The 60948-nt window shown below is 48.9% G+C and overlaps 3 protein-coding genes across 3 annotated transcripts; 2 read left to right on the forward strand and 1 right to left on the reverse strand.

Annotated features, from left to right (window-relative positions):
• Nucleotides 1-9025: 9025 nt before the first annotated feature.
• LOC139012812 (UL16-binding protein 3-like) lies at nt 9026-15772 on the reverse strand. Its single transcript, XM_070419076.1, has 5 exons — nt 15673-15772; nt 11680-11931; nt 11237-11512; nt 10439-10607; nt 9026-9134 (listed from the first exon to the last, which is right to left on the reverse strand). Exons 1-5 carry the CDS (start codon nt 15770-15772, stop codon nt 9026-9028), a joined length of 906 nt encoding a protein of 301 aa, XP_070275177.1.
• Nucleotides 15773-39084: 23312 nt separating this feature from the next.
• LOC139012813 (UL16-binding protein 1-like) lies at nt 39085-46636 on the forward strand. The gene is made up of 5 exons (XM_070419077.1): nt 39085-39213; nt 45045-45266; nt 45838-46098; nt 46398-46524; nt 46609-46636. The coding sequence occupies exons 1-5, from the start codon at nt 39129-39131 to the stop codon at nt 46634-46636; spliced, it is 723 nt and encodes a 240-aa protein (XP_070275178.1). The 5' UTR covers nt 39085-39128.
• An 11130-nt stretch (nt 46637-57766) lies between these two features.
• On the forward strand, nt 57767-60398 carry LOC139012814 (UL16-binding protein 6-like). The gene is made up of 4 exons (XM_070419078.1): nt 57767-57839; nt 58912-59160; nt 59384-59647; nt 60283-60398. The coding sequence occupies exons 1-4, from the start codon at nt 57767-57769 to the stop codon at nt 60396-60398; spliced, it is 702 nt and encodes a 233-aa protein (XP_070275179.1).
• The last annotated feature ends 550 nt before the right edge of the window (nt 60399-60948 follow it).

The following is a 60948-nucleotide window of genomic DNA, read 5'->3' on the forward strand; positions in this document are numbered from 1 at the left end:
GGTGCTCCATGTCAAGACAAAGGAGATATGATCATCAAAATGATTAGGAAGCTCAGAAATCAGCCAGAGCCTCAACCACAGAGAGCTATGACTACGGATCATAGAAAAGGGTGATCCTGGAGCAGAGATGGTGAACCTTTTGAACTCGGCGTGTCAGCATTTTGAAAAACCCTAACTTAACTCTGGTGCCGTGTCACATATAGAAATTTTTTGATATTTGCAACCATAGTAAAACAAAGACTTACATTTTTGATATTTATTTTATATATTTAAATGCCATTTAACAAAGAAAAATCAACCAGAGAAATAAGTTCACGTGTCCTAGGTTCACCATCACTGTCCTAGAGGCAAAGGATCAAAAGCCCAGCTGGATACTTACCGCTGGATTTAAATAATTAAAACAAACAAAGACAAAACACATAGTATGGAAATTTAAGTATAATATTCTCAAACTGTCTTCCCTTTTTCTCTAAATAGAAAATTAAAACAGTATTTTATGCCAGCTGGTGTTGCTCAGGGGTTGAGTGTGCACCTATGAACCAGGAGGTCACAGCTTGATTCCTGGTCAGGGCACATGCCCAGGTGCTGGTTCCATCCCCATTGCAGGGAGGGGGTGGGCATGCAGGAGGCAGCTGATCAATGATTCTCTATCATAGATGCTTCTATCTCGCTCTCCCTCTCCCTTCCTCTCTGAAATCAATAAAAATATATTTAAAAACAAGCAAACAAAAAAGTATTTTATCCTGGATAAAACGACAGAGATGAATACCAACTTTAAACCCTAAAGGGTGAAGGATATGAATCATATTCTATAGCCATGTAGTAACAGTCTGTCTGGAGACTTTCTGTAAATGGCTCGCTACTAAGTAGTTTAGACTGTGCAGACCATAGGTCTCTTTGCAACTACTTATCTCTGTGTTGTAGCATGAAAGAAGCCAGACAATATGAATGAATGAATGAATGAATGAATGAATGAAGCTGGACCTGCCACTAGGGCCCCTTGAACCACAGCATCTGGGACACTAGAGGTGTCAGTGCTGGGAAAAGTTGGTCTGTACTTACAGGCATCCGAATTGGAGAAGTCATATCACAGACGCACAGGGTCAGAAGACAGGCCATGCCACTTGCAGCAGGGAAATCCGCACCATTTAAAGAGGCCCTGATGGAAATGAGGCCTCTGGCTAAGGGGTATCAGCATTGCCCAGCATGAGGGTCATTAGGTAAGGGAGGCTGAGTGCTTTTAAGGTAGAAGTGACTTTTCTGGCACTGAAATGAGCAGGGTCACAGGGAACAAATGAGATGCAGAAGCAGATACCTTGATCCTGACACTAGAAATGTTGCAACAGCAGGACCTAAGCTCACACCAATGGTTTCATGCAGTGCCTCTCATGGCCCCCTTTCACCAAGGAATCCCATCTACAGAAAGTGGGGAGCACTGGCTGCCCCGCCTTTCACATTCACTCCTGGTGCCCAGTCCACAAGCCACAGGCAGGACAGGGCCTGGCTCTGGTTCTTCAGCAAACGGTAGAGGCACCTGGGAGATGATTCCCTAGGGGAGGGACACCCATATCTGGGACAACCTATATGCCCTAAGTCTGGGGACAGCAAACTAGGAGAGCGACCACATCTGGTCCCTCATGTGTTTGAATGTGGCCTATGGCTGCTTTTGCACCACAAACATGGCGGTGCCTAGTGCTTTCAGATTCTAAGAGGTCTGTGAAGACAAAAATATTCAGTTTGCCCTTTATAGAAGAAGTTTGCAGACTCCTGGTTAATTTATGACCTTTATATGCTGCTGCCTCTACAGTAGGTAGAAAATGTGGGTTTGGGACCAAAGGATACAGAGAGAGTGCCCTCCTTCACCATCATTCCCAGGGTCATACCTTTGGAAAAATGTGCTTCCTGTCCCTCCTACTCTAGGTCCTGTGGGCCAGGTACAGAGGATTTTGCTGTCTGTCCTGAGGCAAGTGGATTAGAGGCGCTTTGCTGGAGCAAGTGATCAGGGTCACTTCACAGATGAAAAAGTATTAGAGGCATTGGTGCTCTTGGGACCCAAAAAAAGTGGGTGATCTGGGGAGGGAGCAGCATTAGTGATGACAAGTGGCTGGTGAAGTGAGCTTCCCTGGGGCTGCAGGTTCCATGATCTGCTAGCTGAGTGCACTGGGCAGTTCTGTGGTGGAGAGCAGTGGAGCTAGAGGACCATGTGCGTGGGAAAGTAGTGTGAGTAGAGTAGGGGCATAATGTCATCTGTGGGTCTAATCCTGAGGAAACGCTCCTGTCCTGATGCCTGGGGTTATGGGATAGGGGATCCCAGTTTCCCAGAAGCAGGACATGAACCAGGGGCAGGAGAACTGCCTGCGTATGACAAGTAATGTGTGTGTTTCAGCAGAATTTCTTGCTGCACCCACTCCCTCCTCTCTTCTCCCCTGGTGCACTTATTCCACATCACTTTTTCTCCCTAGCCACTTGGTTGTTTGTTTGTTTGTTTGTTTGTTTATAGGGGTTTTGGTCCATCTTCTTGCCTGTGAGGAAGCAATTTCCCCAGGATCCCAATGTGGAAATGAGCCTGTGGAGTGGCCCCCACTGGCAGAAATGTTCTGGAATGTCCTTGAGCACTCCATTCCCATCTGTGAACTTAATGCCCCACCCCCTCCTCCCTCCATTTTCCCCTCCCCACCCACCCCATGAAGGTTTCAGCCCAAACTCACTGCCTTGCATGCAGAGGCTGTCAGCTCCCCAGGAAAAGTCTGGCCGCACAGTCAGAACCAGAAGGACAAGAATGAACTGGGAGCAAGCGATCCCCACCATGGTGAGCAGCAGTCTGGAGCCTGACTCCTTTGGCAGGAGGAGTGTCTACCTGAGGGCCCAGAAAGAGTGTCAGGAGCAAGTTGAACCATGGTGCTTCACCAACAGGCTGAATGCCTTGACAAGGCGCTGTGAGCCACTATGAGCCCTGGTGCCCCAGTCCACGAGCCCAGGTGCCCTGGTCCAAGAGCCACACCATGAGCCCCAACCCTTGAGTGCTTGTCAACCAGCAACTCTGGCACAAACACCTAAGCCACCAGCCACAGCAGCTGCCAGCCAAGCTGAGCCTCTGGCTCTGCTGTCACCCCACAACACAGGAAATCTACCCCCAAATACTCTCAACCCACCAGACCAGGAGAACGGAGAGATGTCCCCTAGACAGACCACTCCAGTCCCACTGCAGCCAAATGAGGGCAGCACACAACCCCACTCAGAAGGGTCCCCCCCACCCCTCCACATCCCCCAACCCTGCCCTGCCTTCCTCGCCCCAACAGCCAGCGAAGTTAAGTTTCCTAGAGCAATTGTGAGACACAGTGTCTCAGGCCAGCTAGCGCTTCCACACCCTGCCCTGATCCCCAATGAGCCCCAATGCTCCAGGAAGGCAGCTGTGCCAGCCAGGCCCTTTCCTTCTTCCTGGCTGAGGAACCCAGGCCAGCCAGGGACCTTCCCTTGCACCTGGGCTGACTCAGCCCCGCCGGCCTTCCCCGGGGCCTCCTGCTCTCTGAAGGCTTGGCCACCGCACACAGCTCCTGAAATAGCTACACTCCGGGACCGCCTCTGCAGGCAACCCTTTTCCTGAAGGTTGTGATCGCTGATGAGCCCTACTATGCAGGCCAGGAGCTCTGCCCGCAGGGTGCCCTCCTCCGACTCCCGGCCCCACTGGGCCACCCACCAGCCCCTCACCCCCATTAGTTCCCAACCCACCTTCTCTCCACCGAGTCTAGAAGGCAGGGTTAGAAACAAACTCCTGACTCCCCACCAATTCCACTCTCCTGCTGGGTAACCCAGGCCCGGGAGGGACCTTTCCTTCCTCGCGGGCTACCCCGCCCCGCCGGCCTCCTGCTCAGGGAAGGCGCAGCCACAGAAAACTTCGCCTGAATCTGTTCTGCTCCGGGACCAAGGTACCGCCATTGAACGCAACCGCTTTCCTGAAGGATGTAATTGCTGATCAGCCCTACGACGCAGGCCAGGAACTCTGCCCGCATGGTGCCCTTCCACCTCCCCCTTCCCGACTCCCGCTGCTCTGAAAACCAAGAACAGCAGCCCCTCACCCCCACCAACTCCCATCCCACCTTCTCTCCACCGAGTCTAGAAGGCAGGGTTAGAAATGAACTCCTGACTCCGCACCACTTCCACTCTCCTGCTGCGGAACCCAGGCCTCCTGGGACCTTGCCTTTCTCCGGGGGCGGGAGGAGTTCTGAACTTCAAAGGCCGGGCCACAGCTCACTGCACCTGAATCATCTCCGCTCCAGGGCCAAGTGCCCTTCCCCCCAACCCCCTGCCGGCCCCACTGGGCTGAAAAGCCACAACACCAGGCCCTCACCCCCACCAATTCCCATCCCACCTTCTCTCCACCCAGCCTAGACGACGGGGAAGAGAAATGACCCCCTGACACTCGACCACTCCCGCCCTGCTGCTGGGGAACCCAGGCCGGCCAGGCAGCTTCCCTACTGGCGGGGTCCTCCGCCTCCGACCTTAGCTTTGGTGGCAGCAGTTTGGTGGAGGCGGAGGCCCAGCACACAGAGCCTGAATGACGCTCCCTGACCAACGACCCGCCCCTGCAGGCGACCCCTTTCCTGAAGGTTGTGATCCCTGATGAGCCCTTCTACTCCAGACCCGGAGCTCTGCCCGCAGGGTGCCATCCCCCCCCAACCCCCCGCCCCGCCTCGCCCACTTCTGCACCCCCCACCCCCGGCCCGACTCCTGCTGCACTGAAAACCCACAACACCAGCCCCTCACCCCCATCAGCTCCCAACCCACCTTCTCTCCACCGAGTCTAGAAGCCCAGGTTAAAAATGAACTCCTGACTCCGCACCACTTCCACTCTCCAGCTGCGGAACCCACGCCCGCCAGGAACCTTGCCTTTCTCCGGGGGCCGGAGGAGTTCTGAACTTGGAAGGCGTGGCCACAGCACACAGCAATGAATCAACTCCACTCTGACCTAGGTACCGCCCCTGGAGGAGACCCCTTTCCTGAAGGTTGTGATTGCTGATGAGCCCAACTATGCAGCCAGGAGCTCTGCCCAAAGGGTGCCCTCCCCCACTTCCGGCCTCGCTGGGCTGAAAAGCCACAACACCAGCCCGTCACCCCCATCAGCTCCCAACCCACCTTCTCTAGACCTAGTCTAGGAGGCAGGGTTAGAAATGAACCCCTGACACCGCACCACTTCCGCTCTCCTGCTGTGGAACCCACGCCCGCCTGGGACCTGCCCTTGCCTGCGAGCCAGGAGGAGCCCTTTCCCTCTAATAGGGAGGCTCCCTGAAACCTTGGTCCCATCAGCTTTTATTTACTTGAATGCACATTTGCCCTTTAGGAATGCAAACAGCCATATCAATGGTAAAATTGGTAAACAATAAAGGGATTATCAGGTTAGGGCGGTGGTCTGCAAACCTTGGCTGGTGAGCCACATGTGGCTCTTTGGCCCCTTGAGTGTGGCTCTTCCACAAAACACCTGCCGGCGCACAAACTTCGTTGCCCATGCACAGAAGTTGGTTTTCCTCCTCCGCGAGTCTATTTTGAAGAAGTGGTGTTAGAAGAAGTGGGCGTTCGTTTGCTGAGGTCAACCCCTCAGATTGAGGACGTTTTTAGCAAAAACCAGCTTAGGAGTACCCTAATTAAGTTAATAACAATGTACCTACCTATATAGTTTAAGTTTAAAAAATTTGGCTCTCAAAAGAAATTTCAATCGTGCTACTGTTGATATTTGGCTCTGTTGACTAATGAGTTTGCTGACCACTGGGTTAGGGTATTGCCTTCTGCCATTCAGCCAACAGCAGGGCAATATTATGCTGATTTTTCAGCCCTGCTGAATATCAAAGTTCTTTAGCCTTCCAGCAGACTTCTCCCATAATTATGCTGTTGGTCTTAGCGTCCAGCAGAGAGATTTGTATTTCCATGCCATTGGTCTTGTGGGACAACCAGGTGCCATCACGAATATTTTAAAGATTTCAATGTTTTCATTCAACATATTGGTTGTTTCAAATTTGAGAGAGGTTTAGATTATTTTGTCTGTCAGGTAGAGAGAAGTAGAAATATTTTACCAGCATTTTTAATAGATTTTCCTTTTCTGGATACTTAACCTGTTGCTAATTTTTTGCTATGATATACAATACTACAATAAAAAACATATAGTATCCACATACTTTCTGGTCCATGTTTGTAAGACTTAAAGTAACACTCAGATTTCCATATATGATGAGTCCACTGTACTAGATGCTGTTATATTTTACAGGGTTGATTCAATTCAGACTTCTAACAACCATGCAAGAGCATTCCTGTGATTGAATTTCCTGTCCAGTGATTAGGGTTGACACAATTTAAAATATTTGACACTTTTATGGGTGTGTGAGGGTTTCTATTGTACTTTTTATTAGTATTATGTGGATTATTTGTGAGCTTTTCAATCTTTTCAAAATGTATTTTCCATCCGCAAGCCCGCCCGCCCTCCCGCCTGCTGGCCGCTCTGGGTTTGGTTACCTACCCGCCGCCTCTGCCAACGAAGGTACCGGGCGCCGGGCCTCCCCGCTGGCGCTGGAGCAGGAGCAGGAGAAAGGTGCGCAGCCCGGAGGCGGGTGCCCCCGGAGGCGGGTGCCCCCGTAGGGTGCAGGGGAAGAGGGTGTCCTGGGGGGAGAACTTCGTAGCAGTCATCCTTTTTAGGAAAAAAGGGGGAAAACAAAACCCTCTCCCACCATCTCCTCCTCCCCACCCCTCGCCGCACCACACACAGCGCAGGCTTCCCGGCCCCAATGCACCTGGGCCTAGGCGCGGCCGGGTCCTGCCTTCACTCATCAGCGGCTTTTCGGAAAACGCACTTGCCCATGGGAGTGTAATCAGAGACCGATTCCTGCCCCTGTACCCTGCGCGTCCACACGCCCCTGACCCGTCTCTCCCTGGGGTGAAGCGGTCCACGGATAGGGGTCCAGGTCAGTCCCTGCACGTGTGTGTGTGTGTGTGTGTGTGTGTGTGTGTGTGTGTGCGCCCAGAGGGGGAAACCACAGAACTTAGCAACTACAGGGCTGAGAATGGTGATTCATCTGAAGCCACCACCGCCTTTTTTTTTCTCTCTCTCCTGCTCTTGAAATCTCCAGTTGAGACTCCTGCGGGTTGACAGTTCTGTGAGGAGGAGTCTGAGGATCCATCTGCCAATTCTCCTCATTTATTCCACTCCCCACGCACCCCAACTCCAGATCCGTGTAGAAGTTGCACAGCTGCTATCACCGGGAGTTCTGAAGATCCATGGGGTCTTTGCCTTAAGCATTAGTTTGTGTGTTTTTTTGTGTTTTGGGGTGTTTTTTTAAACATGTTGGCAACAGGACTTTATTAATAAACAAGAGCCGTGAAACTCCGAGGAGACAGTTTGCACAGTTGTTCCTTTCAGTTTTCACTATTCTAATAGGAGTTCAGTGAATAGGTTTGCAAATCTTTTTTTAAATTTTGTTTTATTGCTTAAAGTATTACAAAGAGTATTACATATGTCTCCTCCCCCCCCCCCCCCTTGACAAGGAAACTTGACAGAGAATCGTGCAGTCCTTAAAAATAAAAGATCACAGAGGAAATAGACTGATACAGACAATAATCAATAATAATGTGCATTGTGATATAAAGATCCAAAAGGAAATGAAATAAAAATTACGGGCATCTCATGCCAAGAGGGAAACACCAGAATCAAATGTTCCGAGTGACTGAAGACAGCCCCTCATCCATGGAGGCAAAGCACATCCAATAAAATAGCTGGATTATTTTTTTAAATTTATTTTCCTTGGACTCCTCACCACCTTTCTCCTACATCTTTGAACAATTTGATGGGATCTAATTTATTTGTAGCTCTTTATATATCCTGGATGCTGATTCTTTATCATGAGGGGATTAAACAGCTTTGAGAAGTAGAGATGTTTCCACCCTAACAGGTTTCGCTCAGTGGATAGGGCATCTGCCTGTGGAATGAAGGGTCCTGGGTTAGATTCTGGCAAAGGGCATGTACCTTGATTGCGGGATCAATCCCCAGTGGGAGGCAGCTGGTCCATGTTTCCCTCTCATCAAATTGTCTAACTCTCTATCTTTCTTGCTCTCTATAAAAAGCAATGAAATACATTTTTAAAAAATGGAGATGTTTCAGCCACTGAAGGAGGCAAGTCTACGGGGACAGAATCACGGGGAAGTCACTGTGGATGTGCTGGTAATATCAGAAAAATTCTCATTCCTTAGGATCCATATGATTTTTTTATTCCATAATATGACTAAGATGGTAAATTCTGTTTCCATAGTAATTTATCAGAATCCCTAGTTTTATTTACTGCATGATGTGGACAAACAATAATCACCTAAAATACTGTGTGTTATAAAACAAAATTCCTAAGGAATTTTATTTTTATAGTATTACTTTATAGAGAGATATAAATTTAAGTAGCATTACACAGTTTAAAACATTCTAAAAGTAACCATCATAAATATCATTTTCCCCATTAAAAGATGGTGAGGCCCTGGCTGGTTTGACACAGTGTTCAGAGCATCAGCCCAAAGGTTGGTCAAGGGCACATACCTCCCTTTACAGGTTCCCCCGGCCCCAGTAGGGCTACATGCAGGAGGCAACCAACTCATGTGTCTCTCTCTTATACATGTTTCTCTCTCTCTAGAAACCCCTTCCTACTTCCCTTCCATTCTCTCTAGAAATCAATAGAAAAAATATCCTCAGGTGAGGCTTTTTAAATTAATTAATCAAATAATAAATAAAATAAAAATAAAAGATGGTGACGTTTGACTAGGACAGAGAAGGAAACCCTGAGGCCTGCAGTCTCACATGGCATCTTGTTCATTTGCTACAACAAGATCCTGAGGTAGAGATCCACCTCATTTTCCACAGCCAAAGGAGAGACTGGGAAATGTTCTCTCTGGTTACATTTCTTCTTCAAGCAGCTGGAGAACTGAATGCAAGAATTATAACAATTGGCACCAAGAGAAAATGGAGCCAAATGTTGAAAAACAAGCAGAGGTGCCAAACACCTCATGGACTACAGGACACGAACATTACATCTGCTGTATCCTCACCACCTTCTGCAAGTCTCTGCATTTGCTGGAAGGACTGCGGCTCCTGGAGGTCAACAGGTGAACAGCTGGAGGTGGAAAGGCAGCCAAACAGCTGAGACACCTTCTGAACTAGACCACACTCCCAGCAGCATTTGAGCAGCATCTTCTTCGATCTGAAAAGAAACACGTGTTTGTTCCACAGGCTGAGAAAATCCTGGGTCAGTTCCCCTGGGGCTACCTACCCCAAACCCTTCCATCTCAGAGCCCCACCCTCATGAGAGTCATATATTCCCCATCAGTTCTCACCACCACCCTGGGGCCTACAGCTTATACCCATATCCTACCACATTTACCACAAAGCAAGACAGATCTACAGACAGGTGGGGCTCAGGACTCAAGGCGCAAATGAACTGGTATGCTCCCTCTACTGAAGTTTTGAGTCTAAAAAAGCCAGAGGAGCCTTGTCCAAAGAGAGAGGCCTGCATCCTGGTTCCTCTACCACTGGGGACGGTTGCGGTTGTGGCAAAGATCCTTCTTTGCCCTGCTCTCCTCATCCTGGTTAAAGGCTCACCACTCTGAAAGTGAGTGTCCCTGCCCTGCCCCATGGATTCCTGCTCCAGTCACCTGTCAGCATCCAACTCCACCAGCAGCTCAGCCACACCTATCCCTGGAGTCACCTCTGCTCAAGGCAGGGGGTGCTCAGTGGTGCAGGATTTGAACTGTAGAAGACACTGGCTGCCAGGTGACTGAACCAGGGCTCAGCCATGATTCCCAGGGAGTTCCAGAAAAAAGTGGCTTCCATCTAACTTGTCTGCACAGTCCGTACTGTTTGCCGTCTCTCTTCCCTGATGTTTCCAAGTCACTTACTGGGAAGGCACATGTGAACTCCAGCATCTTGAATTGGTTCTGCAAGACCTTCCACCTCTCTTCCTGGTATCAGACCCAGGTCCCTCTCCTCTTAGCCCCCTGTGTACTCCCCTTCCCCCGACATATCACATGGAGCCACCATGCTGCTCTCACTGGAATGGGAGTACTTCCCTTGTCCTGTGTGCCTGCTGTTCCCACACCACACACACTGGCCCAAAATAAACTCTCCCAAACAGAGAATCTTAGTGAGGACTGAAATCACTAAACCCCTTTAGCATCTATGGCTGTTAAGCCTTGGTATGGGACCCTCCTTTTCCCACTGCTTTGACAGAAGATAGCAGAACTCAGAGCTGAGCTTGTCCAAGTTATTGCTATCAAGCCATATTACATGTTAGCTCCCTAGTCTAATTTTCACAAAGAGAAGGTTCAGTAAGGGGACAGGGACAGGCTGGGAATTCACCTTTCCCTGTCCTCATGCCAGGCCATCTGCCCTTCATTTCCCACTCAATTCTGCCCTCTTTACCTTTTTCTGTAACAGTACCCGATGATGCTAACGATGATCAGGATGGTGACAATCACAGATACAATGACAATGATGGCCCAGGTCTCCAACCGGTCTGTGGTCTTGGTTGGTGAAGCTGTGGCTATGGTAGGTGTGGTTGTGGCTGGGGCTGGATCTGTGATTGGTGCAGCTGGAATGAAAACACAAGAGTGACAGCTTATGCAGTTCTCAATTCTGAGGAGACACCTCCTCAGCTCCTGATGTCCCAGGTAATCCTAGGTTGCAGACAGTTTCTACCCCTTTCAGTGAGGCAGCCACTGGGACAGGTCCTGGGGTTGGAACAAAGAATAGAGATGGGCCCTGTCTCAAAGGGACTCATAGAGCTAATGGGGGAAGAAAGGGTTACAATCTACCCAGTCACTCCTGCTGTGACAGAAGAGGAGGACACTCAAGAGGAAGGTGGTATAGAAGTCTTTCCAGGAGCTGATTTGAGATGATATTGAAGGATTTCCAGAAATAGGCCAGGTGAGATGAAGAAAAGTCATGCCAAGAAGAGGGAACAGTAAAGAACAAGTCTGAAAACAGATTCCTGAGGAGATGAGAAGGGAAAGGAGAGATGGTAAAACACACCCATGGCCATTACTCTCCCAAGAACTCGCCGCAGATTAGTCACTTTTCAAACACACTCACACCCATTCACACACACGCTTACACACTGAGACACACACACACACACACACACACTTACACACACACATTCACACAAGGGTAGGTCTAGCTTATCTCGAGAGAACTACACCTTCCCTGTCCCCCTGTTACCTGTTGTCCCCAGCTTTTTCTTCCAGGGCACCGAGCATTTAAGCAATTCCTTGCAGTCTCCCTTTAAGTTGTATCTGAAGAACTTGTTCAAATTCTTATCATTCTCCCACTTCTTTTTCAGCCGTTCACCTAGGGAATTATTATCCGCTCTGTACTCTTCTGTCTCAGAGTCAAAGGCAAGGAGCCTCTCTCCACCCAAGGAAAACTCCAAGGATCCACTGATACTTCCATCGGCTTTGCACGGGCACGTCATCCTGACCTGCAGGGTGAAAGGAGCTGCCCCACCGTCCCCGTGGGAAAGACATCAGTCTCTGGTCTTGACAAATGCTTCACCCACCTGGCGTCCACCTCTTCTGAACACTTCTAACCCTGCCCTGTTCTCCCCGACCTTTCTGCTGGCCTCACAATCTGCTCACTTCTGCCCTTGGATTTTTTAAACTTACCTCCATCTGGGTATTTCTCCCGTTTAATGTCAGACAGTAATCCTCTGATATTGTCACCCACATCCTTCAGGGTACTGAGCATTACTTTACAGTAATCCGTGGCCTTTCCCTCATCTCTCAGGAGATTCATAAATATGACCTTATTGCTGCCACAGTCATATAAAAGAAACTTCTTTCCATCCTTCTGTCCTTGGACCTTGCACCATGGTTCATTATTAGAAATGTTGAAATCATAGTCAAGAGAGTGAGAATCTGTGAAGGAAAAATGCTGCTGAGGATTGGGGTAGGAAGAAAAAGACCCAAAACACCACTCCCCATCTCTGTGACAGCAAGACCGTTCCCATGATGGCTGGGCTGGCAGAGGAGCCCTGACCCTGCCCAGTGCCTCCCTTCACCAGGGGAAGGTTGGTGCCCCTCCCTTGCTCGAGGAGGACCAGGAGGCGTCTGCCTGCCAGGAAACCACACATCTTCAGATATGTCCTCCCTGAGTCCACCAGGCCTATACTCATCATCAGCCCATAACCAATGCAGGGACATGCCAGGTGGCTAGGAGGATAGGTCTAGATGCCCGAGGATTGTCAGAAACTGGCCCAGTACCCAGCGTGTAGGGGCTGCTGTTGGGAAAGCTGGGTGGCAAGTGGGAGAATTTGGATTCATTCCACGGTTGGAGAAGAGGAAGTTTACAATTATGGGTCATGGGATTTTGCATAGCCCAGGGCGGTAGTGCTAACTTGCTGCTAGGATATATCTTGCAAGCTTGGGAGAAGGCATGGCTACAATGCATGGGACAGAAAAGCCAGAACTTCTGAGGCACATAGGAGAGGGAGGGACCAGATGGCTCAGAGAAGTGACTATGCCAGGGGGAGATAATATAAAAAGACAGAAGAGTGTCCAATCAACCATGCGCCCTGGGAAAGCCTAAAGATAAATTCTGGTTTATGAAGCTGATGAGGAAAGCATGGATGAGAAGAGCACCAGAATTCTCAAAAGCTCAATGATGACTTTAGCTGAAGGTCAGGAATCTGGTAGGGTCTGTGTTCCCCAAAATGGCTTCCAGTAGTAATGGGGACAGACAATGTCAACATAATAACTTATAGGTACAGGTGCGCTATGTCAAGACAAAGGAGATATGATCATCAAAATGATTAGGAAGCTCAGAAATCCAGCCAGAGCCTCAACCACAGAGAGCTATAACTATGGCTCATAGAACAGGGTGATCCTAGAGGCAAAGACCAACAGCCAACCTGGATACTAACTTCTGAATTTAAATAATTAAAACAAACAAAGACAAAACACATAGTATGGAAATTTAAGTATAATATTCTCAAACTATCTTCCGTTTTCTCTAAATAGAAAGTTAAAACAATATTTTATGTCAGCCGGTGTTGCTCAGGGGTTGAGTGTGCACCTATGAACCAGGAGGTCACAACTTGATTCCTGTTCAGGGCACATGCCCATGTGCTGGTTCGATCCCCATTGCCTGGAGGGGGTGGTCATGCAGGAGGCAGCTGATCAATGGTTCTCTATCATTGATGCTTCTATCTCTCTCTCCCTCTCCCTTCCTCTCTGAAATCAATAAAAATATATTTAAAAACAAGCAAACAAAAAAGTATTTCATCCTGGATAAAATGACAGAGATGAATACCAACTTTAAACCCTAAAGGGTGAAGGATATGAATCATATTCTATAGCCATGTAGTAAGAGTCTGGTCTGGAGACTTTCTGTAAATGGCTAGCTACTAAGTAGTTTAGACTGTGCAGACCACAGGTCTCTTTGCAACTACTTAACTCTGTGTTGTAGCATGAAAGAAGTCAGACAATATGAATGAATGAATGAATGAATGAAGCTGGACCTGTCACTAGGGCCCTCTGAACCACAGCGTCGGGGACACTGGAGGTGTCAGTGCTGGGAAAAGTTGGTCTGTACTTCAAGGCATCCTAATTGGAGAAGTCATATCACAGACGGACAGGGTCAGAAGACAGGCCATGCTACTTGCATCAGGGAAATCCGCACCATTAAGGAGGGCCTGGTGGAGATGAGGCCTCTGGCTAAGGGGTATTACCAGTCCCCATCATGAGGGTCACTAGGTAAGGAAGGCCGACTGCTCATGAGGTAGAAGTGATTTTTCTGGCACTGAAATGAACAGGGTCACAGGGAACAAATGAGATGTAGAAACAGGTGGCTCCAATCTTTATACCAAATTGTACCAGCACCACTCTCAGCTCACACCTATGGCTTCATGCAGTGTCTCTCATGGGCCTCTTCCACCAAGGAATCCCTCCACAGAAAAGAGGGGAGCAGTGGCCCCCCACCTGTGGGATCCACATCCTCTCACATTCACTCCGCCCAAAGCCACAGGCAGGACAGGGCAGGGTTCTGGCTCTTCAACACACTGCAGAGGCACCTGGGAGATGATTTCCTAGGGCCGTGGTCGGCAAAGTGCGGCTCCCAAGCCACATGTGGCTCTTTGGCCCCGTGAGTGTGGCTCTTCCTAAGCCTTAGGAGTACCCTAATTAAGTTAATAACAATGTACCTACCTATATAGTTTAACTCCTAGAGTGCCGGGGAGCGCAATGGTGCTCCTCCCGTCTTTCACCAAAAGTGCCGGGAGTGCTATCAAAGCTTCGAAATGGTGTCCAGTTCTAAGTCTGCTTTTATTAGTGATGATGATATTGCTAAATATGTCAATGTAGTACAGGTTTCCTTACGTTTTTGAATATGTAACTTCCTTTACTTACAATTCATAATTTTTTTCCTAAACTGCTGTAAAATCAGCAAAAATGCCTTGGCAATTTTAGCATAGTTCCTAGGATACTGGTTGGCACTCAAAGGGTTAAGTTTAAAACTTTTGGCTCTCAAAACAATTTCAATGGTTTTACTGTTGATATTTGGCTCTGTTGACTAATGAGTTTGCCGACCACTGTCCTAGGGGATGGGCACCCATATCTGGGGTGAGGACACTAGGACAATGGCCACAGCTGATCCCTCATTAGTTTGCATGTTGTCCTTGGCTGCTCTTGGACCCCAAGCATGGAGGTGCCTAGTGCTTACACAGAAGGCATACACGAAGAGGTCTGTAAAGAAAAACACCCACTGTCTGCCCTTTACAGAAAAAATCCTACAGATCTGCCCTAATGTATCTCCTTTCTAGGCTGCTGCCTCCGCAGTAGGTGGATAATACGGGTTTGGGACCAAAGGGTAGAGAGGGAGGGTGCCCCTTCCTCACCAGCACCCCAGGGTCATACTTTGGAAAAATGCGCTGCTGTCCCTCCTGCTCCTGGTGCAGACGCTATGGCTGGTGTGTCCTCAGGCAACAGGGATAAAGCCCCACTGAGCAGAGGAAGTGATCAGGCTCACATCACAGATAAAAAGGTATTGGAAGCACTGGTTTTGGGACCCCAGAGAATTGGGCAATAAACTTGGGTCGGCTGGGGAGGAGAGCAGGGGCTCCCGAGGGAACAGGAGAGGGACAGGCTGGTGCAGAGTCGGGGGAGGTAGGACCTGCAGAGCCCGGGCTCCAGAGAAGTGGCCGGTGACTAAGTGTGCAGCGGGAAACTGCTGGCAGAGCGCCCGGAAACTTCACAGGTGGACAGAGTGCGGTGATGCGGGGCTGGGTGAACGTGCTGTGGGAAGGGGGGTTCCTGTCTGTGGGTCCCGAGTCTGAGAAACGCCCGGGTCCCAGGACAGGGGTCCCAGTTCCCCAGAAGCACGACCGGGGCGGGCGGGAGAGCGGACGGGGAACCGCAGCGCCCTTTCCTCCTTCGCTCCCGGCCAGCGGCCCCCGCATCACCTTCTCTCCCGCCGCCTCTTCCTGTCCCTTCTGCCCGGGAGGCACCCAGCTGCCCGGACGCCGGGGGGGGGGGGGGGGGGGCGCTGAGCCCGTGGAGGGGACGGAGAAGGAAGATTCTGGACCTGCCACGGGCTCTGCCCGCGAGTTTAAAGCCTCTGCTGCCCCCTCCCCGCGTCGCCGCTGAGACCCCATAGGAACTCACCTCGGCACCCCCAGGCGCAGGGCGTCCCCCGCGCACAGTCAGGCAGCACCGCGAGCAGCAGGAGGACGAGGCAGAACATGGAGCGCGGGGTCCTCTCCATGGCGATCAGCCTCCGAGTGCGCTCGCCTCCCGGATGACCGACTATTTATAGGCGGCGGGCGATGTGACGTGCAGAGGACCGCCCACCCCTTTCCTCCCGCTAATCAGATCTCCGCACCTTGGCCCTCCGCCCCCCCCCTCGCTCCCTCCTTCCGCGGGTTTCGGGCCTCCCCGGCCCGCCTCCGCCCGAGGCCGCACAACTTCTCCCAAAGCTGACTTTCTCTGAGGTAACTCTGTCTAGTCCTTCCAAAGCAGCCGCTCTTCCAGGCACCTCCCTGGGGAGTGTGATCAGAGGCCGATTCCTGCCCCTGAACCCGGCGCGTCCACCCGCACCAGATCCCAGTCTCTCCCCGGGATGAAGCTGTCCGCCTTAGGGGTCCAGGTCTGTCCCCCCGCCCCCCGCCCCGTGTGTGTGTGTGTGTGTGTGTGTGTGTGTGTGTGTGTGTGTGTTGCCCAGACCGGAAATCACAGGACTAATGCAACTACAGGGCTGAGAATTCTGATTCATGGGCCACCGCCTTCTCTCTCTCTCTCTCTCTCTCTCTCTCTCTCTCTCTCTCTCTTTCTCTCTCTCCTGCTCTTGAGATCTCCAGTTGAGACTCCTGCGGGTTGACAGTTCTGTGAAGGAGAAGTCTGAGGATCCATCTGCCAATTCTCCTCGTTTATTCCACTCCCCACGCACCCCAACTCCAGATCCGCGTGGCATTTCCACAGCCGCTATCGCCGCGAGTTCTGAAGATCCATGGGGTCTTTGCCTTACGCATTAGTTTTGTCTTCACAAAAAAGGAAACTTGACAGAGGATCCTGCTGTCCTTAAAAATACAAGATCATAAAAAAAAATACAAGAGCATGGAGGAAGTAGACTGATATGGACAATAATCAATAAGAATGTGCCTCATGACATAAAGATCCAAAAGGAAATGAAATAAAAATTACGGGCATCTCATGCCAAGAGGGAAACACCAGAATCAAATGTTCCGAGTGACTGAAGACAACCCCTCATCCATGGAGGCAAAGCACATCCTATAAATTAGCTGGATTATTTTTAAAAATTTATTTTCCTTGGACTCCTCACAACCTTTCTCCTACATCTTTGAACAATTTGATGGGATCTAATTTATTTGCAGCTCTTTATATATCCTGGATGCTGATTCTTTGTTATGAGGGGATTAAACAGCTTTGAGAAGTAGAGATGTTTCCACCCTAACCGGTTTGGCTCAGTGGATAGAGCATCAGCCTGTGGACTGAAGGGTCCTGGGTTCAATTTTAGCCAAGGCCATGTACCTTGGTTGCAGGCTCAATCCCCAGTGGGAGGCAGCTGATCCATGTTTCCCTCTCATCAATGTGTCTAACTCTCTATATCCCTTCCTCTCTGTAAAAAGCAATAAAATACATTTTTTAAAAATAGAGATGTTTCAGCCACTGAAGGAGGTGAGTCTGTGGGGACAGAATCACAGGAAAGTCACTGCAGGGGTGCAGTGTGCTGGTAATATCAGAAAAATCCTCATTCCCTAGGATCCATATGATTTTTTTATTCCACGATATGAATAAAATGGTAACTTCTGTTTCCATAGTAATTTATCTGAATCCCTGGTTTCATTTACTGCATGACGTGGACAAACAATAACCACCTAAAATACTGTGTGTTATAAAACAAAATTCCTAAGGAATTTTATTTTTATAGTATTACTTTATAGAGAGATATAAATTTAAGTAGCATTACATAGTTTAAAACTTTCTAAAAGTAATCATCATAAATATCATATTCCCCTTTAAAAGATGGTTTAGAACAGTGTTCAGAGCATCAGCCCAAAGGTTGGTCAAGGGCACATACATCCCTTTGCAGGTTTCCCGGCCCCGGTAGGGCTACATGCAGGAGGCAACCAACTCATGTGTCTCTCATATCCATGTTTCTCTCTCTGTCTCTCCCCTTCCTATCTCCCTTCCACTTTCTCTAGAAATCAACAGAAAAAATATCCTCAGGTGAGGCTTTTTAAATTAATTAATCAAATAATAAATAAAATAAAAATAAAAGATGATGAGGTTTGACCAGGACAGAGAAGGAAACCCTGAGGCCTGCAGTCTCACATGGCATCTTGTTCATTTGCTACAACAAGATCCTGAGGTAGAGATCCACCTCATTTTCCACAGCCAAAGGAGAGACTGGGAAATGTTCTCTCTGGTTACATTTCTTCTTCAAGCAGCTGGAGAACTAAATGCAAGAATTATAACAATTGGCACCAAGAGAAAATGGAGCCAAAGGTTGAAAAACGTGCAGAGGTGCCAAACATCTCATGGACTACGGGACACGAACATTGCATCTGCTGTATCCTCACCACCTTCTGCAAGGCTCTGCATTTGCTGGAAGGACAGCAGCTCCTGGAGGTCAACAGGTGAACAGTTAGAGGTGGAAGGACAGCCAAACAGCTGAGACACCTTCTGAACTAGACCACACTCCCAGCAGCATTTGAGCAGCATCTTCTTCGATCTGAAAAGAAACACGTGCTTGTTCCACAGGCTGAGAAAATCCTGGGTCAGTTCCCCTGGGGCTACCTACCCCAAACCCTTCCATCTCAGAGCCCCACCCTCATGAGAGTCATATATTCCCCATCAGTTCTCACCACCATCCTGGGTCCTACAGCTTATACCCATATCCTACCACATTTACCACAAAGCAAGACAGATCTACAGACAGGTGGGGCTCAGGACTCAAGGCGCAAATGAACTGGTATGCTCCCTCTACTGAAGTTTTGAGTCTAAAAAAGCCAGAGGAGCCTTGTCCAAAGAGAGAGGCCTGCATCCTGGTTCCTCTACCACTGGGGACGGTTGCGGTTGTGGCAAAGATCCTTCTTTGCCCTGCTCTCCTCATCCTGGTTAAAGGCTCACCACTCTGAGAGTGAGTGTCCCTGCCCTGCCCCATGGATTCCTGCTCCAGTCACCTGTCAGCATCCAACTCCACCAGCAGCTCAGCCACACCTATCCCTGGAGTCACCTCTCCTCAAGGCAGGGGGTGATCAGTGGCGCAGGATTTGAACTGTAGAGGACACTGGCTGCCAGGTGACTGAACCAGGGCTCAGCCATGATTCCCAGGGAGTTCCAGAAAAAAATGGCTTCCATCTAACTTGTCTGCACAGTCCGTACTGTTTGCCGTCTCTCTTCCCTGATGTCTCCAAGTCACTTACTGGGAAGGCACATGTGAACTCCAGCATCTTGAATTGGTTCTGCAAGACCTTCCACCTCTCTTCCTGGTATCAGACCCAGGTCCCTCTCCTCTTAGCCCCCTGTGTACTCCCCTTCCCCTGGACATATCACATGGAGCCACCATGCTGCTCTCACTGGAATGGGAGTACTTCCCTTGTCCTGTGTGCCTGCTGTTCCCACACCACACACACTGGCCTCAAATACACTCTCCCAAACAGAGAATCTGAGTGAGGACTGAAATCACTAAACCCCTTTAGCATCTACGACTGTTAAGCCTTGGTATGGGACCCTCCTTTTCCCACTGCTTTGACAGAAGATAGCAGAACTCAGAGCTGAGCTTGTCCAAGTTATTGCTATCAAGCCATATTACATGTTAGCTCCCTAGTCTAATTTTCACAAAGAGAAGGTTCAGTAAGGGGACAGGGACAGGCTGGGAATTCACCTTTCCCTGTCCTCATGCCAGGCCATCTGCCCTTCATTTCCCACTCAATTCTGCCCTCTTTACCTTTTTCTATAACGGTACCCGATGATGCTAACGATGATCAGGACGGTGACAATCACAGGTACGATGACAATGATGGCCCAGGTCTCCAACCGGTCTGTGGTCTTGGTTGGTGAAGCTGAGGCTATGGTAGGTGTGGTTGTGGCTGGGGCAGGAACTGTGATTGGTGCAGCTGCAATGAAAACACAAGAGTGACAGCTTATGCAGTTCTCAATTCTGAGGAGACACCTCCTCAGCTCCTGATGTCCCAGGTAATCCTAGGTTGCAGACAGTTTCTACCCCTTTCAGTGAGGCAGCCACTGGGACAGATCCTGGGGTTGGAACAAAGAATAGAGATGGGCCCTGTCTCAAAGGGATTCATAGAGCTAATGGGAGAAGAAAGGGTTACAATCTACCCAGTCACTCCTGCTGTGACAGAAGAGGAGGTGACACATGAGGAAGAAGATGCAGATCTCCCCTAGAGTTGATTAGAGGTAGTACTGAAGGATTTCCAGAAATAGACCAGGTGAGATGAAGAAGAACAGTGATGCTACGAAGAGGGAGCAGTACAAGGAAAAGGTCTGGAACAGAATGATGCCCTCATATTTGGGGTCAGCAAGAAATCTACGGTGAGTGGTCCAAGGTTATGCGCAGCAAGAAAGAGATGGGAGGAAAGGAGAAACAAAAGGAGATCACAGAACATACTTATGACCGTTATTCTCCAAAAAACCCCACTGTGGATGGACCACTTTCTCAAACTCACACAACACACAGACACAGTGTCCATGTAATTTCCTCTCTGCACAGTTACCTTTTGTGTCCAGAACTTCACCCTGGGTTTCTGAAACTTGTTGAAGCCCGTTCACACAGTCTTCAAGTGAGATAGTAACAAGGAGCTTTCTGTCACCATCCAGTGCCTTTCTTAATGGGCCGCTTTGGGGATGCATCTCCACCCAGCTTTTCTTGGTGGAGTCAAAGAGGAGAAATATCTGTCCGTCCAATCCAAACTCCAAGGATGCACTGGTGCGTCCACTGGATTCCTGCTTACACATCATACTGCCTGTAGGGAGAGAGGACCTGTCCCTACACCCCATGGGAAAGAGGTCAGCTTCAAGTCTTCACAGATCATTTGTCCCTACCTGCTGTCCAGCCCTCTGCTCCCCTCCTAACACCTGATCCTGCTTTGCCCTCTGTGTCCTACACTAGTTGCTGGGACTCTTGGGTGGGATGAACTTCCCATATTTACATAAACACAATTGCTTCCATTAAACTGGCCTTGAATTGTACACCATGGCTGTCCTTTAGGAGTGATGTTGAATTGATAGCAAAGAGAACGAGCATCTGTGAGAGAGAAATGCAGGTGAAGGTTGGTGTTGGAAGAAAAGTGCCCATAAGCACTTCTTCGCCATCTCTGTCTAAGGAGGAAAGGTCTAGATGCCAGAGGTTTGTCAGAAACTACCCCGTGCCCTGCGGAGACACACAGAGCATGTAAGAGCTGCTCCTGAGGGGGCTGCGTGGCAGTGCGGTGGGGAAATGTGGAATGGCCTCACAGTTGGAGAAGGGACAGTTTACAAATGTGGGTCATGCTTTAGCACAGCTCTAGGAGATGGGGCTAACCTGCTGCTAGATCTTGCAAGCTTGGGAGAAGGCATGGCTACAATGCGTGGAACAGAAAGGCCAGAACTTCTGAGGCGCACAGGGGAAGAAGGCATCAGATGGCCTGATGACAGAAATGACAGAGATGAATACCAACTTCAAACCTTAAAGGGTAAAGGGCATGAATCATATTCTATAGCCATTTGGTATCAGTCTGATCTGGAGACTTTCTGTAAATGGCTCGCTACTAAGTAGTATAGGCTGTGCAGACCATAGGTCTCTCTGCAACTACTCAACTCTCTGCTGTAGCATGAAAGAAGCCAGACAATACATGAATGAATGAGTGTGGCTGGACCTGCCACTAGGGCCCTATGACCCACAGCGTCTGGGCCACTAGAGGTGTCAGTGCTGGGAAAGGTTGGTCTGTACTTACAGGCATCCGAATTGGAGAAGTCATATCACAGACTCACAGAGTCAGAAGGAAGGCCATGCCACTTGCAGCAGGGAAATCCGCACCATTAAAGAGGGCCTGGTGGAGATGAGGCCTCTGGCTAAGGGATATCACCATGGCCCAGCATGAGGGTCATTAGGTAAGGAAGGCCGTGAGGAGAGTGGGTTCCTGTCTGTGGGTCCGACTCTGAGAAGCGCCCGGGTCCCGGGACAGGGGTCCCAGTTCCCCAGAAGCACGACGGGGGGCAGGCGGGAGAGCGGACTGGGGACCGCAGCGCCCTTTCCTCCTTCGCTCCCGGGCGAGAGGCCGGCATCACTTCTTCTGCCGCCTCTTCCTGTCCCTTCTGCCCGGGAGGCAACCAGCTGCCCGGACTCCGAGGGGGGCTGAGCCCGTGGAGGGGGCGCAGGAGGAAGGTTCTGGACCAGCCATGGGCTCTGCCCGCGAGTTTAAAGCCTCTGCTGCCCCCTCCCCGCGCCGCCGCTGAGACCCCATAGGAACTCACCTCCGCGCCCCCAGGCGCAGGGCGTCCCCCGCGCACAGTCAGGCAGCACCGCGAGCAGCAGGAGGACGAGGCCGAACTCGGAGCCCGGGGTCCGCTCCATGGCGAGCAGCCGCCGAGTGAGCTCCCCTCCGGGCGGACAAGCGGGTGGCTCCGGGCCGGCGGCGTCGGGCGCGTAGAACCGGGGAAAGTGTCCCAGGCCGAGACCGTTCGTCCCACCCACCCACCCCCCCCTCCCCGCCCTTGTCCGGGGCTGTCACTTTCGTGACCAGGAGAGGAGGACGGGAGGCTAAGAAGTGCGGTCGGTGAATGAGCGCAGGTGGAATCCCAGCAAGAATCCAGCCGGCATTTCTGTCCTCCCTCCACCTACTGGCGGCGGCACTTTCCCTCCAGCCAATCGCAGCTGCATAGTGTTCTGCTTTCCCTGCAGGTCCATGCACCGCGTCTGTGCCTCCCGGTCTTCCAGTGCCCCAGCCCCGCCTCTCCCTGCCACTCCTCCCACTCTTCCAGCCGCCTCCCTGGACCAGACCACAGACACACACTGCCAGTCCACTTTCTACCCCCACCCTTCCCACCACCCGCAGCCAAGGAGAGGGGAAGAGAGATGCCTCCTGAATACGGAGCCTGCCCTGATGACACCCACAAAACCACCCACACCCCACACTCTCCCAGCACACTTTTCCACCCAGGATCCCTCCTTCCCTCCAGCAGAGCACACGTGGGGAAGCAGGAACACCAGGTGTTACCAGGACAGGGGTGTTCAGCAGGGTCTCCACCCACAGGATCCAACACAACCCTTGCCCCTTGCCTGCTCCCACACTTGTCCACACACAGCAATCCCTCCATCAGAACCATTTCTCTTCACCTAGAACAGCGGTTCTCAACCTGTTGGTTGCGACCCCCTTGGGGGTCGAGCAACCCTTTCACAGGGGTCGCCTAAGACAATGGGAAAACCCATATATAATTACATATTGTTTTTGTGGTTAATCACTATGCTTTAATTATGTTCAATTTGTAACAATGAAATTGGGGGTCACCACAATATGAGGAACTGTATTAAAGGGTCACAGCATTAGAAAGGTTCAGAACCACTGGTTTAGAATATGTAGCGTGTCACAGATATGGGTGTCCCGTCCAATTTGTCCTTGTGTGTTGAAGAACCAGAACTGATCACTGTCCAGCCTGTAGCTTCTGGGTAGAGTCAGTGTGAGAGAATGTGGATCGTGCAGCAATAGGCAACTGCTCCACTTTGTCCTGTGAGACCCTGTAGGAAGTCATCTGTGCAAACTGAGGATACTGCTGGTGCAACATTTCTGGTGTGGGGATCAGGGACATGTCTCTTTATATCTTACACTAGAGGCCCAGTGCATGAAATTCATGCACGGGTGGGGGGTGGGGGAGGTGCCCCTCAGCCTGGCCTGCGCCCTCTCACAATCCAGGACCCTTCGGGAGATGTCTGACTGCCGATTTAGTGAGATCGGGCCTAAACCAGCAATTGGACATCCCACTCGCAATCCGGGAACTCTGGCTCCTAACTGCTCACTTGCCTGCCTGCCTGATCCCCTCTAACCACTCTGCCTGCCTTCTTGATCACCCCTAACCCAGGGTGGCTGCCTGGCTCCTTCCCTTGCAGGCTTGGGCAGGCGGACAGGCTGCTGGCTTCCTGGGCCAGGTCCATCCCTCACAGCCCCAGCACCTTCCTGGATCCTGCAGCTGCCACTCACCCAGAGGAACTGGAAGGTCCAGAAGGAAGGATAGAGGTCCCAAATGACTTCTGTTCTATCTTTTTAGCATATTACCCTTTTATTATATAGGATATTCCCTGTGACCCTGCTCACTTCTATTCTCTGACTGCTGGGCCTAGATGACCTAATGACACTCACAATGGACAACTCTAATGCCCCATAGCCAGAGGCCTCATCTCTCCCAGGTCCCAGTACTTTACCAGGAGCCTCTTTAAATGGTGTGGGTCTCCTTGTGGCAGGAGACATAGCCTTGCTTCAGAACATTAGGGATCTGTGTTGTGATCCTCCAGTAGGAAGGCCATGAAGTCCCCTTAGCACCTTGTCTAGTACAGATACCTCTCAGATCATAGGTTTGCTGGGTTTGATGGACCAAGAATGAGATCCAGCCACATTCACCCAATCAAGTATTGTCTATCACTGCTTTCACACTAAAACAGCAGAGCTGAGTAGTTGCAACAGACTTCTGATCTGCAAAGCCTGAAATATGTGATCTATACCATCTATAGAACGTCTTCTGACCAGGCCGGAAACATAATAGAGCTAAGAAAGGGATCACACCACCACATCCTTACAGAGGGTTTAAGGTTAGTAGTCTTCTCTGTTATTTCATTGAGGAAAAGATGCTGTTTGAACAATCTGTTTGGAGGAAAGAGAAGACACCACTGTGAACAGAGCCTGGGACAGATGTCTATTCATTACCTGGGCCCCACCCCCATGCACCACTTTCATAACAGGACCAATGGTGATGCTTCTGGTGTCTGGAAATTATGTCAACTGACACACTGGATCCAATGTGAATGTCTGGGTGGTTTCTGTTTCCCGGTGTACACTTAGCCAAGTCAATGACCATTTGGCATTTGCTGTCAGCTTGAAGGGTCCCTCCTCATTGGAACCAGGTCTCTCCTTCTAGTTATAGGTTACAGGTCTCAGAAGTGGCTCAGTTCTCAAAACTGGCAAAAGAGCCAGCCTCTTTCTAGGGAGGCTGCTTTTAACCTCCCAAGTATTTATCCTTGTGTTTTGTCTCTGATTTATTACTTACATCCAGCACTCTCTGGGCTGCCTGTCCATCTGTTTTGTCTCTAAGATCACTGTGTTCTATGAGTCAAACATACAGCTGTCTGTGGGCTATGTCCTTGGTTGGCATCCAACCTTTCTCATCATTTCTTTCTTTTTAATTGTTTTATTGCTTAAAGTATTACAAATAGTATTACATATGTCTCCTTTTTTCCCCACCCTTAACAATCCCCCGACATCCCCTATCCCCCACTGTCTTATGTCCATTGGTTATGCTTATATGCATGCATAAAAATCCTTCGGTTGATCTCTTACCCCCACTCCTACCCCTCAACCCTCCCTGGCTTTCCAGTTTGACAGTCTGTTCAAGGCAGCTCTGCCTCTGTATCTATTTTTGTTCAAAAGTTTATAATGGTCTTTATTATCCATGAGTAAATGAGATCATGTGGTGTTTTTCCTTCATTGACTGGCTTATTTCACTTAGCATAATGCTCTCCATGTCCATCCATGCTGTTGCAAATGGTAAGAGTTCCTTGTTTTTTACAGCAGCATAGTATTCCATCATGTAGATGTACCACAGTTTTCTAATCCATTCATCTACTGATGGGCACTTAGGCTGTTTCCAGATCTTAGCTATGGTGAATTGTGTTGCTATGAACATATGGGTGCATATATCCTTTCTGATTGGTGTTTCTGGTTTCTTGGGATATATTCCTAGAAGTGGGATCACAGGGTCAAATGGGAGTTTCATTTTTAGTTTTTTGAGGAAACTCCATACTGTCTTCCATAGTGGCTGCACCAGTCTGCATTCCCACCAGCAGTGCACGAGTGTTCATTTTTCTCCACATCCTCTCCAGCACTTGTCCTTTGTGGATTTGTTGATGATAGCCATTCTGACAGTTGTTTTGATTTGCATCTCTCGGATGATTAGTGACTTTGAGCAAGTTCTCATATGTCTCTTGGCTTTCTGAAAGTCCTCTTTTCAAAGGTGTCTATTTAGATCCTTTGCCCATTTTTTGATTGGATTGTTTATCTTCCTTTTGTTAAGATGTATGAGTTCCCAATAAATTTTGGAGACTGGGCCCTTATCAGATATAACATTGGCAAATATGTTTTCCCAAGCAGTGGGCTTCCTTGTTGTTTTGCTGATGGTTTCTTTTGTGTGCAGAAGATTTTTATTTTGATGTAGTCCCATTTGTTTACTTTCTCTTTAGTTTCCAATGCCCTAGGAGCTGTATCGGTGAAGAAATTGCTTCAGCATATGTCTGAGATTTTGTTGCCTTTGGATTCTTCTAGTATTTTTATGGTTTCCCGTGTTACATTTAAGTCCTTTATCCCTTTTCAGTTTATTTTTGTGTATGGTGTAAGTTGGTGGTCTAGTTTCATTTTTTTGCATGTATCTGTCCAATTTTCCCAACACCATTTATTGAAGAGACTATCTTGACTCCATTGTATGTTCTTGCCTCCTTTGTCAAATATTAATTGAGCATATTGGTTCGGGCCGATTTCTGGGCTCTCTATTCTATTCCATTGATCTATATGTCTGTTCTTGTGCCAATACCAGGCAGTTTTGAGAACGGTGGCTTTGTAATACAGCTTGATATCTGGTATTGAGATCCCATCTACTTTGTTCTTTCTCAGGATCGCTGCAGCTTTTCAGGGTCTTTTTTTATTCCAGATGAATTTTTGGAGACTTTGTTCTAGGCCTGTGAAATATGCCAATGGTATTTTAATGGGAAGTGCGTTGAATTTATAGATTGCTTTGGGTAGTATGGACATTTTAATGATGTTGATTCTACCAATCCATGAACATGTTATGTTCTTCCATTTGTTTATGTCTTCCTCTATCGCTTTTTTCAGCGTCCTGTAGTTTTCTGAGTAGAGGTGTTTTACCTCCTTAGTTAAGTTTATTCCTAGGTAGCTTAATTTTTTTGGTGCAATGGTAAATGGGATTTTTTTTAAGTCTCTCTTTCTGTAAGTTCACTATTGGTGTATAGAAATGCCATAGATTTCTTGGGGTTAATTTCTTATCCTGCTACATTGCCGAATTCATTTATTAAGTCTAATAGTTTTTTGATGGAGTCTTTAGGGTTTTTATGTATAATATCATGTCATCTGCAAATAAGGACAGTTTTACTTCTTCTTTTCCAATTTGGATGCCTTTTATTTCTTCTTCTTGTCTAATTGCAATGGCTAATACTTCCAGTACTATATCAAACAGGAGTGGTGAGAGTGGGCATCCCTGTCTTGTAAATGGTGTTAGTTTTTGTCCATTGAGTATGATGTTGGCTGTGGGCTTGTCATATATGGCTTTTATTATGTTGAGGTATGATCCTTCTATTCCCACCTTGCTGAGAGTTTTTATCAAAAATGGGTGTTGAATTTTGTCAAACGCTTTTTCTGCATCAATTGATATGACCATGTGGTTTTTTCCCTTCAATTTGTTTATGTAATGTATCACGTTTATTGATTTGCGGATATTGTACCATCCTTGCATCCCTGGGATAAATCCTACTTGGTCATGGTGTATGATCCTTCTGATGTACTGCTGGATCCGATTTGCTAAGATTTTGTTGAGGATTTTGGCATCTATGTTCATGAGGGATATTGGCCTGTAATTCTCTTTCATTGTGTTGTCTTTACCTGGTTTTGGTATTAGGGTGATGCTGGCTTCATAGAATGAGCTTGGAAGTGTTCCTTCCTCTTGGTTTTTTTGTAGTAGTCTGAGGAGGATAGGTTTTAGTTCTTCCTTGAATGTTTGGTAAAACTCCCCTGTGAAGTCGTCTGGACCTGGGCTTTTGTTTGCTGGAAGCTTTTTGATGACTGCTTCAATTTCTTCCATAGTTATTGGCCTATTGAGATTTTTATATTCTTCCTGATTGAGTTTTGGAATGTTGTATTTTTCTAGGAAGATGTCCATTTCCTCCAGGTTGTCTAATTTGTTGGAGTACAGTTGTCCATAGTATTGTTTAACAATCATTTGTATTTCTGTGGGGTCTGTTGTTATTTCGCCTCTATCATTTCTGATTTTGTTTATTTGGGACCTCTCTCTTTGCTTCTTGGTGAGCCTGGCTAGAGGTTCATCAATCTTGTTTATCCTTTCAAAGAACCAGCTCTTGGTTTCATTGATTTTATGTATTGTTTTTTTGGTCTCTATGTTATTTATTTCTGCTCTAATCTTTATTATCTCCTTCCTTCTGCTCACTCTAGGCTTTTCTTGTTGTTCTCTTTCTAATTCTTTGAGTTGTGGAGTTAGATGATTTACTATCATTTTTTCTTGTTTTTTGAGATAGGCCTGTAGAGCTATAAACTTCCCTCTCAGGACTGCTTTTATTGTAGCCCATAGGTTTTGGATTGTTGTGTTTTCATTGTCATTAGTTTCCAGGATGTTTTTAATTTCTTCTTTGATCTCATTGGTAACCCAATCAATATTTAATAACATGCTATTCAGCTTCCAAGTGTTTGAGTATTTTGGGTTGTTTTTATTGTAGTTTATTTCTAGTATTATGCCATCGTGGTCTGAGAAGATGCTTGATATGATTTCAATCTTCTTGAATTTGGGAAGACTTTGCTTGTGACCCAATATGTGGTCTATTTTTGAATGTGTCCCATGAGCTTTTGAGAAGAATGTATATTCCATGGCTTTGGGGTGAAGTGTTCTGAAGATGTCAATTAAGTCCATCTGATCTAGTGAGTCATTTAGGATTGCTGTTTCTTTGCTGATTGTTTGTCTAGAGGATTTATCCAGTGATGTCAGTGGTGTATTAAAGTCCCCTACTATGATTGTATTGTTGTCAATCTCTCCTTTGATATCTTCCAGGAGTTTTTTATGTATTTAGGTGCTCCTGCATTGGGTGCATATATGTTTATCAGGGTTATATCTTCTTGTTGCATTGATCCCTTTAGTATTATGAAGTGGCCTTCCTATCTCTTGTTATGGCCTTCACTTTGAGGTCTATTTTGTCAGATATAAATATTGCTACCCCAGCTTTTTTTTTTCATTTCCATTTGCCTGAAAGATATTTTTCTATCCCTTCACTTTCAGTCTGTGTGAGTCCCTTCTTCTGAGGTGGGTCTCTTGTAGACAGCAAATGTATGGGTCATGTTTTTTTATCCATTCAGCCACTCGATGTCTTTTGGTTGGAGCATTTAGTCCATTTACATTTAAAGTTATTATTGAAAGGTACTTGTTTGTAGCCATTTCTTTTTTTGTGTAGCTGTTTTCTTTCTGAGCTTTTTATTTCTTCTTTTTACACCAGTCCCTTTAGCATTTCTTGCATTGCTGGCTTGGTGGTGATAAACTCCCTTAGCCTTTTTTTGTCTGTGAAGCTTCTTATTTCCCCTTCAATTTTGAATGATAGCCTTGCTGGATAGAGTATTCTTGGATTCAGTCCTTTGCTTTGCATCACTTTGTAAATTTCCGTCCATTCTTTTCTGGCCTGATGTGTTTCTGTTGAGAAATCGTTTGATAATCTAATGGGAGATCCCTTGAATGTAACTTTCCATCTCTCTCTTGCAGCCTTTAAGATTCTCTCTTTGTCCTGAACATTTGCCATGGTAATTATGATGTGTCTTGATGTGGGTCTTTTAGGGTTTACCTTGTTTGGGACTCTGTGCTTGTGTGATTTTTTTTCTTCCCCACCTCAGGGAAGTTTTCTTTTTCTTTTTTTTTTTTTCAATACAAGTTATGGCAAAAGTAGGTTTACAGTTGTGTGTACGGGATACACAGAGTTTATTCTTGTATTATTATTTATTAATTATTATTTATTAATTATTGTATTATTTTCTATATGAACAACTGTAAATCTACTTCTTTTTTTTATTAAATCTTTATTGTTCAGATTATGACATTTGTTCCTCTTTTTTTCCCCCCATAACTCCCCTCCTTCCAGCTCCCACCCCACCCTCTGCCCTCACTCCCCACCCACTGTCCTCATCCATAGGTGCACGATTTTTGTCCAGTCTCTTCCCGCATCTCCCACACCCCTTTTCCCCCCAAGAATAGTCAGTCCATTCCCTTTCTATGTCCCTGATTCTATTATAATCAACAGTTCATTCTGTACATCAGGTTATTTATTCACTTGATTCTTAGATTCACTTGTTGATAGATGCATATTTGTTGTTCATAATTTGTATCTTTACCTTTTTCTTCTTCTTCCTCTTCTTAAAGGATACCTTTCAGCATTTCATATAATACTGGTTTGGTGGTGATGAACTCCTTTAGCTTTTCCTTATCTGTGAAGCTCTTTATCTGACCTTCAATTCTGAATGATAGCTTTGCTGGATAAAGTAATCTTGGTTGTAGGTTCTTGGCATTCATCACTTTGAATATTTCTTGCCACTCCCTTCTGGCCTGCAAAGTTTCTGTTGAGAAATCAGCTGACAGTCGTATGGGTATTCCCTTGTAGGTAACTGACTTTCTTTCTCTTGCTGCTGTTAAGATTCTCTCTTTGTCTTTTGCTCTTGGCATTTTAATTATGATGTGTCTTGGTGTGGTCCTCTTTGGATTCCTTTTGTTTGGGGTTCTCTGCGCTTCCTGGACCTGTAAGTCTATTTCTTTCACCAGGTGGGGGAAGTTTTCTGTCATTATTTCTTCAAATAGGTTTTCAATATCTTGCTCTCTCTCATCTTCTGGTACCCCTATAATTCTGATGTTGGTACGGTTGAAGCTGTCCCAGAGGCTCCTTACACTATCTTCGTATTTTTGGGTTCTTTTTTCATTTTGCTTTTCCGGTTGGGTGTTTCTCGCTTCTTTGCATTTCAAATCTTTGACTTGATTCTTGCGCTCCTCTGGTCTGCTGTTGGGAGTCTGTATAATATTCTTTATTTCAGTCAGTGTATGCTTACTTTCTAGATGGTCCTTTATCACACCATCGAGGGACTCATTAGATTTCCTGTACATCTCATCAAGTTTATCGACAGACTCTAGAAGCCTCTTGAGAGACCTCAAAAGTGTGGTTCTGAACTCAATATCCTCCCTTGATAGTTTTGTCCTGTTTCTTTGTCTCCGCATTTTTTATGCTTTCTTGGCACACTCCCTAGTGGTCTTTGTGCGCAGTCTTGTTGTAGTTAAGCCTTGATTGTTGTAGTTAATACTAGAGGGATTTGACCTCCAGGCCGACTGGCTGTGATAATCAGCTGTGTCTGCAGTGGAAGAATTTATGTCCTCTAGGGAGGTGCTAATCTAGCCTTTGCCTGAGGCTATCCAGCAAATGCCTCTGTGCAGGGCTTGGGCGGGGTGGGTCCCACGGGATCAACAGGGTGGAGGAGGGAGCAGTTATGGCTGCTCTCAGTCCGTCCCCAGGGGCTCTGCCTCTCTGTCCCAGCAACCGCTGCAAAACTCGGAGGGACCGTAGCCAGACGGTCCTGCTTCTCCCGTTTGAGTCTGGGTCCCTAGAGACTCGCCCGGATCTGGAGCTCAGAGTCTGAGGCTCCCTCCAGATTGAAACAGACAACCACGCCCTCAACTTGGCCTCCTTCTAACCTTGTCCTGCACATTCCCTACTGTTCGCCTGCTGCCTTATCTGACATACCCAAAGCAACTTTCTATGGGAACTCAACTGTGAACTTTAGCCTTTTCAGTTGGATCTGCAAGACCTTCCACCCCTCTTCCTGGGATTAGACTCAGGCCCTTTTAGCCCCTGGGTATTCCCCTTCCCCTGGACACATCACATGGAGCCACCATGCTGCTCTCACCTGAATGTGAGTACTGCGCGTGCCCCGTGTGCCTGCTGTCCCCTCCTTCCCCCCCTCCCACACACACACACACACACACTGGGCCCAAACACACTCTCCCAAACAGAGAATCCGGACTGACTTCACTTAGGCCCTTAAGCTTCTACAGACCTTAAGCCTCAGTGCAGGTCCCTCCATTTCCCACTGGTTTGACAGAAAATAGCAGATCTAAGGGCTGAGCTTGTCCGAGTTATTGCTATCAAGCGATATTACATCTTATTTTCCTGGTCTAATTTCCACAAAGAGAAGGGGTAGAGGTCGAGCTTGGAATTTACCTTTCCCTGTCCTCACAGGCCATCAGCCCCTCAGTTCTCATTCAATTCTGCCCTCAGTACTTGTTACTGCAGAGGACCCAGCCTAGGATGCCAACTATGATGGAGCAGGTGACGATAACATTGAGGATCCAGGCGATGGGCATGATGTTTGTGGCCTTCGATTGAGCTGAGGCTGGAGCTGGGCCTGAGGCTGGGGCCAGGGTTGGTGCAGCTGCAATGGAAACACAAGAGTGATAGTCTTGTCCAGACCTCAACTCTTGAGCCAAAATGAGGCAGGATAGTAAGAAACTAGGAAAATTCCTGGGCAAGTGGAACGGGGAAACAAACAAGATAATTAAACAAGAACAAACAATTTAACCAATTTATAGCCAGCTAATGAATCATGAGACCTTATCTTTCCTAACCAAAGACCTCTCCTCCCTGTCCGGAGAATAAATAGTTCCAATCATCCTGTTCAGGGAGTTACAGGACAAAGACCCAATTAATGCTATTTGGGCCAAAAAAAACAAAAAAAACCCCAAGGACAGATGAAGTCAGGGAAACACATCACAAAAAAATAACTGATTAGAGCCAGACAGACCCAAGATAAAAGTATAGCTGAGAAGCTGACCAGAGAATAACCCCAAACTCCCCTATATGCTCATTTTGATGCATTAGCATATTAAAAACGCACCTGCAAAGCTTATGAATATTATGCTGAAACTCTCCCATGAGATTCTTGTCCACAGAAGAGAGATCAAAACCCTCAAGACAAAGGGTATCAGTCCCCAATCAAATAAGGATACTTTCTGCTTCCATATCTTCTGGAAATACTTGTGTTTTGAGAGGAAAAGCATAATTTTGGAATTTCAGGGCTCTCTTGGGAGCATACCCTGTCCCTCCTGAACTTTTTACTTTCTTTCTCCTGAACTCTAAGGGTCCCCACAAGACTTATAACCAGGGGAGCCGTGGACAGTGGCAACTCATCCTGGGCTTACCCCCTGAACCTCTCTCCAAGGCCGCCTTTTGCTCTGACTTTCTTGTGAGCCAAGTGCAGCCTGGCCTTGGCTACTTCTCTCATATGACACTTCTAGGAAGCCAAGGTAGGGCAGTACTAGGCTCTGGCCTGTTGCTTTTTCTGCCATAAGCCTTTCCTTGGTTTCACTGTCCCCAGCTTTAATAACCAGCCTCTCAAAATCAGCTGGACTTGCACCAAGTCAAGAACCCACACACTACGTACAAGCCAGCCTGAGGCCGACCCACTCTGGGCCTGACATCCATCCAGTGACAATAAGACCCAGCAGACCTATGATGCTAGAGGTATCTGTAGTAGGACAAGGTGCTATGGGGACTTCCTACTAGAGCAGTGATGGTGAACCTATGACACTCATGTCAGAGGTGACACACGAACTCATTCTTTTGGGTGATTTTTCTTTGTTAAATGGCATTTAGATACAGTGGGGCCTTGACTTAGGAGTTTAATTCATTCCTGAGGGAGCTCGTTAAGAAGCTCGTTAACTCAAATTACTCTGTCAACTCAAAGCAAAAAATCGACTGAGAGACAGCTGGTATCTCGAAAAACTCGTTAGTACACTCGTAAGTCAAGGCCCCACTGTATATAAAATAAATATCCAAAATATAAGTCTTTGTTTTACTATGGTTGCAAATATCAAAAAATTTCTATATGTGACATGGCACCAGAGTTAAGTTAGGGTTCTTCAAAATGCTGACACGCCGAGCTCAAAAGGTTCGCCATCACTGTACTAGAGAATCACAACACAGACCACCAGTGTTCAGCAGCAAGACATGTCTCTTACCGCAGGGAAACCCACACCATTTAAAGAGGCTCCTGGTAAAGTCCTGGGACCTGGTGGAGATGAGGCCTCTGGCTATGGGGTGTCAGGGTTGGCCATCATGACCATCAGTAGGTCAGATAGTCCCAGCGGTCCTAAGATAGAAGTGATATTTCTAGCATTGAAATGAGCAGCGTCAGAGGGAACAAATAGGATGCAGAACCAGGGAGGCCAGATCTTGACAGCAGAAACGTCACACCTATGGCTCCGTGCAGTGTCTCTCATGGCCACCTTGGACTGAGGAATCCCTCTACACAAAGGAGAGGAGCACTGGCCCCCTCCTGTGGGACCCACAGCCTTTCACATTCACTCCACCCAGAAGCCACCGGTAGGATAGGACATATTTCTGGCTCTTCAACACACAGCAGAGCACCCTGGGAAATGCTTCCCTGGGGGATAGGCACCCATATCTGGGACACCCTATAAACCCTAAATCTGGGGTCAGCAAACTAGGAGAGTGAGGAAATCTGGTCTCCCATTCATTTGCATGGTGTCTTTGGCTGCTTTTTCATCACAAACATGGAGGGGCCTAGTGCTTATAGAGACAGATACTGAGAGGCCTGTAAAAATCCTTACATTCACTATCTGCCCTTTGCTACTGCGTAGTCAATGCTACTGCCTCCTCTTTATGGGAAAATATGGGTTTGGAACCAAAGGGGAGAGAGAGAGTGCTCTTCATTACCAGGGCCATACGTTGGGAAAATGTGCTTCCTGTCCCTCCTGCTCCAGGTTCAGGGGGCCAGATGCAGAGGCTTTTGCTGGGTGTATCCTCAGGCAACAGGGGTAAAGTGCCACTTGGTGGAGGAAGGGGTTAGGGTCACTTCGCAGATGGGAAGGCACTGGAGGCACTGGTTGCTTGGGACTGAATATCTGGGTAATAAACCCGCTAAGCTGAGTAGTAAAACCGCTCCTGGGGGAAGTGGCTGAGAGGTGTCCTGTGAAGTGAGCACTTGGGGCGGCAGGTTCCTTGATGAGCAGCTGGCAAAGCACTCCAGTGGATAGCGATAGACGGAAGGTTTGTGTGGGAAGTCCTGTGAGTGAAGTGCGGCCATGCGGTTGTCTGTGGGCAGCTACCCCGAGGAAACACCCTTGTCCTGAAGCCAGGGGTTCCCGGGCTCCCAGGTCCTGAGAAGCTCTCTGTGGACTGGGCCAGAAACACAGTCCTTCAACATAATTTCCTGCCGAGCCCTCCCTCCATCCCCCCACACCCCTCTCCCCAACCGCCCATTTGCCAGGATTACTTTTGCAGCCAACAACCACCCCCACTCCCTCTCCCCTTCTTTCCGGTTCCTCTTTTTGCCTGGAAGGGGACAGGCAGCCCTGGACTCTCCAGGCAGAAAGGAGCCTGCGAAGAGGCCTAAGGAGGGGGCGGCGGCACAGGAAAGTTCTCAAACCCCAGTCCCTGGGCCCGTCTTAAGCACACAGCCACCCATCTCCTCCCTCCCCTCTCCCCACCACCGCCCCACTGCGCGCTCTGCCCAGGGAATCTGGTTGGTTAACCCAGAACTGAAGTTAAGTACCATTTCCTACAGTTCCTGGTTCCCAGTAGCAGAGGGTTTAGTGGGGCATTGGGAGGAGACAAGGTTTCAGCGAGGCTCCTGGGCAGGGCCAGGGGAAGGCGGAGGAGGAGGGGAGGAAGTACCTGTTACATCTGTTATATCATCCTATGATATCTCAAACTAGGCCTTCCTTCCTTCCTTTCAGCCCTTCACCCTGTGTCCTGGCCTTCCTATCTTTTCCCACCTCCATTTCCACTTTCAGAATCATTCCTTCTTATCTTGCCATTTGCCACAACACGGATGGGCCTGGGGAGTGTTTTGCTAAATGAAATGTCAGACAGAAAGACAAATAGCATATCGCTTCACCTGCATGTGGAAACTACCAACACAAAGTAAATCCACAAGACAGACTCACAGATACAGAGGACGCACTGATGGTCGCCAGTGGGCAGAGTTGGAGGGTGGGCTAAGGATAAAAGGGATTGAGAAGTACAAACTGCCAGTTATAAAAATAGGCACAGGCATGTAAAGTCGAGCATGGGGACCATAGTCAATAATATTGTAATAAGTATGTTTGGTGTCAGAGGGGTACTGGGCTTATTAAAGGTTACAGTGTTTACTCTTTGTCAAGTTAAATTTCTACAACTAACAAGATAACAGGGGAGTTACTAGGGCTCATACCTCGTCCTAGGGAAGGTTCACTGAGCGAGCCCAATCACACCACAAGACAAACGATGCCCGGCATTCCCCCTCCCCTTCTTTTTACTCTCACCATTTCCACCTTTGCCCAAGTCACCTCGTTTTTCATGGACCACCACTGTGCGGCCAATGATGGGATGGTCTCCTGAGAATGTGACCATCACATCTTTAACAGACACCTAGTCCACACCATCTTTGCCAGCAGCCACCTTGCCCAGGTCTCAGACATCCTTTGGCCGACCAGGTGTGCTGCACAGAGAATTAAATGAGGACCTGTGCTGGCACTGCCTTTGCATTATCTTCAAACTGACAGACATGGAATCCATGCTTGCCTTGCTCCGGTGGCGGTTCCCGAGACCATGACTACTAGCCCATTTCCCTTGATTCAGAAAAAAGTACAAGAAGTTTGAGAAAGTGTTCCAAACAAAGTGAACAGTTGAATCGTCTTTACCACTCACAGGAAAGAAATGGATCACTTCTTACTGTATATAAATGTCTAATCGTTATGTTGTATACCTGGAACTAATATAATATTGCCTGTCACTCCCATTGAAAAACAAATTTTAATAAAATAATCATTTCTTCTTGTGGACAAAAGGTACAAACTTTAAAATATAAAATAAATGTCAGGGGATGTAATGCACAGGGTGTCTTAGTTAATAAATATGAAATCTTATACACGCCCTAGCCGGTTTGGCTCAGTGGATAGAGCCTCGGCCTGCAGACTGAAAGGTCCCAGGTTCGATTCCGGCCAAGGGCATGTACCTTGGTTGTGGGCACATCCCCAGTGGGAGGTGTGCAGGAGGCAGCTGACCAATGTTTCTAACTCTCTATCCCTCTCCCTTCCTCTCTGTGAAAAATTAATAAAATATATTAAAAAAAAAAAAAGAAATCTTATACACAAGAAACTAATATACTAGTAATGTTTTATAACTCAGGAAAAGTGATTTTCAGAAAGGAAAAATAAAAAGAAGAAATTATTCTTTTGAGAGGTGGAAAATGACAGTTACATGCCTTCTATTATGGGTTGACTTGTGTCCCCCCAAAAAAGAAATGTGAAAGTCCTAACTCCTGGTACTTGTGAATGTCACCGTATCTAGAAACAAGATCTTTGTAGATGTAATCAAGTTAAAATAAGGTCATCAGGGTGAATGCTAATTCTTTTTTTGTTTCACTATCTTCATGGACTTAATTTTTTCTTAATTTATCTTTATTGTTGAAAGCATTACAGATGTCCCCTTTTCCCCCCATTGACCACCTCCACCCCACCTGCACTCCCTCCCCAGGCCTTCCCTGTACTATTATCTGTCCATGGGCTATGCATATATGCATATAAGTTCTTTGGTTAATCTCCTCCTGCCTCCCTCCTCTGAAATATGTCACTCTGTTGCATGTTCAATGTCTCTGGATATATTTTGTTCATCAGTTTGTTTTGTTCATTAGATTCCACATATGAGTGAGATCATATGATAATTGTCTTTCTCAGACTGACTTATTTCATTTAGCATAATACTCTCCAGGTTCCTCCATGCTGTCGCAAACGGTGAGGGATTCTTCTTTTTTAGAGCTCCATAGTATTCCATTGTGTACATGTACCACAGTTTTTTAATCCATTCAACTACCAATGGGTACTTGGGCTGTTTCCAGACCTTAGCTATTGTAAATTGGGCTGTTATGAACATAGGGGTGCATATATTATTTCTAATTGGTGTTTCAGGCTTCTTAGGATATATTCCTAGAAGTGGGATCACTGGGTCAATTGGCAGTTCCATTTTTAAATTTTTGAGGAAACGCCACACTGTTTTCCACAGTAGTTGCACCAAGTGAATGATAATTCAATATGGCTGCTGTCCTTGCAGGAACAGACACAGTGGCAGACAGGGAAACGCCATGGGGAAACACAGACACAGAGCAGAAGGCCCTGCGACAACAAGGCAGACATTGGCCTTAGCAGCTGTCAGCCAAGCTCTGCCAGGAACAACCAAAAGCCAGGAGAGCGAGGGCTCTGCCGACACCTTGCTCTCTAATGCTAGCCTTCAGGACGGCGAGAGAACACAATTCCAATTTTGTTTTTCTATTTTTTTAAAAAACATATGTTATTGATTTTTTACAGAGAGGAAGGGAGAAGGATAGAGAGTTAGAAACATTGATCAGCTGCCTCCTGCACACCCCCTACTGGGGATGTGCCTGCAACCAAGGTACATGCCCTTGACCAGCATCAAACCTGGGACCCTTCAGTCCCCAGGCCAGCGCTCTATCCACTGAGCAAAACCGGTTAGGGCTGTTTTTTTATTTGTATTGACACATAACTAACATATAACATTATATTAGTTTCAGATGTACAACATAATAATGTGATATTTGTATATATTGTGAAAATATCACCACAGTTAGAGGTGGAAAATGACAGTTTTAGAGGAGTAGATCTAAGCCGTGGGTGGCTGGTAGAGGAGCTTACAAGTTCAAGAGCAGTTTTCCCGGGGAAAGTCAAATGAGCAGAAGAGGAGTAGAGGAGTAGATCTGGCTCCTTGGTAACGGCCTCTTCCCCGACCGTAATTAATAACACTCTCTGCATCGAAAGGGAGGAGGTCTTTACCAAGGAGCCAGCTACCCCGCCCCGCCCCCTGCAAACTGAAGTCCGACAGGCTCACTTCCCTAATGAGTCACCGCTGCTCCTCACCACAGCTCACATTTTTTTAAACTCAGTTTGCTGGCGTCCTAAGAACCAGTGCCTGCAACACCTTCCCATTTCCCATTCTAAAGTGGCCCTCCCTCCACCAGTGTCACCTTATCTCCCTCACTAGAGGACACTCCCAGCAGAAGCCTCTGCACCGGACCCACAGAACCCGGAGCGGGGGAGGGGGCGGGGCAGGAAGCATCAAAAGCTAGAAGAGAGAGATGGCTCTACCTGTAGAGGGCACTCTCCCTCTACACAAAGTTACAATTTTTTTCTAGTGATGAGAAGTGTTAGATTTACTCCTCTAAAAAGCCTTCAATATGCAGAGTGTTATTAATTACGGTCGGTCACCCAGCTCTGCATTGCATCCCATGACTTGTTTAGTTTCTATCTGGAAGTTTGTGCCTTTTGAGCGCAAGAGTAGTGATTCTGGAATTGGGACTGTAAAGGGCAAAAGTTATGGTGAGGAGGGCCTGGTTGGGGCGCAGTGAAATATTACTGAATTATGGCCCTACGTAATAGGTGGGCGGAGCCAGCTGGGTGTGAATGTCTCAATTTCTCTTAGACAAACTATACACATTCATTCTCCAGTTCGCGCTCCGACCAGGTTGCCCTGCACTACCCGTGGGATCGCCTCTGGGCTTCTGGCCGCGATGGTGGGGACTGTGGGGACCACGCTCAGCCCCGTCTTCTTGCTCTGGATTCTGCCACAGCACTGCGCCTGGGCTGCGCCTCTCCGTGAGTTCGGGGAGTTCGGGGAGTCCGGGGAGTCCGGGGATGAAATCAATCTGCGTTTGGGAAAGGGACAAGCGTTAACCTGCGAGCCGGAGTGGGGGAACCAGTGGGGATGCCCTTGAGGGGCTCGGGAACCCTGTGGCCGGGCGGCGCCGCGACACAGCCGACCCCTCCTCTATCGTCCCCGCGGCTGCCCGGTCTGCACAGCGGGTGGTCAGACCCCTTCCAGGCGAGAAGAGGGACTGAAACGAGCGGGGGGCTTGGTAGCTGGCTCCTCGGTAAAGGCCTCCTCCCCGACCCGCGGGCCCCGCTACCGCGCCCCCTCCTCCTCCCCTCCCCTCCCCCACTCCCCTCGCTAGCGCGCCTCCCCTCCTCCTCCCCTCCCCTCCCCCACTCCCCTCGCTAGCGCGCCTCCCCTCCCCCTCCCCTCCCCTCCCCCACTCCCCTCGCTAGCGTGCCTCCCCTCCCCTCCCCCCTCCCCAGCGCGCCTCCCCTCCCCTCCCCTCCCCCTCTCCCCTCCCCTCCCCCCTCCCCTCCTCTCCCCTCCTCCCCTCGCTAGCGCGCCTCCCCTCCCCCTCCCCTCCCCTCCCCCCTCCCCTCTCCCCTCGCTAGCGCGCCTCCCCTCCCCTCCCCTCCCCTCCCCCTCACCTCGCTAGCGCGCCTCCCCTCTCCTCCCCCTCCCCTCCCCCTCTCCCCTCCCCTCCCCTCCCCTCACCTCGCTAGCGCGCCTCCCCTCCCCTCCCCTCACCCTCCCCTCCCCTCACCCCGCCACCTTGCAGCACTGGAAGCTTCCCGGGAAGTGGGAGCCCGAGGCCCTGGCCTGTGGGACGTGGGGCGTGGACAGGACAGGGGCCATCTCTCACGTTAGTAACCCAAGGACAGCTGCGGGCTCCTCTTCTGCTCACATGACTTTCCCCGGGAAAACTGCTCTTGAACTTCTAAGCTCCTCTACCAGCCACCCACCCCTTCAACCTGAAGTCGGACACACACGCTCACTTCCCTAATGAGTCACCGCTGCTCCTCACCACAGCTCAGTTTTTAAACTCAGTTTGCTGGCGTCCTAAGAACCAGTGCCTGCAACACCTTCCCATTCTGAAGTGACCCTCCCTCCACCGGTGTCACCTGATCTCCCTCACCTGAGGACACCCCCAGCAGAAGCCTCTGCACCGGGCCCACAGAACCGGAGCGGGGGAGGCGGGGGCAGGAGGCATCCAAAGCTAGGAGAGAGAGATGGCTCTCCTGACACCGTGATGTCTAATTCTAGCCTTCAGAACTGCAAAAGAACACAATTCCAGTTTTGCTTTTTTGTTTTTCTATACTTTTTGCAAAGTAGACCCCTGAGAATGGTGGTAAAAAGGGCACTCTCCCTCTACCCTAAGGTCCCAGACCCATATTTTCTAGCTACTGGGGAGGCAGAAACATATAGAGGTCATACACGGAGACAGGTGTCTGCAAACCTTTTCATGTCCTTTTTAAAAATATTTTAATTTTATGTGTGTGTGTGTGTGTGTGTGTGTGTTATTGATTTCAGAGAGGAAGAAAGAGAGAGAGATAAATCAATGATCAGAGAGAGTCATTGATTGGCTGCCTCCTGCACGCCCCACCCTGGGGATCAAGCCCACAACCCAGGCACGGGCCCTGACCAGGACTGGAACCTTGACCTCCCCATTCATAGGTAGAGGCTCAACCACTGAGCCACGCCAGCCGGGCTCTTTTTTTTTTTTGAAAAAAATCTTCCATTTGTTTTGAGTTATACTGCCATTCATTGTAACTTTTGTTGTTTGTTTTTTATTCAATTACCATTTACATTCAGTATTATTTAGTACTAGTTCTAGGTGTATTGCTTAGTGGTTAGGCAACTCATACTTTACAAAGTGTCAGCCCTGGATACTTCAAGTACTCAGCCCTTTTTACATCTCCCCCCTCCCTGCCAGTTTCAACGTTACATCTTCTGAAAATCCTTGATATAAGGCTACTGATCAGCTAGTCCTCTGTTGGTTATTCAGGTTAATTGTTCTATATTTTTGTTGTACTTCTAGTTTGGTCCTGGGAGGAGGTGAGTGTAACTTCCACCTACTTTGCCACCATCTTGGATCTGCCTTCCCGCAAACTTTTTCTACAAAGAGCGATCATGAATGTCAGGCCACTTACTATCTGTCTCTGTATACAATAGGCACCTTCGAGTTTGCAGAGGGAAAGCACAACATGCAAGTGAATGGGGAACCACATTTGGATACTGTCATAGTTTCCTGGCCCCACATTTAGGGCGTCCCACATATGGATGTCATGTCTGTTAGAAAATCATCCCCTAGGGTTCCTGCAGGGTGTGTTGAAGAGCCAGAAACATGCCCTATTTTGCCTGTGGCTCCTGGGTGGAGTGAATGTGAGAGGATGTGGGTCCCACAGCTGGGGGCCTTTACTCCCCTCCTTTCTGTAGACTGGATTCCTTGATCCAAGGAGACTGTGAGAGACGCTGCATGAAGTATAGGTGTGAGCTTAGGGCTCTGCAGGTGCAACATTTCTGGTGTCAAGATCAGCATCTCATCATTCCCTGTGACCCTGCTCATCTCAGTGCCTGAAGAATCATTTCTGTCTTGTGACCACTAAGTTTATTTGACTTAGTGACACTCACGATGGGAAACTCTAATAGTCCATAGCCAGAGGCCTCATCTCTACCAGCCTGGTGCTATACCACAGCCTCTTTAAGTGCTCTATCATCTGTAAAGCCTGAAATACTTCAAGTCAGCGGTTCTCAACCTGTGGGTCGAGACCCCTTTGGCGGTCGAACGACCCTTTCACAGGGGTCGCCTAAGACCATCCTGCATATCAGATATTTACATTACGATTCATAACAGTCGCAACATTACAGTTATGAAGTAGCAACGAAAATAATTTTATGGTTGGGTCACAACATGAGGAACTGTATTTAAAGGGCCAGAAGGTTGAGAACCACTGCTTTAAGTGATGTGGATTCCCTGCTGCAAGTGACATGGCCTTGCTTCTGAACACTAGGGATCTGAGTTGTGATTCTCCAGTAGAAATGCCATGAAGGCCCTATAGCACCTTGTGCTACTACAGATATTTCTGGTATCCTTGGTCTGCTGGGTCTCAAGAACAAGGTCCATTCACATTCACGTATTGTCTATGACTTCTTTCATGTTACAACAGCAGTGCTGAGTAGTTGCAACTGAGATATATCATCTGCAAAGCCTGAAATACTTACTGGATACTCATTTATTGAAAGTTTTTTGGACCAGGCTGGTGTGCTGGGCTGCATATCTGGCGCTTTGGCCAGACGGGTCATGCTGTGCTGTCTGTTCCTAAAACACATAGATAGGAAGGTAATGACATCAGGCCAGGCCTTGAGATATGGTCTCATGGCCCCTTCCCAGCATGCAGGCCTTCTTTCTCAGAAGGCCCGGAAGTCTCATTCCAAATTTGGGAAACAAAGGACTGGAAAAAGTATAAAGAGAGTTTCCTCCATATTGGGGGGCCCAAAATTTGAAAGACACATTTTTCTCTGGGCCTCCACAATATTTAATAGTAAAATGTAACTCCTGTAGTAGGCACTGCAGTTCAGCCTCTGCTTCGGCAGGGTGCTGTAACTGTAGTCAGCTGGCCAGCTTAAAAAGGCTCTTAAATTTAAATTCTGAGTTGGTAGTCTATCTCGCTGAGTCAACCCATAGCAGCTGGCAATTAAATAGGAGGAAAAAATGATCATATCCCTGCAATCTTAGAGAGGTTTTAAGATTGGCACTCTTCTCTATCATTTTGTCCAGGATAAAATATTATTTTAACAATCTATTAGGGAAAAGAAATCACAGTTTTAGAAGGTTGCACTTGAATTCCCCTACTGTGTGGCACTCAACCTACAAGAAATTCACTAACTACAATAATTTCCTATTCTTGTTATAAACCTGGGGAATGCGAAATGACCAGTGTGTGGGTGGCTGGATTAAATGATAGCACTGTGAGCAGGACCTGGGGCAGGTGTCTGTTCATTACCGGGGCCCCCACACCATGCACCACTTTAGTAGCAGGGCCCATGATGATACCTCTCATCTCTGGGAATGTCTCACACACTAGCTCCAATATGAATGTAGGTATGTAGGTGGTTTCTGTTTCCTGGTGTACATTTAGCCAAGTCAATGACCATTTGGCACTTGCTGTCAGCTTGAAGGGTCCCTCCTCATGGGAACCGGGCCTCTCCTTCTAGTAATGGGTCTCAGAAGTGGCTCAGTTCTCAAAACTGGCAAAAGAGCCAGCCTCTTTCTGGGAGGCTGCTTTTAGCCTCCCAAGTATTTACCCTTGTGTTTTGTCTTTGATTTTATTACTTACGTCCAGCACTCTCTGGGCTGGCTGTTTATGTATTTTGTCTCTAGGATCACTCTGTTCCATGAGCCAAAGGAACCTTTCTGATCATTTCAATAATGGCACTCTGCTTGCTTGTGACAGTTGAGCTCCTATATCTAATCCCATCATTTTGTCCAGGATAAGACACTGTTTTATTCTATCAGGATTTTCATCTCCATTACCATTGGGAGCCCATTTCTGAAATACTACCTCCACTTGATAATTCTTGGCATCAGAGACAGCCAGCACTGACACTCCTGACAATGGTGTTGCCCTTCTACTGTTGGGGAGGAGGAATTTTTCCTCCACCCACCTAGGTTCTTCTGGCTGGTCTAACACTTAAATTAACGTGAGACATATTAACATGTAAAAATCAAATTTTAATATGGTATGTACAGGAGATCATAGAAATAGGAAACTCTCGGAAGTAACCACAGTAAGCAGATTTTATGCTTTTAAACAAAGAAATCATAAATTTGTGAAGAATTAACAAAGGCATTTTGGCTTGGATTAGTAAAGTAGCAATGAAGCAAGAAGGTTATGTTATACAGCCTTCTTGGCCCTAAATTCCCTATCTCTGGTGCTAAGAATGTCTCTCTGCCTCCTGGTATAGGGAAAGTACATTTCACATAGGAGATTTATTGCCTGCTTTCAGTGGGACAAAGGACTGTCAGAGTATCCTTCTTGCACCAACTGTTTCTTAAATAACTTTAATTCAAAATGATCAATATGCCAAAGTGACACACTTGAACCCCAGCATCATCAAGCATTCATAATAAGTTCGATAAAGAATCCTTCATGCCTTCCCTTGAGCAGAGTTGATGGACATTTTCTGGTTGTTCTGACTTTTCATACTATGTCCATTCTGAGTCTATGCATTTCTCTGAGTCTTTTAATCCCTCCCTCTACTATCTGTGTTGGAGGCTCCTGATATTCTCTTTCACACAGTGTAGCCATCCATTTCCTCAAACTCCTAGTACCTATCCTAGTAGCAGGTAAGCACCCTCTCCCAAGGCTGTGCTAAATCCTGTGACCTATAGTTATCAACTCCCCCTCTTCAACATTGGGTTCCCATCTCATTCTGTCCCCACTATCATCCAGTTTCCTCAGGAGCAGCCCCCTGCACACTCAAACATCTCCCCACAATCCTCTGGCACCAAGACCTTTTTCTCCCCTATGAAACCTGGTACATCCCTGGACTGTTATAGGCTCACTGATGCTGGTTATTGGCCCGGAGGATAGAAAGGACATACCGGGGATTGTGTGGTCTCCTGCCAGGCGGTGGCCTCCAGGGCCTCCTCAAGCAAGGGACGGTCACTGGCCTTCACCTGGTGATTAGAGGGCCTGGCAGAGTCAGTTCTTGCTCTGCCAGCCCAGCCCAGCCCATCAGAGGGATGCACTTGCTGTCAAGAGATGGGGGAGAGGCACTTGTGGGCACTTTTCTTCCAACCCCAACCTTCACTTGCATTTTTCCCTCACAGGTGCTATCTCTCTCAGCTATAAAATCACCATTACTCCCGATGGACAACCATGGTGTAAGATTCAAGGCCAGATCAATGGAAATGAATTTCTTGATTATAACTGTAATAGCCAAAAGAATGCCACAGAGGTCTGGGAGAGACAGACTAAAACTCTAAAAGGCCTGATGGAAGAGCTCAAAAAGAACCTGCTTGACATTAAACCAGGAATTATTAAAATCATTGGTAAGTTTGCAAGTCCCATGGTAGGAGTAGAACATTGTTGTAGGGTTAGGGAACAATTGCATTTATGTAAATACTAGAGGCCCAGTACACAAAAGTTGTGCATGGGTGGGGTCTCTAGGCCTGGCTGGTGATTAGGGACTATCGGGGCCATTTCACCCAGTCCTGATCAGGGCTGGGCTGGCTGGAGCCTTCCAGTTGCCAGCCAGAGCCTATCAGATGAGAGGAGGGATAGGGGGAGGGACTGCAGGAGGTTTGCTGGCCATGGGAGGTTGGCTGTGGGGGGTGCACTGACCACAAGGGGGCAGATCATGCATTGAGCATCTGCCCCGTGGTGGTCAGTGCATGTCATAGCAACTGGTTGACTGGTCGTTCTGGTCATTTGGTCGTACTAGTCGCTTAGGCTTTTATATATATAGATTGGAAGTTGGTTCCACCTAAGAGGCCCAGCAGCCAGGATAGGACACAGAAGACAGAGCAAGACTAGGAGATAGGAGGGGAGAGAGGGCTGGACACAAGGTGGTAGCAAAGGATGTATCAAGACCCAAAGCTGACCTCTTTCCCATGGTGGTAGGGATAGATTCTTTCTCCCTGCAGGGCACCATGATGTGTAAGCAGGAATCCAATGGACACAACAGTGCATCCTGGGAGTTTGGCTTTGATGGACATAAATCTCTCCTCTTTAACGTGGAGAACAAAAGCTGGACAGTGTTGCGACCTGAAGGGGAACCATTAAACGAGACATTGGCCAGTGACAGAGCTATGACTGGTGACCTTGTTAGTATCGCTACTCAAGATTGTATAGACTGGCTTCAACAAGTTTCCAGAGCCCAAGGTGAAGTTGTGAGCACAAAAGGTAACTGTGCAGAGGGGATGACGTTGTAGGTCTCTTGAAATTACATTGACGTCGTGTGTGTGTGTCTGTATGTTGTGTGTGGTTTGAAAAAGTGATCCAACCGAGAGGTTTGGGGGGTTTTTTTTGGAGTCTAACAGTCATTGGTATGTTCTGCAATCCCTCCTTTCCCTTGTCACCTCCTGCACACAACCCTAGACCACTCACTGTGGATTTCTTGCTGACCCCAAGGGCATCATTGGGCTTTAGAACTTCTTCCTTGTACTGTTTCCTCTTTGTAGCATTACTTTCCTTCTTCATCTCAACTGGTCTACTTTTGGAATCCTTCAAAACCACCTCAAATCAGCTCCTGAGAGGACTTCTCAATCACCTTCCTCAATCACCTTGTGTCGCAGCAGGAGTGACTGGGTATATTGTAACCCTTGCTTCCCCCATTAGCTGTATGAGCTTCAAGGGGATAGGGCCCATCTCCTCTCTTTGTTCCAACCCCAGTGTCTGTCACATTGGCCGCCACATGTAGAGGGGTAGAAACTGTTTGCTTTGCAGGATTGCCTGGGACAGCACCTCAGACTTGGGTTCTGCACAGGATGTCACTCTGTGTTTCCATTACAGCTCCATCCACCATTGCCGCAGCCACAGTTCCGTCCAAGGCCACAACCAGCACGCCCATCATTTCGATCCTCCCTGTGATCCTCACCAGCTCGATCATAGTAGGTATCCTCTGCTGGGGCCTTATACTAACGGGTGCTGAGGGCAGGATTGAGTGGGAAGTGAAAAGCAGATGGCCAGGGGTGAGGGAAGTGAATTCCCAACCTGACCCCTGATCCTGCCTCACTGAAACTTCTCCTCCTGGAAATTAGACCAGGAGACTAACACATGTTATCACTGAACAGCAATAAGTTGCACTAGCTCAGCCCTGAGTTCTGCTGTCTCCTCACTGTTGATGCCAGTGGGAAAAGGAAAGGTTCACACCAAGGCTTAAGGCCTCTAGATGCTGAAGGAGTTTAGGGATTTCAGTTCTGACTCAAATTCTCTGTTTGGGAGAAAGTTTGGGGTCCCAATGTGGGTGGAGTGGAGACAGCAGGCACAGAGGACATGGGCAGTACTCACATTCGGGTGAGAGTAGTATGCTGGCTCCATGTGATATGTCCAGGGAAGGAGAATATCCAGGGGGCTGGATCTAATCCCAGGAAGAGTGTTGGAAGGCCTTGCAAACCCAACTCAAAAAGCTGAAGTTCACAGGAAGTAGTTTTGAACGGTCCAGAAAGGAGGGAGGCAAACAGTAAGGACAGTGTTGGGAGGCAAGAGTAAGGTTAGAAGGAGGCCAGTTCTCAGTGAACCCCTGGAATTCCTGGCTGAGCCCTGGTGCAGTCACCTGGCAGTCAGCCTCCTCCATACTCCAGATCCTGAGCCACTGAGTGGCCCAGGGCAGAGGTGACTCAGGACATAGGTGGGGCTGATCACGAATGGATGGGGCAGGGCAGGGACCTTCATACTGAGAGCTCCATGTGCTGCTAGGTAAGAGGTTGGGAGAGAAGGGAAAAGAAGGATATTTGACTGCATCCCTCCCCAAGCTGCCAGGTGTCAGGATGGGCCTTCCTGTCCATCAGAGCTCCCACCAGGTCCTTTACAGCCTCCCACCCCCAGGAGAATCAGACTTGAGTGAAGGGAGCAGAATGACTCATTAACCCAAAACATCTGTAGCAGGGCTGGGGTAACCCTGTGATGTGCAAAAAGAGTGGTCAGAGCTTGGTACAGGCTGCTGGTCCCAGGGCAGGGGTGGCAGTTTCAGGGAAGATGTGACTCTGGTGAGGGCAGGGCTGGAGATGGGGAGTGATTGGGGTGCTGTAACCCCAGGAGAACTGACCCAGGATTTCCTTAGCCGCTGGGACCAACACTCGCCCTTTTCTGCAGGCTGCCGATGCGACCAAGGAGGCCCTGGTGGTGTGGACCATCTCAGCGACTCTATCTTTGCTTGGCTGCCTCTGGATGACCTGCTGTTCTGTTTTTTAAAAATTAATTTATCTTTGTTATTTTTAATCTTTATTGTTGCAAGTATTAGATATGCTATTCATTTCATTTTATTTAAAAAAAACTTTATTTTTAATTTATTGGCATGGCAGGTTAATAAAATTATATAGGTTTCAATTCTATGATACATCATCTGTGCACTGTATTGTAGGTTCATCACCCCAAGTCAAGTCTCCTCCCATCACCATTTATCTCCTTTACCCTGGTCTACCTCCCCAGCCCCTTTACCTCTATAATCACCACATTGTTGTCTGTCTATGAGTTTGTGGGGTTTGCTTAATCCTGGACTATTTTCACCCAGCTCCCCGCCCCTCTAACAGCTGTCTGTCTGTTCTCTGTATCTATGAGTCTGTTTCTATTTTTTTAGCTTATTTTATTCTTTAGATTCCACCTATAAGTATGATCATATGGTATTTGTCTTTCTCTGACTGCCTTATTTCACTCAGCATAATATTATCCAGGTCCATCCACTGTCACAAAAGGTAAGATTTCCTACCTTTTTTACAGCCAAGTAGTATTCCATTGTTTAAATGTACCAGAGCTGCTTTATCCACTCATCTATTGATGGGCACTGGGTCTCTTTCAAATCTTGGCTGTTGTAAATAATGCCACAATGAACATAGGAGTGAATATATTCTTTCCAATCAGTGTTTTGGGTTTATTTTTTTTTTAATGTATTTTATTAATTTTTTTTTTTTTTTTTTTTTTTTTTTACAGAGAGGAAGGGAGAGGGATAGAGAGTTAGAAACATCGATGAGAGAGAAACATCAATCAGCTGCCTCCTTCACACCCCCTACTGGGGATGTGCCCGCAACCAAGGTACATGCCCTTGACCGGAATCGAACCTGGGACCTTTCAGTCCGCAGGCCAATGCTCTATCCACTGAGCCAAACCGGTTACGACTGTTTCGGGTTTCTTAGGATATATTCCCAGAAGTGGAATCGCTGGGTCATATGGCAGTTCCATTTTTAATTGTTTGAGATATGGAGATTTGTTTTATAACCCAGTAGAGAATACATAGCATCTCACTGTTCCTCCATGTTATGAGGTAAATATTACCAGTAATTCTGCTAGAACGTCTTGTGGAAACAGAGAATGTAAGTGTCACTCTTCGGTTAGCAGGCATCTTGTATTGGTCTCAAACATTACCCTGATGCTCTGGATGCAAACAAATGTTCTGGGACTTAACCAATGAGAACCTTATGATTTCTCCAAATCCCCCACCCAACACAGCGACTTTCCTGTGATCTCTCCCCCTGACTCGCCTCCTTCAGCTAAAAGTAAGTCTTCTCAGCAGAAACATTCCTACTTCTCAAATATTTTTTATTTCTTCACAGACAAAGGGTTCAGAATATCCTGGGTGTCCCAAACAAATGTATGGCTGCTTTGGTGCAACAGCAGAGCTGAGTAGTTGCAACAGACTTAGGCCTGGAATATGTAATAGACACGCATTCACAGAAGTCTCAGACCAGGTTGCTATCAAAGGGAGATGGGGTAGGGATCATGCACCCGCATCCTTTTAGGTAAAGGCTGCTACTAATCTCTGTCATTTCGTGCAGGATACAATACTGCTTTAACATTATCCTTGGGAAAGAGGGACGACAAAATGAGAAGGAAGTTCTTGTACGTCCCCACTGTGGTAGCCCTCTCCCCATAGAAAATTCACTAACTACAAAGATTCCTCCATTCTTGGTACAAATATGGGGAATGTGCCTTAACCGGTTTGGCTGAAGGGTCCCAGGTTCGATTCTGGTCAAGGGCATGGACCTGGGTTGCGGGAACATCCCCAGTAGGGGGCGTGCAAGAGGCAGCTCCCTTTCCCTTCCTCTCTGTAAAAAATCAATAAAATATATTTTTTTAAAAAAGAAGCAAAAAAAAAATATATGGGGAATGTAAAGTGATCATTGTTGGATCTGTGGATGCAGTGATACCTCTATGAGAAGGACCTGGACAGATTTATATTCATTGCCTGCCCTTGTCCCCATGCACCACTTCAACAACAGGGGAGCCATGATGATGCTTTCAATGCCCAGGGATGATGTCAATCACACACCTGGTCCAACCTGTATCATAAGTTCTGGATTTTCTATTCCATGTCGTGTGTTCAACCCTTGTTTTCAAACTTAAAGACCCATCCTACTAGAAGATTAGCTCCACCTCCGGGAGCCATGCTAAACTCATTGACCCATCATTGTTAACTCTCCCTTCTCCAACATTGGGTTCTCTCTTCCTCAGCTTTCTCAGGATCAGACCCTACACACTCTGCCTTCTCCCTGCAGAACCCTGGCATGTTTCTGCCAGTCCTCTGACATCTAGACCTTTTCTTCCCCTAGCTGGCCTGGCATGTCCCAGTGTTGGTTATAGACTGATGGATGCTGAGTATTGGCCTAGTGGACAAAGAGGACACATCCGGGGATATGTGGTTTCCTGCCAGGCAGAGGCTTCCTTATCCACCTCAAGCACGGGAACCCCTTCCATTTGGGACTTGGCTAAGGGTTGCCCATAGCGGGTGGCTCTCCGATCTGGAAGGACAGCACAAGAATCCGACCAGGGTTGCGGTGGTCCGCTGGGCAGGCAGGAAGATGGCGGCGGCATGGGTCTCTACGACTTCTGGGTCTCAGTTCTCAAACATCTTAGCTGAACCATCAAGGTCTAATGGAGGTATGCTTCGCCATTCCTCATCTTCATATGTGGTGTATCCACCAGATAAGCCTTTCCTTAATCATGACCTACAACGCTCCCCAAATAAGCCTACACTTGCCTATCCAGTAAGCAACAGCAAAGCCATATTTTCTGCTCTGAAGAATCTTCAAGAAAAAGACTTAACACTTAGAACTTGAAAGAATTCAGGTAAAAGAAAGTGTGAAAACCTTTTCTAGAGAAACAATTGAATATAAAAAAGTATTGGATGAACAGATACAAGAAAGGGAGAATTCAAAAAATGAGGAATCAAAGCACAATCAGAACTGACATGTCAGTTGTTAGCTGCAGGAAGTAAATGCGATCTTTTAGAAAAGCAATTAGAATGCATGTGTAATATGATAAAGGATGCAGAAATGGAAAGGACATCTGTCTTGGAGAAACAGGTTTCCCTTGAAAGAGAACGACAACATGATCAAACACATGTTCAGAGCCAGCGTGGACAATTGGACCTTCTTGAGCAGGAATATAACAAACTACGCACAATGCAGGCCCTTGACTGGTTATATGAACCCTTGTTCCCCCCATTAGCTGTATAGGCCCCATGAAAACAGGCTCCAGCCCCACCCTCCTTTCCACCCCAAGGCCTGTCTCAGCAGCTGCCCCAAAGTGGAGGGGTAGAAACTGTCTGTATTTTAGGGTGACCTGGCGCAGCAGAAAGCGAGGAGGCATCTCCTCAGATTCAGTGCCTGGACACAGGCTTTCACTCTTGTGTTTTCATTTCAGCACCACCAATCACAGCCTAGGCACAGCTCCATCCAAGGCCAAGTCCATCACCTCAGTTCCTCAAACCCCTGTAATTCCCTAACTTACTCAATCCTCCTTGGCAGAGTAATATAGGGTAATAGGTACTGTGGGCAGCATTGAGAGTCAACCAAGACGCAGATACACTGGCATGAGGACGGCAAAGGTGAATTCCCAGCCAAATCCTGCCCCATTGCCTGGCCATCTCATCCTGGAAATTAAGTCAGCTGAATATGTATAAGTTGGGGTTCTCCTGAGAACCAGAATCATTAGGAGATATACTGCCACCATCTGAAACACCTGCCAGCCAGGCTTCAGAGCGGCCCAGAGGTGCCTCTCAGGCGTGGCCATGGACACTCCCTGCCAGCCTGACAGGATGAGCGCTCGTGTCCAAGGTGACCCAGCGGGTGATGGCGAGAACTGTAAGCAGCATGTTGACTATTGTCCTTGTTGCTGTGGGACTGGCCCCAGGAGATGGAAAGCTGGAGACCTTAATCCTGAAGCCCTGGACGTGCCGTTGCGAGGCCTCCTCCAGGGCTCCCATATATTTCTATTTTACTTATTATCATAGCGTAGATTTAAAATGTACTCATTAAAAATAGTCTCCTTTTTTTTTTAGCTTTTAGGCAACATAGAAATTTGTTAAGTATGTAGTTATTACTTTATGTACCTTTGTTTCCCTTTTAATTTTACCCTTCCCCCATGCCATCTAATGTCTTTTTATTTTTCAATTAGATTACATTCAATATTACTTTTTATTAGTTTCAGGTATACTCAAAAGTAAAGTGTCCCCTCAATGTTTTGAGTACCCAACAGGCCCCATATATAAGGATCACAGTACAACTGACTGTACTCCCTACGCTATCATCTACTAATAGAGTTAGTGCGCGCCCTTGTGGTGCTGCTCAGACATTGTAGACAAGTAGTTTAGGCGCTTACACTGGCCATGCATTTTCTCTGCATTAAACATGTTTTTATATCATTCCTTTTGAATTTATTCAACTAACTTGTTGAAAAAATTCCAATGAATTGGAATTACTCTGGCTAAAAATACTCCATTTATATATAGACTTAAAAGTTAGCTTTCCCCTCATTCTAGGTCCTTCTCTTTATTCTGCCTCCCCCTGTTTGAGACTTCAAACTGCACAACGCTGTTTGAAGCAGTAGATTATTAGGTGTCATTGTCTTTATTCTGCTCACTTAAACTGCAGAGAAGTCATTCTCCATCACTGCTCAGCAAAATCATATATGCTCACTGCTTAATCATCAGTTGTACTTTTTTCATTTCATTTTTCCAGCTTCCTTGCATTATTATAGTGTCACTGGATTTTAAGAGCTTGTTTATAACTAAAGATGTTAACCATTTCTCATGCATTGCAAATGATATACCATGTTTTTTTGTTACTATTTTACTCTGCTGTTTTACTTTTTGGTTGTATCAAACTTGTGCATTAAATATAATCATATTCTGTTTTTAAAAAATAGGAAATATAGAGCTAGACTACAGATAAAGAGAGGTAGAGGTAGAGATAGAGGGATGAGAGATAGAGCATTATGGACAAATATTATGGGGAATGAACAATTAGATACTATCTGTGGGGGGGGGGAGTACCTTTGTGGGTGCTGTGAGATCTAGCAGCATACGCTGAGGGACCCAGGACAAGTCTCACTCAACTATGAGTCTGGTAATAGGCACCAGAACTCTGTTCAGGGTGAGGAAACTGCCCAGACCACTCTCTCTGCAGTGGAAGAAGCACCCTGGCGAGTGCTGGGCTGTGCAGATACTCACGGAGGGGAGAGTTGCAGAAGGCCAGGCTTCCCTGGGAGGGCCCCCAGCACACCACTGGAGGAGAAAAGTAGGACTCTTGCCGCAGCCACAGCAGGGGTGAGAGAAACCTTCCCAGAGCTTCCCTCCTCCCACTGCACACTGCTGATCTCTCTGGGGCAGGGACCCTCTGAGGTGGATGGCAGTGGGGACTGAGTACCCGGGCTACCTCAGTGGTGTGGGATGATGCTGGAGAAATCAGTTTCTCTCCAGTGACACCCAGAGTTCTAAGAGGGCACCTCTATGGGAAGCGGCAGGGGGAGAGGGGGTGGAGATTGGGAAAGAGGCACATAAGGGATGTAGCTCCTGGTGACTGTACTTTGCCACAAGCAGGGAGTACCACACCCGAGAATCTTGCTATCAGGTCTGTGAGCACCCCAAAAGCACAAGTGCTAACGCCACACACACACACACACACACACACACACACACACACACACAGACACATATATATACTCTGCAGCTGTGTAGTGTCTGTGTGTGGTATGGGAGAGCTCAGTAGACAGAGAGTGTGCATCTGAAAATAGGCCGCACTAGGCTATCAACGGTATTCTGGCAGAAACCCGCAAGGCCAGCACATGTGAAATGAGTTATTAAAGTGTTGAAAGAAACTATTTTCCAACCAGAATACCCAGTCTGTCCATGTCACCCTTCAGAATACGCAGTCTGTCCATGTGAAGCAGAATAAAGACTTTCCTATAGAAACAAAAGCTGAGGGAGTTCATCACTAGACTTTCTTTGCAGGAACTACTGAAAGGAGCTTTCAAGCTGAAATTTAAAAAAAAAAAAAGCTAATGAACGAAGGCCGGCTCCCTCTCCGTCCCCTCCCCCTTCCCCCCCACGCGATGGGCTGTGGCTGTGGCTTGACTCCGCCCGTCCTGGCTGGAGAGCACAGCATGAAGCAGCCCTAAAGAGAAAATACTACAGAGTAGCTAACGGATGTGAAAATGATGTTTTATTTTTGTGTCAAGCATCTGTGAGATCTGTAATAGAAATGACGGCTGCCTGAGACACATGCTTCATCCAAACAGGAAATCGAATGAGTTAATACTGCGCCTTCTCCAATGTTCACCCGCTCAGCCTGCCTGGTCAGCACGTGCTCCGCTATCTGTGTGTAAACGAACGGCGCCCTCTGTGGACAGGAAATGCCGGGGGATCTCCTTGACAAGCCAGCCTTACTGTCAGCGGAGCACGTGGGACCCACAGGTAGGCCGGTGCTCCCCTCTTGCTATAACTGGATTCCTTGCCCCACGAAGGCCACCAGGGACACCCCGTGAAGCTATAGGTGTAAGCAGAGTCCTGCTGGTGCAACATTTCTGGTGTCGGGATCAATTCCCTGCATTTGTTTTCTTTCTTTTTCTATTTTTATTGAGATACTAGAGACCCAGCGAGCGAACCGGACTCCCTCCGGCGCGCGGGCCCGGACTACTCCGGGACTGACTCCCTCCCGCAGTGGGGCAGGACTGACTCCTTCGACGGGGCGAGGACTCCCTCCCCCGGCGGGGCCGGGACTGACTCCCGTGCACAGCCCGGAGGCGGGGAGCGCGGCTGCGGCGGGGGGTGGGGGAGGAGGAGACCTAGTGCCTGGGTACCCGAGGCGTCACAGGACTCCGGGCGCCACACCGACACGGGGCTCCCGCGCGTGCTGTTACCCTCCGGCCCTGGCCGTGCCCGCTCCCGCTTTGGGTGGACATGGAGCGGTCTGTGGGACTCAGCGCGGTCTTGTTGCTCTTAGAGCTTCCTCTTTGGGAACGGGCTGCTCCTGGCTGTAAGTTGCCGAGTGGAATGTGGGGCGAGGGACCGGCATTCAGACGGGAACCTGAGGATGTGAAGGGCGAGAGCCCACGATGGGGTTGGGGAGCCTTCCCGCCGGGAGAGGCGCAGACCCGCCGACCCTCGGCCATCAGCTCTGCGGGCGCCTTTCAGTCTCGGGGCGTCTGCTTAGCTGCCGCCTCTTTCCAGGGAACAGGGACGGGGATGGGGGATGCGGGCGAAGAGGGCGCTGCAGAGATTTCTGATGAAGCCCCTTCCTCCACCCTGAGCCGTGAGGCCCGCCCCCCACCCGCCTTATTAAAGGCTCCTTCAAAGGGGAGACAGAGTCCTCTAACTGGGACCCCGAGCCCAGTGATTTCTGGCGCGACTCCAAGAGGCCTCCGCATTTGCTACTTGTGGCGGCGGCGGCGTGGCCCCTCCGCCTGCCCCGCAGAGAAGGAAGATGAGCAGTGAGTGCGCATCCAGCCAGCCCTTGGCCTCCAGCGGGAGAGGACGGCGCTGAGAAGCGGGCGGGGCGGCCGGGAAAGCAGCCGCCCGAGGAGCCCAGCGAAGCGCCCACACCTGAGGCCTCGGGGCGGACCACAGGGGAGCAAACAGGGCGCTGCCCGGACCCGGGAAACCACGGCTCCAGGGAGGAAAGCACCCAGGACACGGGAGAGGGAGGAGGAGGAGGGCATCTCGCAGGGGTCCTCCGAGGAGGAGCGGCGACCGGCCACCCGCTTCCTCCCCGCGGAGCGTCTCCTTCTGGGATGGGCAGCTCCGCTCCCTCTGCCCCGGCCGGCACCGCCTCACTACACCGCACAGCAGCCGGGCGCTGGGGGCCCAGGGGGAGCCGTTTTCCTTTGGGCTCGGCTCCCAGCACCCCCCACCCCCACGTGCATCCCCCCCCCCCACCCCCGCCCCGGCCTCCTGACAAAGCTGGCGTCCCACTTAGCCGCCCCCGTGCCCGCTGCGTCCCTGCGCCCTGGGCGGTGGGGGCATTGCTGACTGGGCTCCTGGTTTAGGGGGTCCCTCCCCCACTCTTACCTCTGGCTCCCCATGAGGGCGCCTGGGAGGGCTCCCCTGGCCTTAAAGGGGCCTGAGCCCCATCTCACTCTGACATGCCCGCTCCGCTGTCCTGGCAGCACCTGTGGCCATGGATAGGGCTGTTTGGATCACTGATCAGCAGGAGGGGGGCCAGTGAGGTACAAGCAAGCGGGGGGAGGTACAGGAGGGCGGCAGCGACCTACTGGCGCTGGATTCTTGCGCGGGGCTACAAGTAGAAATATAATAGAATAAGTTGTATTTTTTTAAAAAGAAAGTTTGGCTTTGATATAAACCCTGCCCTGACTCAAGTGTGGCCGGCCAAGAAGCACTGTTTAGAACAAGAGCAGACAGAGTGGGCTTTGGGGCACTTCTGACCATCAATGTGGAGTCACTGTTCGCCAGGGCAGTCATGTCAAGTACTGTGTCAAGACCGAGGGAGTGGCGTGTAACGCACCACACAAAACCACAGCCTGGACACCTGCATAAGGACTCCACCTGGACACCGATGACTGGGGCCTCCGCTCCCGGTGGGTAATAAGGACTCGGGCTCCGACCTCCCAGTGCTGGAGCCTGGCTGCAGAAGCGGCAGTGCTCGGAGCCCTGCCGGCCTTCCCCCCAGACGGGTGCGGCCGCCCGATTCTCCACCTGCGACCCTTCTGTCCGAATTCCCAGGGGAGCAGCCGGCTAGTCCTGGGAGTTGGGGCGAGCGGGGCGTTCGTCCAGGGTGCGAGCCCCGACTGGGTGGCACTAGGCAGATGAATGGATGGACAGCTGGAGGCTTCCCTGTGCTGTGAGGGTCACCTGTGGTCTCCACGGTGGCGGGCGGTCCACCCGGTCCGCCAGGCGGGAGGAGGCTTCGAGGTTGTGCGCTTGGGAGGATCCACAGGAGTCGCCCTGTGTCTGTGGCGGTGGGATCCCCGTGGTGTTTACCCAGTGGCCCGGCCAGGTCCGGTGCCTGACCTCCACGTCCACTCTGTGTTGTCGCGTCCAGGCCCTTCCTCCGTTTTGGGTCCACACCCTCTGGATTTGCGTGCGCCACCCCTCCCGGGGGTCACCACCAACGCCCGCACCCCCATCGGCGTCTGCCCGCCGTGCTCCGAGTACCAGCCTTCTGCTGGGCAGGTATTGCCCTCACCCCCCCACACACACACACACACACACACTTCAGGGGGCGGTGGCATCCCCAGGCAGAGTGCTCTGGAACCGGCGCCGTGTCGCGGGGGTGTTCTTCGGCAGGTGCACCAGGAGAAAAAGAGAACTCCCCCCACCACCCCACCACCACCACCCCCGGCGGGAGAAGCAGCCTCCTTCCTTCGCAGGTCCCCCTGCTGCCCGCGCAGCCTCCCCTGGTCCTTCTGGGGTGGACTCTGTAGTCCGCCAGCCACTTCGACCCTGCGCAATACTGCCGGGGCGGGGCGCGGCGGGGGAGCGCGGGCTCGTGCCTGGTTTAAACCAGGCGGCACAAGACTCCGGGCGCCATACCGGCACCGGGCTACCGCGCGTGCTGTTACCCTCGGGTCCTGGCTGTGCCCGCTCCCGCTTTGGGGGCAGATGGAGCGGCCTGTGGGGCTCAGCCCCGTCTTCTTCCTCTTGCTTCCACTCTGGGAACCGGCTGCTTCTCGCTGTGAGTTGGGGAGTGGAATGCGGGGCGAGGGACCGGCATTCAGACGGGAACCTGAGGATGTGATGGCCGGGAGCCCACGGTGGGGTTTGGAGCCTTCCCGCCGGGAGGGGCGCAGACCCGCCGACCTGGGCCATCAGCTCTGCGGGCGCCTTTCAGTCTCGGGGCGTCCGCTTAGCTGCCGCCTCTTTCCAGCGAACGGGGACGGGGATGGGGGATGGGGGCGAGGAGGGCGCTGCGGGGATTTCTGATGAAGCCCCTTCCCCACCCCGAACCGCGACGCGCGCCCCCCACCACCACCACCACCTCCTACACCCCACTCCCTAAAGGCTTCTTCAAAGTTTCCACAAAACTCATGGTGACTCAAAGCCAGGGCTGGCGCGGCTCCAAGAAGGCATCCGCTTTTGCTAGTAGCAACGGCGGCGGAGCCAGGCGGATCGTCGGGCACGAGCCCGCAGGTTCCTGGCAGCCCCGGAGCGCGCACGGCAGGCCGGCGGCCGAGCCCCCTGCTCCTCCCCACCCCCCAAGGTTCTGGTTCCATCTTTCCTCTGTTCACAAACTCCCTCTGGACAGTTGTGTTGTTTTTGTTCCATGTTCCATTCTTAGACATCTGTCATTGCTGCTGCTGCCAGCACCCAATGTTCATCCTCACTGCCTCCTCTTCTGCCCACACTCCCCTCCAAGATGGTCTTAGGGAGGGGCCAGGGGCAAAGCAGGCTGGGAATCCACTGCCCCAGCCCCAGGGATGCTGCAGCAGAGTGAGCAGGGGGCCTGTGTTGACAGCAGAGAGTGTAGGGCCACCTTCTCCCCCTGTTCCCCTGGGGAGGAGGTAGCCATGATTTGTCCCAGCCTCGGCCCCTCCCTCTGGTTTCCTACTTGCAGTTACTTGAAGAAAAATATATCCTTTTCTGGAAAAATAAAGAAAGTGGAAGCCAGAGCCCCTGATGTCTGGACCTGAACAGGACAAGGGCTGCCCAGCCATCAGGGGGATTCACTTGCTGTCAGGAATGGGGGAGGGGCACCAAGGGTTACTTTTATCCCAACTCCAACCTTCCCCTGCATTTTCTCCTCACAGGTGCTATCTCTCTGGGCTATGACTTCACAGTCACTCCTAATGGACAACAATGGTGTGAAATTCAAGGCCAGGTCAATGGAAACACATTTCTTCATTATACCTGTGGTAGCCAGGAGGTCAAACTCATCAGTGTTCTGGATGTGAATGCCACACGGGCCTGGAATCAGCAGAGAGACACTCTGCAATACCTGGTGGAAGAGCTCAAGAAGACCCTGCTTGACATTAAAGCAGAGATTACTGCACCCAGCAGTAAGTTTATAAGACCCAGGGTAGAGGTAGAACAGGTAGTAGGGTTAGGAATCAATTGTGTTTATGCAAATATTGGAAGTTGGTCCCACCCAAGAGACTCAGGAGCCACAGAGGACAGAGCAGGACCAGGAGATAAGAGGGGAGCAGCGGGCTGGACACCAGGTGGGGACAAAGGCTCTGTCAAGACCCAAGGCTGACCTCTTTCCCTTGGTTTTGGGGACAGGTCCTCTCTCCCTGCAGAGCAGCATGATGTGTGAGCAGGAATCCAATGGACTCACCAGCGCATCCTGGGAGTTTGGATTGGATGGACAGATATCTCTCCGCTTCGACTCAAAGAACGGAAACTGGAAAGTGCTGCATGCTGAAGGAAGAGTGTTAAAGAAAACATTGGCGCGTGACAGAGCTATGACCAACCTCCTTGTTAGGACCTCACTTGGAGACTGTATGAAGTGGCTTAAAGAAGTTTTGTGTCTCCCGAGCACAAAAGGTAATTCTGCAGAGGGAATAAAGTTGTAGGTCCCTTGAAAGGACATTTACACTGTGTGTGTGTATTTGTACTGTGTGTGGTTTGAAAAAGTGACCCACCTACCACACTGGAGGTTTTTGGAGGAAAGGGGCTTTAAATGTGCTCTGCAATCCCTCCTTTGGTTTCTCACTTCCTCATGTCTCTGCCTGAACATAACCTTCGACCACTCACCATGGATTTCTTGCTGACTGCAAACCTGTGGGCATTATTCTGTTTTCAGACCTTTTCCTTGTCCTGTTGCCCCTTCTCAGCATCACTTCTCCATTCAATTCACCTGGTCTATTCTGGAAATCCTTTAACACCACCTCAGATCAGCTCCTGGGAGGATTCTCTACCACCTTCCTCATGTGCACCTCCTCTTCTATCCCAGCAGGAGTAATTATTGTAACCCTTGCTTCCCATTAGCTGTGTGAACCCCAAGTGGCCAGGGCCCATCTCCTCTCTTTGCTCCAATCCCAGGATCTGTCACCTTAGCTGCCACACGTAGAGGGTAGAAACTGTCTGCATCATAGGATTACCTGGGACAGCATGGGCTGAAGAGGCATCTCCATAGAACTGGGTTCTGCACGGATGTCACTCTTGTGTTTCCATTACAGCTGCATCAACCACTGCCATCACCACTGACTTGTCTAAGGCAACAACCAACACCCCCATCATTTTGATCCTCCCTGTGATTCTCACCTGCGCAATCATAGTTGGCATCTTAGGCTGAGGCCTTTATAGTAACAGGTATGAGGGCTTAATTATGTGGGAAATGGTGGAAGGCCTTGTAGACCCAATTCAAAAGACTGAAGTTCACAGAAAGGGGCTGTGAATGGGCCAGTTAGGGGGTGGGGGAGGCAAACAGAAAGGACTACTTAAGGAGGCAACCCTTAAGGCTAGAAGGAGGCCTGGGATTCCTGGCTGAGCCCTGGTGTAGTCACCTGACAGCCAGCCTCCTCCACATTTCAGATCCTCAGCCACTGAGGGGTCCTTATGAATAGGGCAGGTCTGGGACCTTCATACTGAGAGCTCCAGGTGCTGCTAGGTAAGAGGCTGGGAGAGAAGGAAAAGAAGGATGATTGTCTGCAACACTCCCCAGGACGTCAGGTGTCAGGATGGGCCTTCCTGTCCATCAGAGCTCCCACCAGGTCCTTTACAGCCTCCCACCCCCAGGAGAATCAGACCTGAGTGAAGGGAGCAGATTGAGTCATTATTTTAGTCCTGAGCTCAGAACGTCTGTAGCAGGGCTGGGGTGACTCTGTGATGTGCAAAGGGTGGGC

This window comes from Myotis yumanensis, unplaced genomic scaffold (genome assembly GCF_028538775.1).
Source record: "Myotis yumanensis isolate MYYU_CA2020_CCGP unplaced genomic scaffold, mMyoYum1.0.hap1 SCAF_6, whole genome shotgun sequence".
Classification (NCBI taxonomy): domain Eukaryota; kingdom Metazoa; phylum Chordata; class Mammalia; order Chiroptera; family Vespertilionidae; genus Myotis; species Myotis yumanensis.

Excerpts from the sequence above, each read along its gene's own strand:
- LOC139012812 (XM_070419076.1), bottom strand. The coding sequence starts at position 15,772 with ATGGAGAGGACCCCGCGCTCCATGTTCTGCCTCGTCCTCCTGCTGCTC. Across the intron at positions 11,932-15,672 it reads CTGCGCCTGGGGGTGCCGAG|ATTCTCACTCTCTTGACTAT; the intron begins GTGAGTTCCTAT and ends TTTCCTTCACAG. Across the intron at positions 10,608-11,236 it reads GAAAAAGCTGGGGACAACAG|CTGCACCAATCACAGATCCA; the intron begins GTAACAGGGGGA and ends TTTTCATTCCAG.
- LOC139012813 (XM_070419077.1), top strand. The coding sequence starts at position 39,129 with ATGGTGGGGACTGTGGGGACCACGCTCAGCCCCGTCTTCTTGCTCTGG. Across the intron at positions 46,099-46,397 it reads ACAAGTTTCCAGAGCCCAAG|CATTACTTTCCTTCTTCATC; the intron begins GTGAAGTTGTGA and ends TCCTCTTTGTAG. Across the intron at positions 46,525-46,608 it reads GTCGCAGCAGGAGTGACTGG|TGTCTGTCACATTGGCCGCC; the intron begins GTATATTGTAAC and ends TTCCAACCCCAG.
- LOC139012814 (XM_070419078.1), top strand. The coding sequence starts at position 57,767 with ATGGAGCGGCCTGTGGGGCTCAGCCCCGTCTTCTTCCTCTTGCTTCCA. Across the intron at positions 57,840-58,911 it reads GGAACCGGCTGCTTCTCGCT|GTGCTATCTCTCTGGGCTAT; the intron begins GTGAGTTGGGGA and ends TTCTCCTCACAG. Across the intron at positions 59,161-59,383 it reads AGAGATTACTGCACCCAGCA|GTCCTCTCTCCCTGCAGAGC; the intron begins GTAAGTTTATAA and ends TTTTGGGGACAG.